Consider the following 72089-nt stretch of genomic DNA (forward strand, 5'->3'; position numbering starts at 1 on the left):
ATGAATGCATGAAGAAATGCTTATGGCTCAGATGCATTTTACAGATACGAGAGCCCGGGAGATCATCTCTTTCTTAAATATAGCACAGCGCCCGGTGCATGCATTTAAGAAGGTGATGCGGACCTTCCGACTTCTCATGACAAAATGAGGGGATCAAAATGCAACCCGTGCATGATGACATGATGCAGATGCGAAAAAAGGAGAACAAGGAGATGTACACAATATGGCAATATCCATAAATTATCATACAGCAAAAGGTGCATATGTCATTTAAGTTTATGTGCATGGTAGTGTTTAACAGGCACGTAGCGTGTTCGCTTCGTGCCCCTATTTTAGGGACCTAAATGGGAGGAACTAAAAAGATCTTAGTGCTAATTCCCAAGGTGGTCATATCTCTCTTGATGGTTTCTAGAGGTATCATCCCCTTTGAAAAAACATATTGCGGCAATAGGGACTACCAGCAACAACATGCTATCAAAGAGAACAACTCTAGATGAGGGTTCACTGTTATCAAGCAAGTCGGAGACCCAGCATGACCACAGATTCACCTCCACTCCTTATGTTCACATGGACTCGGGTATAGGGCCCCTTTTCAACTCACCGTGTGTGCAAATAGTGTTGGTGTTTGTGTGCATCAAATGAATAAATATTTATCTCATGCATAAAAACACTCTAAAAGCATCAAAGAGTTATATACAAGAACGTAAGAGAAATAAAAGGAAACCGAAAAAAGAGGAAGTCATGATTTTGCACGAGATTAGAAGGCCTAACTCTCTAAAAATAGTCCCCAGTGGAGTCGCCAACTATCGTAATCTACCCTTTGGCGGGAGGGCGACGCGGGACTCACGAATGCGTCTTCGAAGGGAGGAAAATGCGCGGAGTCTCCACCAATGTTTATTTGAGGAAAACGTCGGAAAAACCGGAAAGGTGTGGTCTATGAACTTTAATCGTGAAAGGTTCGGGAGTTGTTTTTACGCACGGGGAAGGTATTAGCACCCCACGCGTCCATCACAAGGGATGACAACCTTTAATCAAGTGTGTAAATATGACTTCAAGATGTTTTATTTTTCCTTTTTCATGTCTTTTTTTGTGTTTTTATGCTTTTTTATTTTGGTGTGGTCGACAAGGGTGTTTCCCTCACTCCTACGTATCCTCAATTGCGATGAGAAAATCAAACCTACGTAGTTCTTTCGAAACTAAACGTTGGTTAAGTTGTTTTTATCTTATTTTCCGCAAGATAGATTTTAATTGAACAAAGGTCTTTTTAAGGTGTTTGGACCATTAAAATGATCTTTTGATTTTGAAAGGAGAGAAACGTTAAGGCGTTGGACCATTAACGATTTCTTGAGGTGGTCGACAAAAGCGGTAAAGTTACACATTGATTTTATGCTTTTAAACGGTCCATGTCAACCGATAAAAGTAAAGAGGACCATTTAAGGCGTTGGACCTTAAAATGGATTTTAGTGATTTTTGCAGACAAAGCTGGATTTGTGAGTTGATTTTATCTTTAGTTTCACTTTGGTTATTAGTCAATTCATTCGAGGAAATTTCCAAAGAAAAACGTTCGATTGATTTTTGATTATTATATTTAAAAATATTTTGATTATTTTATTATTATTTTACCCTTTTTTTTATTTAACCGAGGTTATGGCGTGAACGATCAATTGGATTTTATTTTAACAGTGATTAAACAAGATTACAACACAAATGATCGATTGAAATTCATTTTATCATTTATTAGGCGAGATAACGGCTTAAATAAACGGTTAAAGCACGTTAAAAGGGGGTATGGAAAACAAACAAAATGAAAATAAAAGCACGCAAAACAAGTAGGGACCACTAAGGGTGCATAGAATGAATTGAAAGATTCGATTTCCGGAACTTACCGGTTGAAGACTGAAGAACGACGAAGAACGAATGAAGAATGATGAAGAACGGTGAAGAATCTCCACGAAATCACTCACAACAACGTCTCGGAAGCGTTACGGAAGCACCTCGGCTTGTATTTTTTTCACGGAAACAATTTTTCTCACTAATTCCGAGAGAATTCTCAATACCAGAAGGGCTGAACCTTTTTTGCTCTACCCTCTTTCCCCTATTTATAGGAGAAAAGAGGGAGGTAGTTGCCGCCCAGCTTGCCCAGGCGAGCAGGGTTGCTTCCACCAGAAGGCACCGATCTATTGGAACCCTCAGGAAGGCCCAAGTGGGCCTGGTTTCTATTTGCACCCCCCTTTTCACTAACTACACCCCCTTTTGTGTTTTTTTTTAATTGATTTTATTTCCGAAACATTACGGAACTTTACGGATTACGTAACGATACCTATTTTCTTTCTGGAATGTTGCGAAAGCTTACTGATTACGCAACGATGCTTGTTTTCCTTCCGAAATGTTGTGAAACTTTATGGATTATGCAATGATGGTTGTTTCGAGGGTTCTGAAGGGAGCAAACAAGGTTCAAGGGCCGACCGCAAGTACTCCCGGACGAAATTAGGGTATGACAGACAACAATGATGGTGTGGTGGTGGTGGTGGAATGATGATGGTGATGGTGATGAGAATGTATTTTCTTAAACTAAAAATCAAATTCACAAAATCTTTTTTCTTGATTTTAAAAATGAATGTAAAATTGTTTGAGTTGAAAATCATTTCTATTTCCTTTATGTCAAACAAGTTTTGTTTTAAAAATTATATTTGAAAACAAAAAATAAAAAACTTGCAACGACCCCGAACAGGACCGAAGCAAGCCCACTTGGTTTTGAAAAACCCCTTGTTTGAGAATCAAGATTATAATACAACTTGGAAGGAAAACTTTATCTGAACTCGAATTGATTACATATCTAATATAATAATTGTATGGTACTAAATCCTAATATAAGGACTAGGGACCCATACAAAGTTTTGAGGAACTAGGGACTTAGATAATGACATTCATTTGATGTAATAATTTGTCGCAAAGTGTTGGCCTAAGGCCTTCTTCCAACTTCTCCTTCGGTGACATTCTCCTACCCCTTTCTTTCTTTCCACTTTTTATAAACTCAAGAGAGTGTGTGTGTGCGTGTGTGAGAGAGAAAACAACTCATTAGAGAAAACCAAAAACACAAGCTTTGTTTCTTTATCTCTCTTTTCATTCTGCATTAGGTGCAAGAACCAAACTTGAATAATAATTAATAGCTTATAAATATGTCTGATCACTGGGACATTCTTGTTTCAGATCCATGGCTCCAAAACTAGTTCACTCAGGTGGAGCTTTGCAGCTTGAAATCCCAAGTAAGTTTATCATGGCTCATTTGGCTTGCAAGGATGAAACTTTTTGAATAGTCAATGTTGCTTTCCCCAAAAGATTGAAATTTGATGTTATTATTGAATTGGGGTGGTGGGTTGACATTGCTTTTATAGATGGTTGGTGCAGTTTGTATATGTAGAGTTTCAAGCCAAAAGATAAGGTGCATTTAATGCATAGTGGAAATTGAATTTTTACCACTAAAATTTAGGTGGTTTAAATGCAAAGTGGGTGGTTTAAATACAAAGTGGAAGATTGCATTTTACAATATGAAGCCTATTTGAATGGATGCATTGCAAGTTGTTTTTGTTTCAACTTCCAAGAGAACTTATTTATTATAGTTGGTGGCAATCTTCACTATAAATAAAGAAGAGAATTAGTGGAGAAGATACACATGAAGAGAGAGTGTGTGAGAAGAGAGATTGTGAAACAAAATCACTTTGTTGAGAGAATAATGTCTTTGTGTGAGAGTGTTATCTTTTCTTGTAACTATTAAGTGGGGGGATACTTGGGTTTGTAGAGTAATACACAATTTAGGGCGGGTTACAATCTTGTAATCATTTTCTGATAGTAAAATACTTTTGATACAGTTCTGTGGACATAGTCAATAGTGGCGTCAAACCACACTAAATTCTTGCATTCGTTATTATTTTTCCTACGGTGTAATCTTTGTTGTGTTATCACAATCCTTTGTAGGTGTGGGTAATTTTGTTTCTAGGAGCATTGATTACCTAACAGTGGTATCATAGCTATGGCCGGGAGCACACAAAGGTTCGAGATACCGTTGTTTGATGGAAAAATAAATTTTATGATTTAACAGAGTACTATTCAAGACCTTTTGATACAACAAGGTCTTGATCAGGCGTTAGAAGATGATAGGCTGACTTCTATAAATGAAACTGAGTGGACTAAGATCCAAAGGAGGGTTGTGAGCACGATTCCGTTAGTCATTGCTCCCGAGATAAAACACAATGTGTTGAAGGAGACAACACCGAAGACTTTGTGGGAGAAGCTCGAGAATATCTATGCATCAAAGTCGCTTACCAATTGCCTTTGTTTGAAGATGGAGTTGTATCAACTCAAAATAGAGATGGAAGGAGATCTCCATGGCCACATCAACAAGTTCAATCAACTAGTAAGCCAATTGTTTAATGTGGATGATAAACTCTTTGATGAGGAGCAAGCACTATTGTTGTTGGCCTCACTACCAAGGTCCTTCAAAGCTTTGGTTCAAAAGTTGCTCGTGAGAAGATCAACTTTGAAGTTGGATGAGGTGACCGTTGCTCTTATAGAAAATGAGAGAATGATGAGAACTGAAATGCTGATGATGAACTCCATGCACTAGCTGTGGTGGAGTCTTAGTGAGGGAGAAATCATTTAAGTAGACATGATGGGCCAAGAGGAAGATCAAAATCGCAATCGTGTCCGCAACAACATATGAGTAACATGTAATGTTACTACTGTGGTGAGAATGGTCATGTGCAAGCGAGGTGCAAACAAATGAAGGAAGACTTGAAGAAATTATGAGATATGAACAAAGATGGTACCAACTCTCAAGCTAATGTTGTAAAAAGTGTTTAAGATGAAGATGACGTATTTTTGGCAACAAATGATGAGGTTGCTAAAACAAAATGAGTGATGGATTCTGCTGCCTCAAAGCACATTTGTAGAGATCGAGAGATGTTTGACATTTTGAAAACCGATGGAGAATTTGACTGTTTCAAGTTAGGTAATGGTGGAAAAATGAAGGTTGAAGGCATAGGGAGTGTGAGAATGAAGCTCCATGATGGTGCTATTCGAATTTTCTCAAATGTGAGGTTTGTACCTTCTGTTGTTGTCAATATCATTTCTACGGGGGAGATGACATCACAAGGATACAAGCATGTTGGTTCAAAGAGGGGATGCAAGGTGTACAAGGGGACACACTTGGTATTGCGAGGACAGAAAAATAAAGGTAATCTTTGCTATTTGGATGGACAAGCCTTGAAGAGAAACCATGATAGTAAAGTGAAGAAGAAAGTGAGATTTTCTAATGTTTTAGAAGTGTTGGGAGATACTTCTGTTGGAGGGGATTTTGTTCACTTTCAAATTGATCGAATAACATTTCTCTTTTGGCTTGAAGGGGAGAATTGTAGAGTTCCAAACCAAAAGATAAGATGCATTTAATGCATAGTGGGAATTAAATTTTTACCACAAAGGTTTCTGTGGTTTAAATGCAAAGTGGAAGATTGCATTTTACTAGATGAAGCCTATTTGAATGAATGCATTGAAAGTTATTTTTGTTTCAACTTCCAAGAGAACTTATTTATTATAGTTGGTAACAATCTTCACTATAAATAGAGAAGAGAATTAGTGGAGAAGATACACATGAAGAGAGAGTGTGTGAGAAGAGAGATTGTGAAACAAAGTCACTTTGTTAAAGAGAAAAATGTCTTTGTGTGAGAGTGTTATCATTTATTGTAACTATTGAGTGAGATACTCGGGCTTATAGAGTGATACACAATTAAGGGTGGGTTACAATCTTGTAATCATTTTGTGATAGTGAAATACTTTTGAGACAGTTCCGTGGACATAGGCAAGAGGTACCGAACCATGCTTAATTTTTGCGTTCATTATTATTTTTCCTACGGTATAATCTTTGTTGTGTTCTCACAATCCTTTGTGGATGTGAGTAATTTTGTTTGTGTAAACGTTGATTACCTAATAGTATCTTCAGTATATTTGTGGCAGTTGATGCGATACAGCATCCTACAACTTCTAGAGAACTTGAGATTTCAATATCATGGGAAGGAAATAACTGATGCTGGTATTCTGCGATGGGCAAACAGCAAAGTGAGTAGTTCAGGAAGTCATAGCCGAATGGATAGTTTTAAGGTATTTTGAATATATATATATATATATATATATATATATATATATATATATATATATATATATATATATATATCTGCTGCAAAGGACTGAGAATCATGTTCTTTGGTTTACTTTGCCCTGATCTTGTTTAATTATTATTAGAAATTAAATACTAACATTTTGTTTGTAATACTAGTAAGATTTTTATTAGTTTTATGCCTACTGCTCGCTGAATAAAGAGCTACTGTACTTTTGTATGAAAAACAATTAATTTTGTAGCGTTTTCTTTTACACCATGTACAGTATACATTATACACCTGCTCTTGGTACTATGCTTTTAACCAAGAAAACACCCCAATTTATTTTATTTTACTAGGACTATATCACGTAAATCAGAAGTTAGATTGCATGTACAATTATGCATGCTATTGAGGGGGATTATTGTAATAGGGAACATTTAAAAGTTGGTGTAAGATGAAAATTCTTATCCTGTTATGTTTTTTTGGTACCAAAATCTACCCTAATTTTGTAGCTAAAAGCTCCTTTATAGCCATAAAACATATACTTTTTTTCTGGTGCTTGTGCAGAATGAGTTTTTGGAGGGACAGTACTCTCAGGGTTCTGACCATGAAATTTTGGTCAGGTATCCCATTCAAACTTAGGCCACAGTATCCTGTTCTTGTAAAAGAAATTTTGAAGTTTTTGGAATTTGTAGGACTGGCAAACTGTTATGTGATGCCAATATGACGACTAGCACAGTACACCGGTCTATTAAATGCGATGATTTAGTGGCATGGTGAGGGTGCATAAGTATACATGTTTTGTCTCACAGTAACTCTCGTGTTACTGAGGCCTCACAATAATCTAGCAATGTGTTTAGAATAATTTTCCTTAACTAATTTATTTCTTTCCTCTATAATCTTTTAGGTATATATAATTTGTGCTGCATTTTGCTCTTTGGACCAATAGAATATATAATTTATACAGAATTAGTTTGGTTCACTAATTAAAATTATTTCAAATTGCAGGATAAAAGTTTATCAGATGGAATTTTTTTCCTTGAACTTCTTAGTTCTGTGCAACCTAGAGCTGTAAATTGGGGTCTTGTAACAAAAGGAGTAACCGGTATGTTTTCTTTCTACTCTTTAAATGCTCGGCTTGTAGGCCATGTTTTCTGAGTCTCCTTATAATACGAGTCACATGATTTGCAGACTGAAATTATAATGTTCCATCTAGAATTTTGGATTCTTTATGGACATTAATCCCTTTGCTCGAAATCTGTAACATTACTTATATTGCATTGGATTTTTCTATTCTAATTAGATTATTAAATAAGCCATAGTTTTGCATTATTCCTGTCCTATTTTGGTTGCGGTTTGTAAGAAAACTGTTTTGTGTCATTTATAATCAATAACCTCTGACAACTGGCAGATTCAATAATCCATCTGCTGCTTTGATTGCAGTTGTATTTATTATGTCCTTATATATGTTATATGATTTTATTATAAATTATCATGAAATTCTCTAAAGCTGAAGTTATCTCATTATGCCACAAGAAGTGAGCAACAAAATTATGTTCTTCACTTGCATAATGGTGTAGTTTGATATGCACACAAAACATCCACTTTTGGCAGACCAGGAGAAGATTTGTGTTAAGAAACGCTTCATAGTTGGTTTTTGAATTATGCTGATCAGGAGAAAATGATGAATGCAACCTACATTATCAGTATTGCAAGAAAGCTTGGATGTTCAATATTCTTGCTTCCCGAAGACATCACTGAGGTGGTTGGAATCTATACTCTATCATTGCTCCCACCTATATTCTCTTTTTAACATTCATATTGAGCTTCTTTGTTATTGACTTTTAAAAACATTTAATGAGCATTCACCTTTTACTTACAATTATTGAAACATTAGTTTTAGTGCATGTTTGGAAATACCTAGTTTAAGGTAAATAACTAAGGTTTAAATTGTTCAGTCAAAAAAATAAAACAAAGGTTTAAATTGAAGTTACTGTCTGTGGCTACAATTGCAATATCGATGTGGTTAAAAGTCCTAAATACTTTTAAGTTGCGGCACAATAGTAGTTGTAATCAGCTTTTTAAAACTTTAATAGTCATTTTTATTTTCACATAACTGTCAAAAAAGTGTGGTTTTTTGGCCCAAACTAAACTTTATGTTTTTGCTTACTTCTAGGGAACTTCTATATAAATAAATTATCGACTAGCATTCATTAGTTCATGTCATTACCAACTAGGTTGTACTTTTTTCTTTTTCATATGTCCAATTGGTGGTTTTTGTGTGAACTTATCAATGCTATTTTCATATCGCAGGTGAATCAAAACATGATCCTTACACTAACAGCTAGTATAATGTATTGGTTCTTAAAGCACCCTCTCGAGGAAAGAACAGTAGGAAATTCAGACAGTGAGAGTGGGAGTCAATTGGAAACTACATCAAATTCAACACTGGATGACTCTGCTTCTGATTCATCGGCAGAGGAGAAGGGGAGCATGTAAATATGACTTGTGAACACGTTTTTGTTATGATCTATATATTATAAACGTATGACTCTAGGTAAATTAATGGTTCCAAAGCAAATTCTGGTCAAGCAAGTCTCATCAAACATCTAAGGAAACTAACATTTTAAAAAGCTTTGAAAAGCAAATCAACAACGCATGTGGGAATCAAACTCACGATTACATGGTTAAAAGTCATGCGCTCTACCAGCAGAAGACATCAGCAGAACACATCTATCTACTTAATATGTGAAGTATTATGCAAAACATATTTTTAAAAAGACATAGTATTCATGTAATACATGGGCTAAAATATTATTTTGGTCATTTATGTTTTTATGTTTTTCAATTTTGATCCTTTATGTTTTTGAAAAGTTTCATTTTCGTCCTTCCATCAATTTTACACTAACATTATTAGTATTTTAAATTTTGAAATGATTAATTTAAAATGGTAATGGCTAAAAATAGCCATTATGATTAATAATATTTTAAAAATTATAAATCAACACGAAGAACAATCCCATTGATGAAGAATAAGCTCATGACGGATCACAAAATGGAAAAATCAAAATCCAAATTACAATTCTAAATTCAAATCCAAATCCTAAACTGAATTTGAAGTTCAAATCAAAACCACAAATCAATTTCTACAATTGTGATCCAAATTACAATTCCAAATTCAAATCAAAATCCTAAACTAGATTTACGTCTCATGTGACGAATGATCTTAGAGGCTAACACAACATCATCGAGGACAGTCTTCTACAAAAGCTGATTGTTCAATAGAGAAACACTTAAGGAGAATAGGTTTCAAACGATTAGCAAGAACTTTTGAAATTATTTTGTAGAGGACATTACAAGGGGAGATAGGACAAAAGTCATGCATGCAAGTGAGATTGTTGTTTTTCGGAATAAGGATAATGATTATGTTGTTTACCTAAGGAGGGAAATGTTGGAATAACCGCTTAATTTCTTCCCCCGGGGGGTTGAATAGATTCCTTCAAAAACTTTACCTCTTAATTTCTTAATTCAGTTAAAAACAATATCATTATACAAATCAAGGTTTTCTCCAAAGACTTGTTGAACAAAGATCAACAACACATAAAACCAATATATTCAAAAATCTTAGAAAACAGAGTTTTATGGCCCTTTCACATCAATTCCATTACCAAGATTGATTAACAAAACAAAGGTTTAGAGAAAGAGAAAATCACACTCATAATTTATATTGGTTCAATCCTTAAGAAAATCACACTCATAACAAGGCACAACCTAAAGGATCCATAGCTGAGGGGTATTTAGCTGAATAGTCTCTTACCTTTTGTTCTCGGTACGTTGAAGATATCGAGACAAGGTTCAATAGACCTAAACGTGTTTGTGATAACCCAATTGATAATGAGACTTTTTTTGTGTCCTCTATCTTCCCACAAATTGGAAAACCAGTAGGAGCCTGTTCAATGTTCACTTTAACTCCAATGCAAAAATTGCAAGCTCATTGATATGTGCTCCTTATAAATAATAGTCATGTCTATTGATTATAATAATTAATTTATGTAGTGAATTTAGAGAATTCATAAAAAGGAGTTCAAGAGGAAGAAGACCTTCATCTACAGAGATAGAGAAAAAATTCAATAAATAGTTTGTTGATTGGTTTAGAAAGCGGGTGAGTAGTCATTTAGTGGATAGGGATTTTTTTAGCGTCTTTGTTTCAAACTCTAACTTCCAATTTTTTTAGATTATGAATCCAGATACAATGAATGAAATGTCTACTGATCTAAAGTTTTTAGCATGAGGACCCTTGGACAATGCAACAAGATTTACTGCATATAATATCAATGGGTTCAAATTTCGAACCTTGGCTCGAGAAGAAGGATTAAAAACACAAAACAGTGGTGTTTTCTTAACATCTAACACATCATGTGTTTCAAGTAGCGTTGATGGCAACTTAAGACAAGCAGATTTACCTTATTATGGGAAGTTGGAAGATATCATTGAGATTAACTACAGTGGTCGATTCTCTTTTATTCTTTTTAAATGTAAATGGGCCGATACTACACGAGATAGAGGGTATAAAAAGGATTGTTGGAATTTTAATTGTGTTAACTTTGATAGATTGATTCATATTGGTGATCGTGAAGAACATGAACCATACATTGAAGCATCTCAAGCACAAATGGTGTATTATGTAGATGATGTAGTCAATGAAGGATGGAGTGTTGTTGTACACATAAAGCCAAGAGATTTATATGACATGGGAGAAGAAGTAGAAGAAAATGCATATGAAAATGAGCCATACCAAGAGCAACAACTTGAACAATTTTCTAGGCTTGATGATCAATATGTACAATTGGCTACAAATCATCTAAATGATGATATAGTTGATTGAATTGTAACTCCTAAAATAGTAAGAAATTCACACTTGTCTAAATATGATATAGTTGATTGACTTATAAATGTTGTTATTATTTCATTTATTAATTATTTTAATCTTGTTTTAATTTTGATAGTATGTCATCTTAAATTTTATTATTCTTTATTTATTTTTCTCTTAATATTGTTGTCATGAATATGTAGTCATGCCAAAGGTGAAGCTTTTTAGAAATCCAAAAAAATCAGCACCTCAACCACAATGTCATGGACCTCTAACACAAGCTCCAACACATTTTGTTCCAGCAATTAATCCTAAAATTTCTTCCCCACCAAGTGATTCCACACAAGCTCCTGAAGTCCTAACTGGTAATGTCCCTCTTTCTCATGTATCAACATCTGAAGTTCCACAAGAAGATGAAACAACTAGACGTCATGTTGGGCGTGAGTCTACACAATGTTGGACTGTTGAGGCAATAGGTATACAAGTATTGTATTTTATTTTTATTTTTGTAATTATCATCATATGAAGTATATTACATTTTCTTATTGAGAAATTCTTTTATTGTTAAAGACTCTGAAGAAACGATCAAGAAGATTAAGGTGAAAGTTAGGGGAGTCAATAGCTTACCTAGGGAGTTACGCATCATTGTGAATTTTGATGACCAAGGCCAAGCAATTGGTGAAGCACAAGCCTTGCTTGCAGGATTTCTTGGAACACTAGCAGCTGATTGCAAATTATTTCCTATGGATTATGATAGATGGTCTGGACCTTCAGGCGTACCTAAAGCTTATTTTGATGATTGCTTTGAAACAATTTTAAAGGTATGTCAATTAGTTATATATAACTTTTTATATCTACACCACTTAGAAACCCTATCTTTACTATTTTTCATATATATATATATACATATAAATATATATATATATATATATATATATATATATTATTTTGCATATGATATTTGATAAATTTGTCTTTTATTTAGCCTCGATTTTATTTTAACATTAATGAAGCTGGTGCAAAACGGTATTGCAAATTGAGTATGGGAAGAAAATGGGCTGCAAATAGGCAAAGCTTATGGAATGAATTCAATGATCCAACCAAAACAAGAGATGAAATCATAAAAAATGTGCCAATAGGCATAGATAAAGATCAATGGGCTCGTTTTGTTCATTATCATCATAAACCATAAACATTGGTACAATTAGATTGTTTTAATTATTGAATTGTTTTTATAGCTAATTATATGATTACTATTACAAGTTGTAAACTTGAAATTGCTTTGCATTTAGGAATTTTGTAGGAGAAATAAAGAAATTCGAAGCAAGCAAGTTATTCCACACACTGGTGGATCCAAAGCTAATCCTAGAAGAAGAAATGAGTTGGTAATGACACTAAATGTTAACTTTTACTAATTAAAGAAGTTCAATGTTTACTTACTCTTTCTTTATCTTAGTTGTTAGAAACTGGGAAGCTACCAAGTCGTGGACAATTATATATTGAAACTCATAAAAGGAAAGATGGATCATTTGTAAATGAAGCAGCAAAGACTATAACGATATGTTTTTCTTTAGTAACATTGTTTTCAAGGATTGTGCTTAATCTTAAAACTTTTATATTTCATTTTATTACATGTTTGCAGGAACAAATTGAAGTAGGATTGACTCAAAGCATAGTTGATGAATATGAACTTTCTCCTCTTGATGTTGTTGGTAGAGTGTTAGGGTTAGAGCACTTTGGGAGAGTGCGATGCATGGGATTAGGAGTTGTTCCTTCTAATGCATTCAGGAACACAAGACTTCGAGCTTCTAATATAAGCTCTTCTTCATCTGGTGTTGCCTTTCCATCTTCAAACCAATGGCAAGAGAAATACAACAATTTAGAATAAGCTTTTAAGGCCTACATGATAATGAAGGAAGGAAGGATCCATGAAGAATTAGCTAGTTATTTCACTCTTGATCAAACACATGTAAGTAATTAATATGCGTACATCATTATGTATATGTGAGGTATCCTAATTAAAACTTGTTAGTATAATACACAATGTACTCTTAAAAATGTTTTACATATGTCTATAGTTTATTAATTTATTCACGCATATTAGTAAGGAAATATATTTTGTAATTGGTACGTGTGTTTATTAAGCTAATTAATTTACAGTTTTGTGGGTAGATTTTATAGTTAATCAACAATATTAAAGTAGAATTTTATTCATTTTAGCTAGCTCTTAATACTCTTTATCTCAAGTTAGGTCTTTAAGTAAACATACATGACCAAGGTAATAACCATGCATAAGTTTAGAATATTAAAACAATTGTTTAGAATTGATTATTTTTATTGATGGTCATTATGATTTAGTATATGTGATACACCCTTGTATATAGTATATGTGACTAAGTGTTTTTCCTTTTCTTATTTTAGCCAAATGATGCTTCAAGTGTTCCTAATACACCTTTGGATGCAAGAGGATCTTCTGGTGCTAGCAACCCTCCTTAGTTTGCTTATAATATATTTTGGATTTAAAGTTTAGTACAAGACTAATATTACTTTGTTATGGATTTTATGTCATACTTTGATTTACAATAGAAATTTGAATTATAAATCTTTGAACTATATGCTATTATTTTGGTTATTGAAATATAATTTCTACGTCCTCATTATGAGTTTTTTTATTACATTTTTTTATCGATATCATAAGAAAATGAAAAATTGTAATACATGTATATTATGAAACTAAAATGAGTATACAAAATCATTATATACAAGAAAATAAGGAGAATTAGAAAATCAATTGTAAAACATCTATTGTTAGCATGATTTAAAAAAAAAACCCTCCATAGTATAGTTTTAAAACCTCTTTTAATAAACCTCCGCATTTAGCATAGGTTTAAAACCTCCTACAAAAAATCTCCATATTTAGTGTAGGTATAAAAACCTCTTCCAATAAACCTCCACAGTTAGCGTAGGTTTAAAACCTCCTTTAAAAAACCTCCACAATTAGTGTAGGTTTAAAACCTCTACAAAAAAACCTCTGCAATATATTCTCGATACCAGAGGTTTTCGAAAACCACCGCTAATTGCTTGTGGTGAATATAACTGCGGAGGTTTTTGAAAACCTTTATAATTTATTTTGCGGAGGGTAAAAACCTCCACTAAACAAAAAAATAACCTCCATTATTTAACAAATTTGTTGTAGTGAGTTGTTCTAAGACCCCTTAGAACTTTCACTAATAGAGAGCTAAGTACAAATATTATGCACATGCAATTCCCTCAAAATTCTACTCTTCCTTTGAACCCTACAAGAGAAGGATCAAGAGTTGAAACCCTATCCTTGATAACCCTAATCAAGGTCAAAATCTAGAAAGAATTAGAGATTAGATTGAATACACTTTCATGTGCAGATCATAACATCTTCAAGATCTTCATTTGATTATCAAATCATGATGAAGAATGAATGAATCTTGATCATCATGAATCTCTTGTTGAAATGTAGAGTGGTTCCCTTAGACGACTCTCAGAAAGTGTTTTCCAAAATATAAGATTGAATCAAGAGTCTTTTATAAGAAAGAACAAGTGAGGGTATTTACAATTTTAATAGATAAAACTGATTTAATCAATTATCTAATGTGGTAATTGATTATTTCGTTCAAATCCCTCTTGTTCTGCATTTCTAGAGACGTGGTAATCAATTATTTCAACACACAGAGAGCTCCTAAAGTTTCCAGACACAATCCAATCGATTACTAAATGTGGTAATTGATTATCTCGAGCCACAAAGACTTCCTTCTATAGAAATTGGCTTATGTAATCGATTATTGAAAATGGTATCAATTAATTCGATGAAACTTACCAAATTTTAAGTAGAAGTGAGTTTTGTTGCTTGTTCTAACCCTTTGTAATTGATTACTAAACTTGATAATCAATTACACAGGTTTGAACTCATTGCTTCTAAGAAACTTTGAGATTAATACATTTATCTTATCATGTTTGATTTCTACTAAGCATGGATAAGAGAACTAAGTCTAAAACACTCAACATGCCTTGTCTAAAAACATCTAAAACAAATACCACATCTTTATAAACTTGTTTGGCATTGTAAAATTATTAAAACCAAAAGATTCTAAGACTAGTTTTCAAGTCTTCAATATCTTTGATTCAACAATCTCCCTTTTTTTTTGGTTTTGATCAATGCCAAACCAAATTATGTGTACTGATAATTTTTTCTTTGTCTTTGTACTTGTTCTACATCATGTTTAACAAACATATTTGTAGCATCTATTCAAAGCATAGCATCTTGGTACATACACAAATTAATCATATCTTTCTCCCCCTTTTGGTATCACAAAGCCAAAAAGTGTGTATTAGAATAAAGTCACAAATGTAAGCATAACACACAAGGTAGAGAGAATAACATGTCATTCAATTTAACACAAGTCATTACATACTTTATTAATCAAAAGACAAAGGAAATGCAACATAGCAATTATAACAAAATAAGATCTAGATTATGTCCTAGAGAGCTTTGAGGCTAACTATCCTAGGCTCTAAGGAGGTCCTAGGGGGGATAGCTAAGGGAAGGATCAAAGATCATCCACATGTGGTGTGTAACATCCTGGAAATTTCTACCCGGAATTTTTGGAAACGATGTATTTTGAATGATTATATATATATATAAGTATTATTCAGTGTATATGCATATATGTCCTTGGTAGAAGTAGGAATAGTGGGGGCAAGATACGTGGGTTAGGCTAATTAAGGAAGAGAAGCCCATAACTGGGAGGTTATGGGTTGATTCTTAATTAATTAGTTTAAAAATCATCGTTTTGCGTGCGACTTAAAATTTAACGAAACCAACCTCTGAACCACGCTCGGGGTTTTATTATGAGCGTTTTGATATATATATTGCCTACTTTCAAAAACTGGCCCCGACGGACGCAGAGAAACACGAGGAACTGGAACCAGAGAAACGGCACGCAAACCGAGGCAGGATTTTAGCATTTCAAAGGTCAGATTTTTCTCATTTTTTGTGGCTGAGTATGGGTCACAATCAAAAGAGAAAGTGGGCCCTTTTTGCTCCACTCAAATGGAGACATGTGGCATAGCTTAAATAAAATAATAGGAAAAGAGAAAACCCTTTTTCTTTAAAACCAAAAAGCTGTATTCTCTCTCCTCACTCAGCCCAAATTTCAGACAGCTCTTTTCTCCCTCTCCCTCACGTTGCTTTTCTTTTCTCCCTCATTCTCCATTGAAGCTCCAAACAAAGCTTCAACCTTTGGTGCCCATTTATGCTCCAAATCGCGAAAGGAGGGCATTTCCAGAGTCGTGAAGCGCGTCTCTACGTGTGGGACTTCGAAATTTCAGGTTTGGGTGGACTTCTTTCTCCTTTGATTTTTGTGGGTATGGGGTTTTGGGAGATATGATGGGTAGTCTTGCTAGGTTTCTGCTTTATGATGATTATTTGTGAAGAAACTTGTTGAAAACATGTTGAACTTGCCATGTTTGGATGAGTTAAACATACCCATTCAGTTTTAGGGTTTTTATGATGATGCTTGTGATGTTTATGTGCTGAAATTACTTATGGAAACTGTTAGAGATGAAGGGTAGAGTTAACCTAGGGTTAGAAAGTGAGAATGTGGTGTTATGAGTGGAAAAAGAGTAAGGCTTTGAGAGTTGGAAGGTTAAATCTGGATTCTGTGGTAAATGGAGGTTAAAATGAGTTACCCTAGCTTGAAATGCCATTTAGAACATGTGAGAAAGGTTAGGCTGAGCTAGAGAGAAAAACAAATGACCAAAGTGAACAAAGAGCCATTTCTAGGGTAAATTTGGGTGTTGGAGAGTCAAATTTTGATTCGGTGAGATTTTAGGTGTAAATCCAGTTTGAGCAAGTTTAGATTGATGTTATAGACTTGTGTGAGGTGAGAGTTTGCTCCAAATTTACCTCATTCTCAATTTCACTTCTCAAACCTAGAAAACCCATTGAATTGAGGGGTGTTGGACACCTAGATTCTGTGTTGCTGTGCTTTAAAGCTTGATTTTGGTTTAGACATGATTGATACATGATTTGAGACTTGTAGGATTTGATTTGGGCAAGATTGGATGAGGGGAAGTGTGGTTTTCTAAATCTGCACTTTGTGCAGATTTTTGCTGTGAAATTGTGCAGCAGGATTTTGCACAAGTGCAGAAAAATGCTATGTATTTGCTGGTTGTGGAAAGAGTGATGTAGAATGAGTTCTGGGTGTTTGCTAGTAGATCCCAACGGTCAAAATGTAGGATTATGTACTAGAGACTTCCAGTGAAATTTTCGAGTCGATCCAACGGTTAACGAACTAGAACGAAGGAATTGTTACTGGGGTCTTTAAGTGAGAAAAGCTGTGATTTTGGTTGGTATTTTGGGCAGAGTTTTCTGCCTTTGCCCTATTTTGCTTGGCTATGATAGCTTGGGCTGTTTGAATGTTGTATTAATTGGATGTTGGGGAAGCTTGGGAGGATTGATGGGGACCCGATGTTGAGAGAAACGAGGATATGGGCTACGTGGGAGTACGTGAGCTCAGTTGGAGGTGGGCAACAGGGGATGGTGGGTTTATGCGCGCTTTGTGGATGTGGAAAACTTGTTGTGCACCATCGCCCGACCGCCACCTAGTACCACATGTGATGGGTACCCCATAATCCTACAAGCTTGAGATGAGGAAGTGTAGAAGGGTGAAACTTCCTGCTTTTATTCGTTGACCACAGAGTGGTACCTGGAGATATGTCGCGGGGGTCAAGAGACCTTTGGGACGTCAGGTGGGGTGCTATTGCCCAAAACCAAGCTTGACCAATCCTGACCCAACCCGAACATAGTCGGTCAGTGAGAACCTGTGATGTACCTAAACAGGCGAGCTGCTGGCAGTCAACAGATAAAAGGAACAAAGACCACAAAGCAAGGAGGCTTGTGGTGGCTGGCCAGCTGTGAAACTTGATTGATATGTGAGATTTGGCCTCTGGTAATCGATTACCAGTCTGTGTAATCGATTACACAGAGGAATGGGTCACTGGTAATCGATTATCAGTTAGGTGTAATCGATTACACAGTGCATTTTTGTAGGTTTCATGTCCTGAGGCTATGTAATTCGAGTTTAGCCTCTGGTAATCGATTACCAAGGCTGTGTAATCGATTACCAGAGATCAAAAGCCTAAGGATATCCCTTTTACTTGTATGTAGTGGTTGAGACGCATTGTGCGGCAGCATAGTTAGATTCTTGTGAAAGAGTCTACCCCTTTCTTTTCTTCCTTGTAGATCGTGATGGCGGCGCAGCTAATCCATGATCGAGTAGAGATGGAGTGCCTAGAGGGAGCTTGGGAGACCCTCGAAGGCAACACGAGGTGCCGATTTCGGGGCACTATTCGATTTACGGCCACTTCATTGGTGCATCTAGATGAACCCGTGCGCACGCTTCAGCGTACTATGGAGTGGATACTACCCACGCCTACACCATACCGTCTAGTGGAGCCAGTCCAAGTGATCGAGGCGACGTCATCCGAGGAAGACCCTGAGGAGGATCCCGAGGAGCTACCTCCTGAGCCTGCTGTGGATGCTCTTGACTTTCTAGAGGGTGATGAGGACCCACTTCCTGAGGTGGATTCTCCCGAGGAAGTCATGTCGGCATCTGAGGCAGACTCTACGGAGGATAGTGGCCCGGGGGAGATGGCGATCAGCAGAGGCTCTTCATCCTAGTGGACAGCTCTTTGGATTAGTTTTGTATACTTTTGAGGGTGGGTGTATCTAGGACTGACTGTTAGGTTTACTCTTTTGTTTTTGTATGGGTAGGCCTGATGTATAGGAATTTGATGATTGTATACATGTGGCTGAAGCCACCACTATGGACACCTTTGCTCTGGATGACACTGTATTTTGTAAAACTCCCATATTTTGAACAGCTTTAAATGATGAATGCATTTATGATCGATCTTGTTATTTGAAAAGAAAGCGTTAGCAACTCTATTTGTAAAAGAGTTTATCGACCGTATTTTATTCTTTTATTTTCACGTGACGACCTAAAGTAATGGCTGGTACATTCTTCCTTTTGAAACAACAAATTAGTTTAGAGATTATGAGCGGTAAGAAAGAAATGACTTCGAATAGAGTTGTGAACTGGCCATTCAGGACTCTATAGTGAGGATTTTCCTTCTAAACCTTGTTTTGGTGAAAAGAGAAAGAAATGAAAAAGAAAAAGAAGAAAAAAAAATTTACCATGGTTTTTGTTAATTAAATCATTACTATTAAACCAGTCATTATTTTGGGGACACCACATGGTGCTTCTATAGCTTCCATCCTCTATAATATAGTTTCAAAACACTCCTTTAGCTTTCCATAGTCTTCCCTATGCATCCTCGTGAGCTTGTCCATCTTGGCCATCACATTAGCTCAAAAGGAATTTTTTACTTTTCTTCAGTTGCCTCTGTTGCACTTTCATCTTTGAACACAAACAAGCAATGTCTTTTCAAACCTCAAGGATCATCACAATCCGCTTCTCCTTTACTTCAGAATACAAATATCCAGTTTCACCATCAATATGGGCAGCAATGTAGAAAACTCTTACTAACTCCGAGTAAAATGTGCCTTTCATCTCCACTAGCTTCTTCAATCCATGGTACTCAAGAAGTTAAGGAAAAACAAACCTTTAAGCCTTCAACCATTCCAAGTTCAGAAACTAGGATTGAATCAACTCCTTTCCACTGTACTTGTAGGATGCCTTATAGTGCTACTCTGAAAACCAAGGAATGGCCTTTGGAGAGGGTGGTGGTGAGGGAGAACGTGTTGTCCTTTTGCCCTTGTTTGAAGAGCCACCCTTTGCAGACTCCTTCTCCTTCTTAGATTTCATTTTGGGGGCAGTTGGTGCCCGATGCTCTTTATCCTCTTGTTCTTGGTTTTAGCCATTGATGGAGGTAAGGATAAAGGAAAAAAAAGAAGTTGTGAGGGTTAGCAAAGAAGAGAGGATGTGGGTATTGTCTCTTAGGGTTCGAAAAAAGGGCTGAATGAGAAAGAAGTGAGGATTTAGGTCTGGATAGGGGTATTGTCTCTTAGTTAATGTCTTTTTGTTTTTTTTTAAAAAAAAATGTTTTAGACAATGTGTAATTGATTACCCGTTGTTGTAATCGATTACAACCTTACCCATAAAAAGTTTTAGGCTTTTGCACAAGTGGTAATTGATTACTGGCTGACCTAGAGACACTAAGATAATAGCCTTAGCTCAATTTTTTTTTAACAGAAATAACATGCTAAAAAGGTTTTCATGTTTTGTAAATGCACAACTTTGTTTTATATAATATATTGATTAAGTGATATTGATTACCTTATATTAATTATCATTTAGAAATCATATTAATCACAATATTGATATTAATTATCTTAATTAATATAATAATAAAATTTTATCAATTAAGAAAATAAAATAATTTAATTATACATTGTTTTTTATAATATATAATTATATAATTTATTATCATTGTAATTATAATTATAAATTAATATAATAAAGTTAATTTGTGCAATCAATTTGTTTTGTGTTTTTTATTCAATCTATTTGTTTTGATTTTATTTTTTTGGTGTTTGATTGATTATTTTTTTCATTTTATTTTTTTATTTTAATAGGAAACAATATTTAATTACATGAGACCTAACTAAATCAGTACTTGTCACTAGACACACTGAACAACTATGTTTTATATAATATATTGATATTGGTATAATAGATTTTTCACCTAATCTGCAATTAATTTACTAATATATAATTATTGTGGAGTATATAAGAAAAAAATAAAATAAAAAATTTCACAATTATTTTATTAGAATAAAAAAATTTATTGTATATCTTGATTTTTATATAGAAAAATACAGAAACATTAAAGGCATATAAAAATAATGGATGGAGTAATTAATTTTAATAAAAAAAAATAAGTAGTAATAAATACTAATAGAGTCGTACTATGTAAAAAAATACCAATGTGTTGTTAACGTGTATGTATTTTAAATAAATCCTAAAAAATTATTAAAATATGCGCAACTTTAAATATTTCCACAAATTCAAGAAATTGTTTAATGAACATTCAAGAATTTATTTAACACTTAGAGAAAGAGAAAAAAAGTTAAAAAATATAAATATAATAAAATTTATAATATAATAAAATAAAAAATAAAAAATATTAGTAGAATGTTTAAAATAAATGATAATTCATGTATTATTACTCCAAATTCTAAGACAAACACAACAAAAGTCGTGCATTCCCTTTCAAAATTCCAACTTGTGAAAACAATTGTGCAGCCGCAAGCACCCCTTCCTATGCCCTTCCTTTTCTCACCCTTTTCTTCTCTCCATATACTACCATTATTAATAGTATTTATTTATTTATTATTTTCTCTATATATTCTTCATAAACAATGTATTCTACTCTCATTTCTTAATTAACCTTCAGTTCCTTCTCTTTTGTCTTTCTCCACTCTCATCATCTTTTGGCTCTTCTCTCTTTTTTTTCTTCTCTTCTACTCTCTCCAACATGATTGGTGTTGTTGATGAATCCCGTGTTACCCCTGACACACTGAAGCAGTTAATGGCTTAGTTCACAAAGGAGATAGTTGGGACCGCTTTAACAATGTTTGGTAAGGCTCTTGAGAAGCTTAGAGCATTCACAATGGATGACTTAGGAAGCAATGTGTTAGAGGAAGCAACATGCTTGTAATGCATTCCAAATTCTCCAAATTTACCCAACCCATAAAATAATCCTAATATGACAAATTTTTAATATCCAATACCCTATTTCATCGATATCAATTTCATATGACTCAATCATGCATGAGCACACATACAATTCACAATGAATATAACCCAATATTACATGGGATACTATCTAGCAAATGGTCTTTATCTCAAATGAGCGATACTTATGAAGGCTATCCCAAGGCCCCAAGGCATAAAAGAAAATTATTTGTTCAACATCAAGAAGTAGCAAGAAAGGATGCAGAGTGCGCATTTGGAGTGTTTCAATCTTAGTTTATGATTGTACATGGCTCTGTGTGTGCTTGGAAGATGAACACAATGAAGCATATATTATATGCATGCATCATATTACATAACATGATTGTGAAAGATGAACGTCACATATATAATGGTAATTTTTACCACTCTTATGAACATCTCATAAATGATGTCTCGACAACTGGAATACATATTGGTTCTCATCCGCCACTTGAATCATACTTGGAAAGCGGAAGTTCATGATCGAGGGGGCATCACCACCAACTTCAAGCGGACCATGTGGAGCATATTTTGGAACCTGTTAGATGCAATGATCAACAAATTAGTTATTGTTATAATTATGTAACTTTTATTATTTTAATCAATATCTCCTATGTCATGTTGTTTGTGTGAGGTTAACTATTTTCATCATTTTAAATAAATATAATTTAATTATGTCTTTATTTCATATTTTTTATTGCACCAATTTTTTTACATAATAATAGCCTAAAAAATTTATTAATTTTTAAACTTGAATTAATTTATAAATAAGGTAATTATAAATTAATAAATAAGTTATTATAAAATATAATGGTGTAATTTTTTGGTGGGACACATTGGAAGCACCAAAATAAAGTTACTCCATTGTAGAGAAATACACTACATCAACAGGATAGGATAGGCAATAGGATAAGCAAATCATATCTTGTTTGTGCACCGAACAATAGATTACAGTAGGATATGATAGTTATTCTATCCTATCCTATTCTATTTTGGCCACCAAACATGCCTTAATTATATCCAATGTTTGGTGCACACCATGATATGAACAAGATAATGATAGGGGTGGTGGTAGCAATGACAGTGACCGTGGTGGTAGTTGCAGTGACGACAATGGTTGTGACAATGACAATGGTGGTAGTGGTTGTGATGACGGTAATAGCAGTGATGATGGCGGCATTGATGATAATAGTGGTAGTTGCGGTGGTGACAATGACAGTGATGGTGGTGGTTGTGGTGGCGATAATGGTAGTGGCGGTGGTGGTTGTTGTGGCGACAATGGTAGTGAGTGGTGGTAGCGATGGTGGTGGTCGTTGTTTGACCCTTGACTTTTGAAAAAACATATGTTCACTTTCAAGGGAGTTAGAGGGTAATGAAACTAAGTGGATCTCAGGTATTTGGACATGTATGTTTCTCAAATGTCAACAACTAGATGTTCTCACACAACTGAAGTTCAGTAAGCAACCTTCATATATCTATTTTAAGGATACATACTCGCAGGTTATAAATCACCTGCCAACTATCAACAACTCTCCAACACTCACAGTAGCTTTTTTTAGCGAGGGAGGGGGGACAGGGGGGTTAATTTTATTGTTAACAAAGAAACTATATTCATTGTATATTCCATTAATATCATAGTAAATACTTATGAAAAAAGATTCAAATCATCCTTCATTAGTTGTAGATAGAAAAGCCCCTACTATAATTTACTAACTGTAGCACTGAAGTCATCCACTGCTCAATAGCAATAACTAATATATTTCAACCCTCCTTAGCGCCACATAACTAACCATTCTTGTAAGTTATTAAGAGCAATAAGAGAACCCATAATGGTTTTAACATAGTTGTTTGTCATCTCAGAGAAAACAAATCCTACAACTTTAGAAATTTGATTTTCCTTTCCCCTCTTTCCAATACATAAGTATCAAGACAATGAGGTAGAAATTCTAGCCCAGTGTAGATAGGAATGTTCAAAATAAATCATGTTCAAAGACAAGTCATGCATGAGGAACTCCTAATGAAGAGTAAAATATTGAATAAGCTAATTATTAGACTAACTACCAGATTATTATGTCATATATATTTTGGAATGCAACAAACAAATAGTCATATTAAGATAGTAAAAAAGGTCAGAGTCTTCTAAAAGTATTTTACTTGTCGGTTCCAATTGACATGGTACAAATAAAAAGATGACACAACTCTTTTCATCAATTACTAATTGTTAAAAAGGATTCATCCCCATTTCCAATGGACAAGAGAGTTACTGCTCAACATATTATAGGTTGTATGCTACAACAATATCTAGATCAAACTTTACACTTCAGTCATAGATGTGTTATATTTACCTGAAATGAGGTGTACAGTGTATAAATTAATTTGCAAAACAGAGGTGCATGGTTAAGTATTTTTCTTTTGAGTTTTTGTTGACAACCAATAATATATCAGCTTTTGTGCACTCAACATATCCTCTAATCCTCTATATTATAAACAACTTAACAAGAGAGAGATTAAAGGAAACCTAAGTGATTAAAATGAACTACTAAAATGAATTCATATCCTAAAGGAAAATCATTAAGAATAGATTGATCCACATGGTAAGCTTCAATCTAGGAAAGACTTGAGTTGAACTTGAAACTGTTGACCAATCAGCAGATCTGATAGAGAAGAGTGTAAGATGGATTGGATTAGATTGATTCCATTCTAATTTGTGAGCAGTGAGTTTGACACACTAACTAATCTCAAATCACATGGCCAATCCTCATATGGCTGAATTTTTGGACACCTCCTCAAGCATGACATTGGCATGTTCAGATCCATTTTTTGTGGCAGCAATCAATACTCAACAATTTAAGCTTTGGGATAGTGGAAAGAATGTGAATTTTGGGAAACATATCCAATGGCAAAACCTTGAGTGAGTCACAACCATTATTGTTTGGGGGTGTAAACTATCCATTATATATTTTCTCATGCTGAGAATTATCAATATCAACATTTTCATCCCAATCCAAAATTAACTTCTCATGAAATTCCTTTTTCCTCCAACTTTGGCATTTTCAGAATCCCTTGGCTGACATGGCTTATGTGATGAACGAATGAGGATCCATGTAAATCAGATATTTCTCCCAGTTATCCAATTGAAGATCAACATTCCTTTTTTTTGAGAAAAAAGTTGTGAAAATTATGTAGTAAAAGTTTTATAGATGAAATGCTACCAACTTCAGACAGCAATCAATGAAGGCAATAATACGCAGAGAAAATAATAAGCTTTATTCATAATAGAAAGCTAAAAGCATAGAACGAAATAACGGAAAACTAAAACTTTGTATTTCTAATACATCAAAGCAGAACTAAGGAACAACATGTTGGAAAAAAAAGCTAAAAATCAAGGTTCGTAATATGCATTATAAATCAGAAATTGCTTTTCTTATTATACCCTCCCTTCAAAGAGACCAAAATATTTATAAAGTGATTACAAGGGCTATGGGACAAGCACCACGTGCTCAAAAGCGAAAAGGAAACAATAACGAAAAAAGATAAAAGTGCTATTGTGAAAAGCAGCAGCTACCCCCTAGTTGTCCTAACAATAAGGTTCTAACAAAATTGCCCTTTTTGCACTAACCTCCTAACAACACTACATGCATGCATTCACATCCTAACAAAATGTGCTAGCAAATGTAATCCTCTAAGTGTCGTGGTGTTGTGGTCCTCAATAGATGCTCAAAAGAGTTTTTAGAAGTCTAGGGAATGCTCAGAATGAGAAAAAAAGCAACCACGTACCTCAATCACTGATGTCGGACTCCAACAAATGTTGAGTAGTTACAGGTTTAACGACGGTGACACGTAAGGACTGATGGTGAGGAAGAGATGGCAGTGAAAGGTTGCAAACTGTAGTGGTGAGTGGCGACGAGGAAGGTCTTGCTGGTGAGGGAGAAAGGGTTTGCGAGATTGAGTGCGCGGGGGAAAAAGGGTTTGGGGTTTTAATTTATGGATAACACAACATCGGTTTTTTTTAAAAAAAAAATCGATGTTAACATTAATTAGTTAACATTGATTTTATAAAAAACTGATGTTAACATCGGTTTAACATCAATTTTAGAAAATCGATGTTAACTAGTTGACATTAACATCGATTTTTGAATAGCCAATGTTAACATTCTAAACTTAACATCGGTTTTTTTGAAACTGATGTTAACTGTCATACCCTAATTTCGTTCAGAGACTATCATTCGTTGATCTTTTGATCCTTGCTAGTTGACTTACGGTGTTGAACGCCAGTTACAGTGTGAAACAGATGATCATTCAGTGTTTTGATCAAGAATGCGAAAGATACCAAAAAAGGGGGGGGGGAATGGTCTTTTCCTTTAGTTTCTTGGACCTAGCTCTCCTAGGCTAGCCTCTGGCTCGCCTGGGCCACCAAATGACTTTAGGGTGAAGGAACCAGCTCGCCTGGGCGAGCCAGTTACTTCAAGACTAAGAAAGGAGAACTTGAGAGAAAAGAGAAAGAAGAGGAAACGAAGCCAATACGCCACCGAATCGTGACCACGATCATTCCCTATGTCGTTTTCTTGTTTTGTGTTCTTCGTGCGACCGTCGGTTAGTCTTATTTTTAAGGATTGAATGTGATCTATGTACCCTTAGGGGTCCCCCCCCTTGTTATTATGTGCACATTCATCTTCTCCATCTATCATCGGCGATCTCGTCTTTCTTTGTAAACTTCAATCTTAACCAATCACTAGTGTTGTAAAATTGTCTTTAAAAGAGGTTGAAAGTTAATAAATAAAACCAAGATAAAACCAACTCATAACTTCTTTTTATCAAATATCACTTGAGATAGTTTCAAGGTCCAACGCTTTAACGATTCTCTCCGCTTTTCAAAATTTAAAACATCGTTTCAAGGTCCAACTCCTTAAACGACTTTTTGTTCGCAATTAAAATCAATCTTTCAAAAACATAAAATCAATTTAACACACAAACTTTCAGACTTAAAGAACTACATAGGTCTAAATTCCTCATCGCACCTGAGGATATGTAGGAGCTAGGGCAACACCCTTGTCGATCCCAAAAAAATAAAAAATATAAAAAAGGAAAAATAAATAATTTTGAAGTCACGTTACGCACACTTGATTAAAGGTTGTCGTCCCTTGTGACGGGCGCGTGGGGGTGTTAATACCTTTCCCATGCGTAAACAACTCCCAAACCCTTATTTTCAAAATTCGCAGACCTCTTTTTGATTTTTTTAACGTTTTCCCTTAAATAAACGTTGGTGGCGACTCCACGTGTTTTCTTCATGAGAAGACGTCTTTTACCTTTCGCCTCGCCCTCCCGTCGAAGGGTAGGTTGCAACATTAACTAATTAATGTTAACATCGGGTTTTGGCAAAATTGATGTTAAGTTTAGAATGTTAACAACGGTTTTTTCAAAACCGATGTTAATAAACTCAAGTTATTTATGGAAATGCCATTGTGCTCTTGTTAACATCGATTTTCTTGTTAACATTAGTTTTGTGAAAAACTGAAGTTAACCATGCGATGTTAAATCTATAAACTCTAGTAGTGAAGCGTGTTAAAAATGATACTTCAAGTAATGTCTCCAAAAACACTAAAAGTTACTAAAAAAGCTTGTTTACCAAACAGTCAAACAAGCTCTTCAGCTAGTGAAAATAAGTAGAAACTAACTAAAATGTCTTGTCAAACACATTCTTACCTGTTGAAGTAGCTAGAAAATGTAAAATTACATAAATTATGTAATGTTTTTATACAAATTTTAATTTGATTTTTTTGATAAAAATATATTTTGTACTATTTATAATTTTAGTATTAAATTAATGGATACATAACCTTTTTTGTCCTTGAATTTGTTAGGCGTTGACAATTAGGTACCTAAAAAATGAAAAATTAAATTTGTCTCTGATGTGCAAAAAGTGTCACAATTTCATCTTACCGTTAAGTCAAATGGTCGTGTCTACATAATACCTTTGATGATGACATGACAACTAAGGGCAGCCAGAGTCATCGACATAGTTGTAATGTGTCATCTACGTGGATGTTACATGTCAAAAGTCGACTCTTTAATTTGTTCTATGAACGTAACAACTTGCTGTCATTTTAGTCCTTGTAACCACTTATTAACATTTTGGTCCCTAAACTAAACACATTTTTTCATTTTGGTCCTTGAAAGCACTTTCAAATTTTCAAGTAAGTCTCATGTTGCATGCATTATTAACATAGGCATTATCATATCCTCCTATTTTTATTATTTTTGTAATTATGTCATTTAAATTATGCTATAAGTTTGAAAATAATTTATGAATGATTATATTGCAATAGTAAACGATAAATCTAGGAATTACTAACAAGTTTTTATAAGGTTCCAAAATCAGATATTCTACCCAAATCAAGTTATATCTAATATGTTATTAATACGCTTAGAATAGTATATTAACGAATTAATTAATCTATTTGATAGAATAATGTCTAATAATGAATATACAATTTTTTTTTATAAAAAAAAACTTGACAATCACAAAAGGAAGAAAAATGAAGTGTCAAAATTATTTTCTTACATACCGAAGGGGTAGGTGTAGTACATCTTACTCCTATTTTTTTTAGTCTTTGCAATTTTCACATTGTTGTTCAAGGGTTGAGTATTAGAATACACGACCCATTATAAGTTGAAAATATAGTTAACCCATTATATGTCAATGGAGAACGTAGTTGAGTATAAAATATAAATCACCCATTAAATTAGTCATATTGGAGCATACAAAATAAAAGAAAATATAATAAAAGGTGAAAAATCAAAATATCTAATTTTGTCTTAAATTTTGATCAAATAAAATAATCTATTTTATACCTCTTTGCTTTTAATTTCCCCTTAATTAAATTAATATATTGTCCTTTAAAATAAATTACTTTTTTAGTATCTATTTATTTACATAATATACATTTTTATTTTGATTCTTATGAAAAAAAATTAATTTCGTATATTTATTTATCTGTAGTTCAGTTATACGACTGTTTGTCACTGTTATAATATTACTTGTTAGAATTTTAACTTAATAAAATATAATAAATAAATTTATAGTGATTTCAAATATAAAATATAATATTTTTTATTTCTCTATTTGACAATTATTTTTTTTTCATTTAATTTTTATCATTATAAATAATTATTATTATAAACAAATGTCATTTATTATCACTATGTTAATAATTTAGCATCACATGTCTGAGTGGGCCCGTCCAATGAAATACATACTTTATCTTGATGGTTTTTTCCTAGCTCCATATGATTTTTGTACAACTTTTTGAAATCTTTTCGCAATTTTTTGTAAGCTTTTGAAAGAATAGATGAGTTTGATAGTAGTTCATGATAAGACTTTTGAGAGATTCAGGATCATGAAGGTTTACCTCATCCTTATGATCTAATTGAGATTCTTTAGAAGTTATGTTTGCCATTAGACATAGATTGGCTTCTTCTTCATCTTTATCAGACGAGGTGTCATCTAGATCTTTGTTAGACTATTGACAAGCGTACCAATATCATCGTAGGTTCCAAATTTTTAAATAGATCGTCTCCACAGAGACTTGAATTACTCAATTCTCCCTGATAAAAGTAAATAGTTCAATAGTTATATACAACAAATTCAATCAAAATATCTTGGGTTTATGAAAATAATGAAAGTAACGGAATAGCAGCAATAACAAAAACAACGAAATTAGTGCGTCAGAAATACATAAAATTACGGAAACAATTAAAAACAAATTTAATTAATTCAAGAAAAATATAGGATTGGATTTCATCGTTCATACCTTAGTATCCAAATAATATTAATATATATAAATCATTTTCTAACATCAATGATGCACACATTAAATCACCCCGAATCGATCCCTTGCATTCGAGAATCCTAAGAATATTTACCGAATATTGATTCCTCGCATATTAAATGAATATACTAGCATTACAATCATAATCTCGTGTTATTTGCAATCAAAACTTTATGGTCTGTTCCTAGCACCGTAATGTAAAGAGTAAATTCATTCAGTTCAAATTCTAAAAATACTTTCTAGTCAAACTTAAAATCCTATTTCATGATACTAGTGATAAAATAGAATTAAACATTACGAACAAAATGACCCTCTTGCCCTTCATCTTTGGCTTGATTTCTGGATCTAACAAACAACCATCGAAACATAAGGAATGCATGAATGCATCTTCCATATTTAAACAAAAACATTAATAAATGTACAATATATAAAACAACTAGAATTAAGGGAAATTTATAAGAAAACTATTGCAATCAAAAGAAAAGTGCTAACATTTAAATCCCAAAAATAACTAAAATATCACACTTATCAACTCCCCCCAACCTAGAATCTTGCTTGTCCTCAAGCAAAGTATAGAATGAAAACTATAAATAACAATAGTATAAGTATAATATAAAATTGTTTCAATATTTCTACAAAAAACTATGAACATGCTTTATAAAGAATCAACCTCTAAAATGATTGGAACAACATTTTTCAAAATGCAACAATGAGAAATGAAAGCACAAAGATGAAATTCACATAACCAAATGAGATTAAGATCAATTCGCATTTTGTTTCTAAAGAACATGAGAGAAAATACCTGATTCACTCAAATAGAGAAAAACCTCTCAAAGGTGTACGATTCTCACACATGTAAGTGTTTCATCTCAATTCCAATAATTAGATGTCATAAATCAACTTCGCAATTCATTAGCCATCAAATAAACAATAAAGTGCATAACCTTCATGGATCATTATGACTTTTAGGGTTAGGCTTGGCTTGAAAGATATCTTGGTCTTTCTGGATATTCAAACATACCTTGAGAATAGGAAAGCAAATATAAGAACAAGCTAGCATCTCAAATGAATCATCACTTCCTATCCCTCCCCTTTTCAACCAAGTTATCACTATAGTAGAAACTCTTTAAATTAATACTTGGTAAATTAATAAACTCTCTAAAATAATAAATTTGTTCAGTCTCGACTTGGGCCAATGTAAAAAATTGAAAAACTCGATAAAATAATAAGATAATAATTTTTCGTGAGATCCCTTTATAATTTTCGATCCCAAGAAAATCATAAATTAATAATTCATAGAAACTGAAAAATATATATTACACTCTATTGAAATATGATTCAATAGTTGTCTGTTTTTCTTTAAAGTTCAAGTCTATTTGGAGCTCATCTCTAACTTTTCTTATTGCATCCAATAGCTCAGGTGTTGTATTTTTGTATTGTATCATAAAGTTGTGAAGAGTGTTCGACGCCATAAGCGCTTCCTTTCGCGTAACAGGCTCCAAAGACACCGTATCTGCATTGTTCTCAATGATAGTACCCACAATATCTTCAAAACTCTAAGCCTCCGAACATGCTTCATTTTCACCTGGGTAGTTCATTAGATTGTCGATATCCATTTATTACGATAGCCACATTGGTTGATCATAGTCTCGAGGTCTTGAGTTTCTTCATCAAAAGTGGATTCATCCAAATTTCTTGCAACGTCACTAGCTGAATGAATTTTACAGTGTCGAAAGCAATTCGCTATTGTTTCTTTTCGAACATCTATCGTCCAAGCTGGGATTGCCAAATTGATAGCATCAAGGGCATTTATCTTCCCTAGATCAGATTGTCCCACCTCATAACCTTCCAATATTTTGCGATAAAACCTTCTACGATAATGCATCTTGAAAGCTCTTATTATCCCAGCATCGCAAGGTTGAATTTTTGATGTCATGTTGGGTGGCAAGAAGAACAACTCAACGTTTCTTAGCCCTTCAATATTTCTTGGATGTGCTGGACAATTATCCACCACAAGTAGAACTCTTCTACCATACATCAATTGGTCAAATGAACAAACATTGTAACATCCCAATTTTTGTAATCTAGATTAAAAATTATTGTTATTTATAAATAAATAGAGTTTTAGAAAAATGATGAGATTTTATAAATAAATAAATTAGGAGATATAATTATTAATTAAAATAATGATTTGAGAGAAAATAAAAAGGGTATTTCATTTATTTGTTTGATAGAAAATAAAATAGAGTTTGTTTTTATAAAATAAATAAATAAAAAAATATAGAGCAAATAATAGGCTGAATACCCTATGTATAAATAGTTATGTTAAGTCAGGTGCCTTTTTTGGCCTCATTTTCGTTTTTCCCCTTCTCCTCTCAAAACCCTTTCTTTTTCCCGTAGCCCACCAAACCTGTCTCAGAAAAATGACGATCTCGGACTGGTTCACCGTTGGATCGTCGTGAAATTTGAGTACCACGTTTGCAACCGAATTTCGAACATTCTCACCGTTGGGAATTTCAAAATAATATATGAGCTTAGAGGTAAACCCTTTGCATTATAACATTTTAATTTCCCACAGAAACCCAAAACTGTCTCGGTAAAACTACGATCTCGGTTTTGTTAACCGTTGGATTTTCATGAAATTTGGATATATTGTTCCAAATTCAATTGCGTACACTTCCATCGTTGGGATTTTCGAGATAATATTAGTGGAGGGAGAAAAAGGAATCGCATGAAGACAGTACAAGTGGAGGTTTCAATCTCTTCTTCGTCTCTCTGACGTTTGGGAATTCTATCGGAGCAGTCGGAGGAATAACTAAAGGAATCTCAGGGAACTGCTAGAGATGTTACTATCGCTGGCTGAAGACACGTGAGTCCGCTCAGAGGTAAGGGATGAGTTATTCACAATTGGGGGTTAGTGAGAACATGTGTAGGGATCCTTAGAGAACTAAATTTGGGTTTATTTTAGGATATTTATTGAATTATAATTTTTCTTTATGATTATGAATGCAATATTATTGTGTTCTATGTACCAATTGATGTCCTGATGAGAATTGATTGATAAACTTGAGTGCTCTTGATGTCTTTGTGTTTAACCCATGATTTTGATTAATGGATTTTGATACAATTGTGAGAAATTATTTTAGAGGCTTTACATCCCATGTTGTGATAAAATCTTTTGTATAAATTGTTATGTTGAGGTTATGAAATGATGATTCAAACTGTGAGTATGTGATAAATTGAACATGTGACGGATGATGAAATACATGTGTATTGAGATGAGATGTGTGAATTGAGTTGTGAACTATAAACTGTGCAATCACACAATTGTAAGACCCTTTAAGGACGACGAGTATTGTGATGGGATCCACTGTGGGAACCCGACGAGTTAAAATGATTTTGAAAACAATTGAGTAAATGTGTGTATTGCATAGTTCATAGATAAAGTGTATATGATTCATGAGGTGTGATAACATGTTAAATTGAGATTATACCATTGTGATTGGGATTAAGTGTATGTGATAAATTGAGTATGTATATGATTGAGATATATATGTGCATTGAAGTGTTGTGTGCATTGAGTTGTGAACTATGAATTGTACAATCACACGATCATAAGTCCCTTCAAGGGCGACGAGTTAATGCTGAGTCCCTTTTAGGGCGACGAGTTGATGCTAAGTCCCTTTTAGGGAGACGAGTTGATGTTAAGTCCCTTTAAGGGCGACGAGTTAATGATAAGACTCTTAAAGGACGACGAGTTAAAATTATTTTGAGAACAATTGAGGAGTCGTGTGTTTTGTACAGTTCATAGATAGAGTCTGTGTGCTAAAATGTTTTCTGGGTTGGACCTGAATCAGGAGGGAGTGGCCCTGACGGACTCTTTGGAGTGTATGCCTTGGGGGTCACACGGTTTGAGTGCTCCTTTAAGCCTATGTTGATCCCATACGGTTGGAGCATTCTCGCAAAGCACTGTGACCCTGACTGGTCTCCCTATGATATTACCTAGTGAGAGTGACTTGACTTATTATTGTGTGGTTTGCCTTGTCATGTACTCCTAAGCGCCCGACAAGGTTTTTCACTGACATGGTACCACATTGCATATAGGCTTGAGTCTTAGCATAACTGTCACATACACTTGCTAATTGTTTATTATGAAATTGATGTGTTATTATGTCTTGATCGGGGTGTGTGATTCCTGTGTATAGTGATTGATGATTGAAAGGTGTGATTGATGGATGAAAAGTGTGATTGATGAATGACAAAGTGATTAAATAATGTGAGATATGCTAAGTAAATTGTATTTGGCTACTATATGTTGTGTTGTTTCTCTCTAGTAGTTAGAAATGTGATAACTCACTCCCGGTTTGCTGTTTATGTTTGGATCCTGTGATGATCTTGAACTTTGTGTTCGGGGGAGCAGATGAATAGGTGGATGACTATGAAGAACCTCATGCTAGAGGACATGGGAACACCACACTCTGATAGGATGTGACATTAGGATATAGGTTCTATATTAATTGTATGAGACTTAGATGACCTTCTTGTTAGACAAGTGGCCTCAGATATCTTAAGAAGGGGGGGTTGAATTAAGATATTACAAACTATTTCCCCAATTAAAATTCTATCAAGTTATAAATTCCCTTAATAATAAACTTCTTAAATATTGATTCAAATAGAACAATTTGAATATGAATATAAAACAATAATAAATAAAGGAGTTTAAGGGAAGAGAAAGTGCAAACTCAGATTTATACTGGTTCGGCCACACCCTTGTGCCTACGTCCAGTCCCCAAGCAACCCGCTTGAGAGTTCCACTATCTTGTAAATTCCTTTTACAAGTTCTAAACACACAAGGACAATCATTCCTTTGTGTTTAGAATTCTTTTACAACAAGAGACTCTCGGTCTCTTAATCCCTTTTCAGAATAAAGAAGAAGAGAAGAAGAAATCTCTCTTGAAAGAGATAGATTGAACAATTTGAGCACTCAAATAATTCCTTATTGAATCACAAGTGTTTTGGCCAAGGAATTTGTAAGAGGATAAAACGATTTTGCTTTTTAAGAGGATAAGACCTTTTTGTTCAGAAAACTCTTAGCAAATTCGTGTCTCAAGTCACATATATATAGGCCTTTGATGGCCATTCAAAAACCAAATGAAAAGATGTGACTGTTGAGAATATTTTCTGAAAATCTCCTCTGGTAATCGATTACAGTATGTGTGTAATCGATTACAAGCTTTAAAATTTGAATTAAAACGTTCAATAACTGCTGGTAATCGATTACCATATATGTGTAATCGATTACACAGTGCAAATTTTGAATTCAAATTTTAATAGCTGTTGTAAATCATTTTTGGCCACTGGTAATCGATTACATCCTCTGGTAATCGATTACCAGAGAGTAAATCTCTTGAAAAAGACTTTTTAACTTAAATTTCTTGGCCAAACCTTTTGCTACTTCAATTAGAAATTCCCTTCCTATTTAATATACCCTTCCTAAGACTCTAGAGACTATCTTGATCATCCATCTTGAATATCTTTAATTTCTTTGTCTTGAATAAAGCTTTGAGAAACATGTGATCCTTTGGCATCATCAAAACATTCAGCTTGATCCTTTGTCTACACTTCTTTGAGTCGAGATGACTTTATTATTTATTTGGACAAGTTTGAATATGATGTAAAAGAAAGTGAATGTGAGCCTTTTACCCATTTGAAAAGCTTGTATTTAAAAATGTTTTAAAAATACTTTTAATTAATATTTGAATTTTTATTCTTTTATTAATATATATGTGAGGGGTAGAGGGTGTCACAAACTTATTCATCAAAAAGCACACTAGTCATCCATGCTTTTTTTGTTAGCTCGATACTGACAATCCAAGTTATTCATGTTGACATTCTTGAAGCAACAAGACTTTGCATATTTCCCAATAATCCATAGAGGGATATTTTCAAAGCCATCATCATTGCAACAAATAACTACCGTCAGCCTTTCTTTATCTTGCTTTCTTCCTTCAAGTTGTTTTGTTGCCAGTGAATGATCAGCTTGTAGCCTATAAAACAACCCAGTTTCATCCATATTGAAAACATCTTTCATAGGGAATTGATTAATTTTCTCCCGAATCGATACCAATTTTTGCTCCATGTCTTGTACATGAACAGACCCATTCTCGCCAAAACGACGAAATGACTTTATGCCATGTCGGTGCTTGAATTTCCCAAGCCATCCTATAGAGAAGTTAAAATCTGAATCATCATGAGGGTACACGAGTTTCATTATATCTCTTGCCTTCTGCAAAATTAATTCTCCTGTGATATTCACACGTTCTTGATGCTGGAGAAACCACTCATAAACAACCTTCTCCATGTCAGGATATTTTGCTTGTTTGTGTCTTTTGATCTCTGCTCTTCCCTTTTTTATTTCAGCAGAGAGATAGTCATCTGACCACTTAAGTGTGTTTGATATTGTTCCTTGACTAACTTTCAACTCAAATTTCCCTCAAGTCATCTCTGCAAGTCTTTTTGTGTGCTTGCAGGATTATCTCTCTTGTACTCACACAACTCCTTACGTATTTGATCTGACATAGTTGATTTTGCAACACCTTTTAGATGAGAAACCATCTTGTGAGATATGGTTTGAATACTCTAACACATTCATGTAATTTATATATGCCAAACTTGCTTAAGAATACATTGAACACATTTGTTCCTCTTGTTTACATTTACTGTACTTCAAAAGTCATTATTGATTTCCAATGCATATGAACACAATAGTTACTAATTTACGTTGAGTCCCAAGGTTCGCCGCAACATAATTCTAAGAGGCATAGACTAATTTGCCTTTTTGTTTGGTATGTACAGTATAATTACTTAAAAACTCTTTAAATTAATAGTTATTAATTTATCGATAAATTAATAACTCTCTAAATTAATAAATTTCTCCGATTTTGACATTATTAATTTATAGAGTTTTAACTGTACTTCTTATACCAAGATCCCAACTTATAAAATCTACAACAACTCTGTACAATTTATAACATAATGTACATAACTCAGACATTCATTTATTCACAAAGAACTTGTTTCCTTTTTCTTTTTCTTTTCCATACAATAATTAAATATTTAATTTACCTTAATACCTTCATTTAAAAATAGAGTATTTTCATCACATTAACCACCAAATGACAGGAATCCCCAACAAAACACCTTTGCTCCCTTAACCTAAGGTAAGGTAGGAAAATTTTATCCTAGGTTAGTGTTCCAACAAAATATGAAGTGTTTGGCTCAAAAGGGCTTGCAAATGATAAAATAATATACATTGGGATAGCTTTTTGGCAAGTGGCTTAAAATGTATAGAAAGAAAGAATGCCTAAATCATATCCATGAATCATATGTTATGACAATTAAAAATTCATGCAAAATTAACTATAGAACATATCAATGAGGACACTCAATGTAAAATCTGTGATTGCACACATTCACTAATGCTTAAGGCCTGTTTCCATGTTCAAATCAAATTAGTGTTTTGAAAGTTGTTCGTTATCAAGTCCATGCAAAAACATCTAAATTCATTTGGTTATTTGGGAAAGCCATTAATTGTTTTTCATTCTCAATGTTTCCAAACAATCACTTTGTTGTGTTCTAATCCAATCAAAAGTAAGTTTCAAAAACACCGGTTGTTGATTCTTTCCAAAGCATGTTATGTCCAAGAAAAAATTTATGTAGTCCCAAAAAGAGTTATATATAATCTACAACTACACTAAGTGAACAAAATATATCAATGCACATGTAAATCAGTCAAAAACACAAACTTGCGTAAGTTTCCAAGCAAAAATCCAAAACAGTAAATAAAGTAATAAAGTTCTAAATTTTAATACAAAGTGATAAATGAACATAAGTCAGTTACGAATTTTGAAGATCATGGTTGAGGAGCTTAGTCTCCTCCAATGAAATAATCAATAGGATCAGCCATGTCTTCATCCTTCTCTGCTCTTTCTTTTCCTAACAAATAGGTCTATCCCCAGGCCTTGCAATGATAGCTTTAACAAATAGATTATACATTCAAAATAATTCTCCAATAAAGACTTAAAAGTAAAGTTCATAAATATAATTCAAAAAATAAGACATAAGATTAAAGTAACACAAATTAAGACAAAGTTTAGAAACACTGGGTTGCCTCCTAGGAGCGCTTCTTTAAGATCTTTTAAGTTGGACGCCCTTCTTATGGTTAGGCTTTCTACAATTGGACAACAATGGTGAGCCAATGACTTCTACTGTTTCATCATCCATTATTCTTCTCTTCTTTGTAAGCAAATCCTTCATGAATTTAGCATATGTTGGCATATGCTCTAACGCCTTAGAAAAAGGAATGTTAATTTGCAGTCGTTTGAAAATGTCTAAAAAATGTTTGTACTGCCTTTCCTTATCTTTCTTTGATAGAGCATGTGGATAAAGAAGATGCTCAACTGAAGGAATTTTAATTTGTAATCGTTTGAAAATGTCTAAGAAACATTTGTATTGCCTTTCCTGATCTTTCTTTGATAGAGCATGTGGATAAAGAAGATGCTCAACTGGTGGATAGTTTACTACTGCTTTGCCTTTGTCAGTGGCTTGCTTCTTTGATTTCTGACTCTCCTCTTCACTTACCACTTTCTCTTCCACTTTTTTATTAGTCGCTACTTCATCATTTTTCTCCTTTTCTTTTTAAACTCCTTCTTTTTTATCACTTTTTTCTACAACTCCTTTATTCCTTTTCTCACCATTATCCTTCAAACCAACCACAGTCCCCCACCTTGTTGGAATTGCATTGCATTGTTCCTCTAAGTTAACCTGTGTGTTTGCTGAAAAAGATCCTGATGCAATCCTCCTAAGGAGGGGACCCATCACCAGAGCCATGGCTAGGAGACTCCAGGAAGATTGGGCCAGGGATGCAAGAGAAGACCCAAGAATTCTCATGAGTCTTAGGGTAGATTTTAGGCCCATTGGGTAAGTATAAGCCCACTTATTTTTGTACATATTAGATTAGGATTTCATTATTTTTTGGGCCTTGTATTTAGGGTTCCATAGTGTAGGGAGGGTAACCCACAAGTTTAGGGTACCCTAGTAATGTAGGATTTTTTAGCCCTTGTATTTCAGGGCACTTACACTAGTTTTTGAATTAGGGGTAGTTTTGTAATTTCATATGCATTAAGTGCACTATTTGATGTGTGTGTTGGGAGAGACATTTAATTGAATTGGGAGAATCCCAATCCAATTAAATTTCAGACCAACCTAAGGGGGAGGTGAACATTTGCTTGTTACACCCCATTGCCACATCATATAGTCATACTTTATGCATGTCCTTCATGCTTTACATGCCTCATGACACCTAAGCACACTTAGTGAAGAATTTTGGATTAGTGGGCTGAACCATAGCTGAAAATTCACTAATCATAATTAGTGAAATTTTGGCTCCAAATTTGACTCCACAAATTCAAATTCAAATTCAAGTGAAATTTGAATAGAAATTCAAGTGAAATTTGAATAGAAATTCAAATTTCCCTCCAATTTTGTGTGACACTTAGGCTATAAATAGAGGCCTTGTGTTTGCATTTTGCAACTTTGATAATTTGAGAAATTAGACTTCAAAGTTCATACCTCATTCTCCCTCTTCTCTCTCTCAAAATTCTGTTCCCTTCTCTCCTTCTCCGTCCACTAATCTTCTCCTACCTTCAAGCTCTTATCCATGGCTTTCTATGGTGGTGAGTTTGTTCTTGGCTCCTCTTCTCCTTGAAGTGGCATCTCCAATCACCTTTCCTCCTTCTCCATTCCGCTGCCACTAATCTTGAAGAAGCAAAGGAATCCATTGATGAAGAAGATCCAAGGCCTACAAGCTCTACATGGAGCTACATTAGATCCACTTCCATGCTCAGACAATAGTTTTGCCAGTTGTCCAACCTGAACTTCAAGATTTTTAATGGAAGCATCAGTGCTCTGTTAGAGATAGCGGGAGCAACATGAAGACGCTTTGGAGCTTGAAGAAGTTTTGTCTTTTTACATGCCCAACTCTTTGAGTGACATTTGTATTGATTATTGCATCTTAGTCTCTATATTTTCATATGTACATCATACATGATCATATAAAGGAAAAAAGATTATTTCTAAAGTTAGAAACTTCTTCAATGCATAAAACTCTCTGTTTCAATTGATTACAATGCTAATCGTAATCAATTATACAAGTGTTTCTAGCTTCCAAAACGATTCTCGTTTCGATTTAATCGATTACCAGTTAACCATAATCGATTACACGGTTTAATTGAGTCTCTGCTTTAACCGATTACCAGGTGTTAGTCATCTTATACGACTAACTTTTGTATAGAAAACATTTTCCAAAACTTGTATAGTTCCCCGAATTTATGGTTATTTCGTAGTAGTTTGTAAATAAATATTGTTTTATTGTTAAAGTCGTCTCTAGAATATTTCCATTGGATTTAATGATGAAATCTGTGCAATTTCAAGTGAAAAAGAGGCTAAGTCATGAAGTGTTAAAAGTGACAGTTGAGCTTAGCTCATCAGTGGCCTAAGCGCGCATCCACTGCTAAACGCAGTTGTAGCGCGTTTAGCATGATAGAAGAATCTGACAGAGCATCAATATCAAGGCCGCGCACTAAGTGCGAGATCAGTGCGCTAAGCGCAGCAGTTGTCTTCAGCCAAGCTCAGCGCACAACTGGTGCTAAGCTCAAATCCACTTACTCGCGCTAAGCGCGATGGTGGCGCTAAGCACAACGTCACAGATTCAGAGCCTATTTAAAGCCTATTTTGTGCAAAATTAAGGTACGGAGATGATTTGCACAGAATTCCAGAGCACACCACAGTGCCTATTTCGGGAAAAGAGCTCTGGAGGTAGCAAAAGGAGTAGTTTTTGCAGAGATACCTAGGTTTTGTAATCTCATTACTGTTAGGGTTTTTCTGTAATGGCTGGCTAAACACCCTTGTTGGGGATTTCTAAATAACAACTGATGTAATTACTTTAATACCTAATTGATTGTGTTTCTTGTGTTCAATGCTTCTTTTAGTGCTTAAATTTTTATGCTCTTGGTCTGATCACCCATTTGTGTGCATGGTTAGGTGACTTTAGCATTGGAAAATGTATTGTTGCCTTAGAACTTGAATGAAGCAGGATTGAAACTTAGTCTTAAATGAGGGATCTGCGGATTAAGTTTTGGTTTTAATTATGTTGTTACAGTAATGTTGTTTGGTCTAAGTCTAGTCCAACAAGAGGGATATGAAGACAAAGCTTAGGCTAAATTAGTCTAAACTTTCGTAAGCTATTTAAGCTAAGTCTAGTCCAACAAGAGGGATCAGAGGACGAAGCTTAGTTTAAGTTAGTCTAAACCTAGGAGGGCTGTCTAAATTAAGCCTAGTCCAACATGAGGGATCTGAGGACGAAGCTTGGATTGATTCAGTCTAACTAGGGATCAAGATTTAGTAATTTAGGCTAAAACATAGAACACAAAAGCATGATTGATTAGAGAAACATCTTTATATACATTAGCTGGTTTGTTAGAAAGACCCACCACCTTTACCTACTGTTGTCAATCTTACTTACTTGCATTTTTACTGATTTTAGCTTAGACTTAGTTTAATTTTGTTCTAAATCATCAATTATCAATGTTTCTTTCAACAATGCCTTATTTCTGAATTTAACCTTGTCTAAGACTAGTTCCCTGAGTTTGATACTCGGATTCATCTGTTATAATTTTAAATACTTGACGATCCGATGCGCTTTCCGGCAAACCAGATTTCCCTTGAACATATTTGTATAAAGAAAAAGTGGACCAAAAAGTAATTGCAGGGGAAATCCAACACCAGGTGATCATAATCGATTACTTCACTTTTAAAAGTATTTCGTAAAATGATCAAGAACACTTTAATCGATTACATCAAGAATCTAATTGATTACATTGTTCTTGAAAGTTTTCCAAATATTGGAAAGAACACTTTAATCGATTGAAATGATAATATAATCGATTGCTTCTTTGAAATAATCGATTACATTGGATATTTAATCGATTACAAGCGGTTATAATTGTTCTCTCTATAAATAACTACTTTGTGTTTTCACTTTAACAACAACGAATAGAAAAAGAAAGAGAGAAGAAAAAGTGCATAGAATAAGTGTGCGACTCACAACTTGTATACTTAGTTTTTCTAAAGCTCTCATTGTAAAAAGTGAGTTGTGAATTTCTCTTGAGTTCAAGAAGACACTTATTCACTCAAGTAAATGTTCTTGCATGTGATTGATTAGGTTAGGTCTCTCCTTGACTCAATTTTTTGTGTGTTTTACATGTTAGTATATGCATGAATTTCTGAAGTCATGCTAGAATAGTTTTTTCTAGTTTAGGCTAATGGTAGGTTTCTCTTAGGTTCTTATTCACAAAGGACCGTAGGGTTGGGTACCTTAGTCTCTTTTTCTGGGCTATGAACTGAGATTGATTGTGATTGCTTGTAAGAATTCTATATACATAGTAAAAATCTAATTTGGATTAGATTGGCTATTAGCTTCACTAGAGATAGAGAGTGAACCAGTATAAAAATTGGTGTACATCTTCTCTTGATCTTATCTTTCTTTCTCATTACAGTATTGATCAATTTATTGAAGGTTAAAGAAAATATCTTTTTTGTAAAAGAACTTTAACAAAAGATTATTGTATTAAGGGTGATTGGTTAAATATTGGTTTATCAAAAGTTTGTGATACGATCCATGGAAAAGAAGTTTTTTGTTACTCTGGTTTTTTTAAGTTTGTTTGAGTTAGAAACCAATTCACCCCCCCCCCCTTCTTAGTTTGTGAGTTCCATCATCTTTATCAATTGGTATTAGAGCTACATCCTGAAAGTTGCTCAAGATCACAGTTCTTCTAAAATGGGCTCTAAACGAATCACTTTCAAAGAGGATGCATCTCTCAATCGATCTCCATTGTTTGAGGAGAACATTTTTTTGTTTTGGAAAAAAAGAATGGAAATCTTTATTCGGATGTAAGAAGAGCAAGAAAACACACTCTTGTATCCGAATATGAAGCTTTTCTGAATGAAGAATGGAGAAACCATTTCAAAACTTCAAACAAGATTCACCCACATTGTGAATCACCTTCTTGGTCTTGGAAAAACATTTAAAGATGATGACCTAAACATCAAAATCCTCAACTGTCTTGCAAGAACTTGGGAACCATAGATCACAGTGATCAAGGAATCCAAGGACTTATCATCAATGTAAATGGAAGCTCTTTTCGAAAAATTGCTTGTATATGAACATGAGTTAATTCAACAATCTCATGCAGAAGAAACAAAAAAGAAAAGACAAAAGGTTAATTATTTCTACTCCGCTGACAAATGCGTCCTTGAAAGATGAAAATACAAACTTTAGTCCCCAAAAGTGTAAAAAGTGCGACAAATATATCCGGACGTTAATAGTAGATTGTAAGTAATTATTATAATTTGGAAAAATTTATAATGATTACGAAATTTTTTTGGAAGAACTATATCACATTGGTAAGTTTCTGTTTTCGTTATATAATTTTTAAGCTATCAACACAAGAAAAAAAGAATTTTTTTTACTGTAAAACGATAAGAAAACCATTGTTTCAGTTTAATTAAACACTATTTATTTAATTTTTGTAATTTTCATAGTAAAATATAAATGTCTATTAGTATATGCAATGACATCAAATTACAAATTATTTTTAAATTATTTTTTTTAAATCATGTATAATTATTTTTTATTGACTGATCATTTAAAAAATCAATTTGGTTGTTAACTAGAATTCAGATAATTGTGTATGAATTTTAAATGATTTGGTTGTTAATAGAAATGATTTTTTTAAATGATCAGTCAATAAAAAATAATGGTATATGATTTTAAAAAATAATTTAAAAATCAACAAAATTTTATTATAATTTATAATTTGATGTCATTACATATACTAATAGACATTCATATTTTATTATAAAAAAAGAAATTAAATAAATAGTGTTTGATTAAACAGAAATAATGATTTTTTTATTGTTTCACATTAAAATATATTTTTTCCCTATGTTGATAGCTTAAAAATTATATAACAAAAATAGACACTTACCAGTGTAATATAGTTCTCCCAACATTTTGTCGCAATCATTATAGATTTTTTCAAATTATAATAATTAGTTACAATCTACTATTAACGTTTGAATATATTTGTTGCATTTTTTTACTCTTTCGGGGAATACATTTTTTATTTTTATCTTTCAGGATGCATTTATGAGCGGAGCGAGAAGATGAAAAGTCAAAAAAATATTATATGACAAATATGCTCATATGCTGGCAATTAGAGATGGTCACGTTGACAATCATTTCGGTGACAAATTCGTCCCTCTGTGTCATATATGCTATTTTATTAATGGTGACATAATGAAGTTAATGGCCGGATATATTTATTGTACTTTTGACACTTTGGAGAACTAAATTTGTATTTATCATTTAAGGACAAAAATAATTATTTATCCTTTTTTTTAACTTCATCTAAATTTAAAATTAATTGTAACCGCATCGAATTCTTGGTAATTTTACAAGTCATTCCATTGAGCAATCATTTTGTCAACATATAGGGTATATGCAAAAGAATTAGCTGATAGGGACTGATAAAAAATTTCTCTACCCTTTTTCTTTTTCATTCTTTACACACCTTTTCAAACACAGTTAGTCATAACAACAACTCAGCCCATAGTACAAAGACTAAAAGAAAAAAGCGAAACAAAAAACCACCCTCTAAATTGGCAAGAAGACCATTCCAATGTCATGACTATCATAATAGTCTTCTTGTACTCAAAATATGTTGCTTTTACATGAGCATCATCCAATTGAAGTATCTATTCCTCTATTTCTCACGTATATGTACATTATCATCGACCACATTCTCTGAATTTCAAGCAACGCAAGTTGGTAACAAGCAACTAGAAAAGAAGCACAACCCTCTCTTCTGCACTCAATAAAATGAGAAAGAAACAAAAATTAGAAAGTGATCAAAACTTTATCGAAAGATGCAAAGAGTTGAAAAATTGTAAAATCAAAGTAAACAAATTAGACCAACAAAAAATCCTAGTTGCAAGTTAAAAAAGTAAAAGGGTGTGTGGGGGGTTTGACCTTTTTAGCTTTGGCATAAAGAAGCCCCGGTGAGATCTTGTACAAGTCCTCATCAACGGGTTTTGAAGTCGGCCTTGGCAGTGGAGTTGGGCTGGGTGGTTCACTATCCACATCATCACTGATCCAATTCTTCAATTTTGTTTCTTTTTCATGCTGGTCAACCACCTTTGCCTGAAATGTCAAAAACACATCAATTTAAGAACCAAAGTCATTCTTGCTTTGCTTTACATAAAGTTATCTTTGACGCTACGTGTCTCTCTACCCATGAAATCTTATCTAACAAAGTTACTTCATTTAATAAAAATTTCAATACTTTGGTTAGTTTATTGTTGCATCAATCTTTAGTGCACAAGAAATAAAAAACTTGTTACTACCACCGCTCGTGTTAATAATTTCTCATGCTCTTTGACGCGTGGATCATGGAGGTCATTTAATAATTAGGACTTAGGACTTAAGAGGTCCCATTATAAAGTGGGACCAACCATCCATGGAGGAATCAGAGATAAAGGCAAAATTGCTTTCAACACTCACCGTCTAACCCCACATGTATGATTAGGATGTTGAATTTCGTTTTCGTGACCACGTACTTTGATAATTTCATGTTCTTTTCAGGCCCTTCACTTCTTCTTTTTTTTAAAAAAAAAAATATGAAATTAAAATAAGGCGGATAGATGGCTATAATGTTTCTTGAAATAATCATTAGAGTAAATAATCTATGGATGCAAATAGTAACTTTTACAGTCCTTCTAAACATAAATTATTATTATTATATATTATATAGCTAGCTAGTAAACTTTTAGATTTTTACAATAACTAAATCAAAAATCATATACTGAATAGAAATTGAAATCTAATTAATATGGGATACCCTCGATCCTGATTGAATCCCAAGCACAAGTACGGAAATTCAAATAATAATAATAATAGAAAGAAAATCCTTAATTGTTCTTGAATATTGAGACTACAAATATTGATAATTTAGTTCTTAATTTTGTAAACTGACTTTTTCCTTGGTTTTTCAAGGAAAACAAAATACACAATAAACAAAATTAGGTAATTAGAAATGGATCGAGTTCTTGTTGCAGCTTAACATTTTGTTTTCTTTATCCAGACATAATATGTCAAATAAGAAGAGGTTTTGTGACACATGCATACCCTTCTGCGAGGAACAACGATCATGGCGGGTGTGACAACATTATTCTCGTACAAATCCCCTGTAACATAAAGGTCACGTTCCTCAGACTCAGAGTAACTACATCGTAGCAAACCAGCTTGCCTCGCTGACTCGAAGCACTGTGTGAAATGTAGGTTATCGTTCCAATCCCAACTCCCAAAAGCTGGCACCTGGCTCTTCTTGTAGTGGCATTCCTATTACACATACACACAAAAGTAAAAGTAAATAAATAAATAAAAAATTAGAAACCATAAAGGAATCAATATAATTCAAATAACCTAGGATAAATGTAAACAAACCCATTGATGTTGAATCAAAGATGGAAGACAGAAGATTAATTTTAGGTTTTTGTTTTAATCATTTTATATTATCAAACAAATTTTTAAAGATGAGACATTTGTATTGAATATTTTTAAATTAGACATGATAAGTGATTTAGTCTTAATTTTTTTTATATTGCTTAGTAGAAATCAAACATAATATATTAACGAATTGATTGAAAGTTTCTTAGTAGAAACAATGAATTCAACACTGTAATGATTATAAAGTTTAATAATCAAGAATAAACAACAAAACTTATTTGAACTTGAAATTTGATAATAGCTTCATCAAATTAATTGATTATTAGTTTCACAATTACATAAGTCAGTTCTAGCATTAGGAAGACTATGTGACTTAAGATTATGGACAATTAAATTGATTTGAAAATTTTAGAAGCTCTCTATGGGCGAAGAGAGAAGAAGTCGTGATTCAAAGCCCCAACCCTGTTAACATTGTAACATAATACTAACAACCAAGACTGATAAAAAAAAAAGGATATATCAATTAAGAAGATGAGTTAATGAATGTTGAAGACATGAGAAAAAGACTTACTTCCATTGTAGCTGAACTAAGGGAGTAGTGAGGACAGAGTCTCAAAGAATGGTTTGGAAATGGGATGATATCTTTGTTGTGTGTGTGACTGTGTTTGGCTGTGGTTTAAAAAGAGAAGAATGCATGTGGGTTGTGACAGTGTGTGAGGTAGAGAGAGAGAGGGTAAAAGTTTCGGGTGATGGGGTATGAGGTATGGGATCTAAAGCAAGATAAAGTAATTTTAATTGGAAAAAAAACCTGAAAACGAAGTTTCACAGTTTCAGACAGAGGGACAGAGAGGTAAGACGCAAGGTGAGGAGGAGTGGTCGAGAAAGTGAAAAGGAGAGGGCAAGGTAGGTTGCTTTTGTTACGATTCATTTTAAATTTGATCTTCAGCTTTTTAGTTTTTTGACAAGTTCTTCAACTTTTCTTTTCTCGAGGTCAAGTTCTTCAACATTTATATTTAGGTGGTTGGCATATACTTTTCACCGTGATAGTTGTTATAATTAGCATTTCAAATATTTAATTCATGAGCATTTTGGTATTTTAGAAGTTGTATAACTAAATTAATTTCTTATAGAATAAAATTGTCACTAAATTCATTTTTATAAAAGCCTAAAGTTAAGTTTACATATGACACGCATATTTGGATGTTAATTGGTAGAGCTGAATAGTAGTACTTTTTCTTCCTCAAGCAACATATTCTTTTTTTTTTCTTCTTGAGAGTAAATTGCCAAATTAGGCTATGTTTGTTTTCTGTTTGTGTATTCCAAACTCATTTTAAAGAATACATTTAGTTTCATGACATCTTTGATTGCTTTCAAAAGTACGTCCATACATTAAAAATTTCCTAGCTAGAAACTCAATTTTGTAGTAAACTTGAGTTATTTGCAAACATTAATCCAAACATGTACTTAGTCCTTAAATTTGTATCTTGTTCTAATTTTAATATGAAATTAAAGAAAACTCAAACAAGTTTTTTTTAAAAAAATTTGGTTTCATTTAAGTCAGTAAATTAATCCTTTTTTATTTTGATCCCTAAATTATTATTATTATTATTAGTGCTTACGTCTATACATTAAAAATTTCCTAGCTAGAAACTCAATTTTGTAGTAAACTTGAGTTATTTGCAAACATTAATCCAAACATGTACTTAGTCCTTAAATTTGTATCTTGTTCTAATTTTAATATGAAATTAAAGAAAACTCAAACAAGTTTTTTTAAAAAAATTTGGTTTCATTTAAGTCAGTAAATTAATCCTTTTTTATTTTGATCCCTAAAAAATTATTATTATTATTATTATTATTATTAGTGCTTAAGTCCCCGAACTGGGAAGCAAAATAAGAAAAAAAGGATTGATTTCAGAATCTTATTTGTGTTTTTTTTTTTTTAAGTTTCAGGGACTAAAATAAAAATTACAAGATACAAATTCAAAGAATTAATTAAGCATTTATTCTTTTCATTATTTTATGCTTTAGAATTTGGAAATATGTATTAAAATTTTTAAAGCAGTACATTTCAAACTTTTATCCAAACATAGTTGTAAAAGTCAGAAAGTGTTTTTGGAAATTTAATACAAATTCCTCAAGTTTCACGATTAAAATATGAAGAAGAAAGATTATGTGTTTAGAGTAAAATTTGTAAACATAAGTTTGAATAAGAAATATACTTTAAACTTAAATTCAAAGAGTAAATTATACGTATCCCACGAGGTTTGCCCTTATTATATATATTTGATATTTCCTTTTTTAAATTCGATAGAAAATTTTCTAAACTTTAAATTTTTTTACACAAATCCCTTCTCTTAATTAAGTGCAAATAATGATATACCGATCCTCTTAGGGGTTCAAAATAATGTATAAAATTGGAGAAATATCGGATGTAATAAGAAGAAATGTAAGAATATCTGCATAGTTTACTGATAAAAATAAATTTACTATAACATGATTTATATTTGAATATTTTATGATTTAACATACGATGATGAAATAAATTGATTGCTTTCATGTTGTTAATGCAAAAATACAAATTAAAAGTGCTAACAAAAAACTATTTAAAAAACTACTTGATGTTACTTTGAGTTGAAACTCACTTTAATAACAAACTTAAGTAAATAAATAATTTGAGGGACAACCAAATAATATACTAAATTAAATAGGATAAAGAAAATGAGAGGTGATCTAATGGATATTCAAACAAGTTCGGTGTTAAGAATAAAAATACTTTTCAATTTCCTAACTGGCATTCAAACAATATAAAGACAACTTAAACCTTTCTGATTAAATATTCGAACGAGATATCAGGAAAAAATGTTCGAACTATTAAATTAATACTAACATTTTAAAGATTCTGTTACATGCAATTTTGCAAGAATAAACTATGATTTTATTTTTATCTTTTTGTCTGTATATACATGTGTGAGGGGGAATATGATCAGAGGACGTAACCTGTCTGTCAGTTTCTGCCTCATATTAAAATGCTATCTTAAAAATGACTTTTAAATTGTATAATATTTACTTTTCTACACTACCATTATAAAACTCATATCCTTTGCAGTTCATTCTTTAAATGCGCCTCCTAATCTCCTATAGTTAAAGATTACTGACTGACGTCTGGCAATCATAACTATATACTCAATTTACATTTTACTATATTTTTTCTTTCTCAGCATGGTATTAATATCAACTACCAAATAGTTTCAACTACTCGATTTACATTTAATGACTAATTCTTTTTAGGAATAATAAGTGTATACTAGATAAATATTTTTATTTTATAAAATTTATTTTATATAATTGAAATTTAAATCTTAAATCACTTAGTTTAAAAAATAAACTATTATTACTTAGGTAAATATTGATGATAAATTTTAACATACTTATAACTAATTAAGAGTTGATAATGATATTTTGTACAATTCCAAGATAAACAAACACAATTTAAATGCAACTTTTTGAACATAGGAAAGTATCAATTTCTCCAAAGCTTTGTGAAATTAGTCTGAACAAAGCACGAGGAAAGAACCGGGGGTGTAAATTGCGTCTTTTTGTGGCACTCCAATGGCTCCCCTTGCCAGATATGGTTTAGCGTTATTTCCCCACACGCGTACCCGCAGTGAACTTAGTGTTTTGTGCAAATGTATGCTCATTTAGTGCATGTGTGAATGCTCGTGACTCCTTGCTAGTACTATGCTAGACACATTGGTCCAACCCTAAGCCTATGTTTGGTTTAAAGGAAAGGGGAAGGAAAGAAAGTCAGAGGAAGGAAAGATGGTGGAAAGTGAATCTTTCCACTGTTTGGAACAACCTTAAAAAGTGAAGGAAAGAAAATTTTATGTGGACCCCACCCAAAAATCCTTTCCGCGCTACTTTGGACGGAAAGCGGGAAGAGCGACCAAAATTTTGGGCAAAAGGACAATAATGCCCTTCTCTTTCATCAAATTCTATTTGTCTTTTTGAATACCCTTCAAATCAAAATCCTTCAAAAAAATTGCTTGCTCTGGTTCTTGTTTACCTTCCAAAATCAAACTGGTCCATTTCATTTGTTCTACTTCCACAACCTTTCAGTTGCTTTGTAAGGTACCATCCCTATTCTTCCTTCTCATATGGGTTTCTTTGATGCCATTGAATAAAAATGTGTTGTTGTTGATCTTGTGCTTTGTACGTGTTCTTTGTCTACTTGGCACACATTATGTTGCTTTTGCTTCCTTGTAAATCATTTGAAAAGCTTTCTATTTTATTTTATTTTTTGAAAAATTTATGAAATCTAATGAAGTTTGTGTTGTTTGTGGGTTGTTGCTACTGATTTTTAACTTTGTTGTGATAAAGGATGATTGAATATTTTACATTTATTCTCTATCAAAATTGGTTCAACTGTCTGGAGATTTATCTTTGAAGACTGGTTGTGTTAAGGGTAGTACTAGTAGGAGCTAACTTTTCTACATCTATGCTACTGTGTTAAGTGATGCCATTGAGGGGAATGTTTTAATAGGTTTGCTTTGTTTGCTACGGATCTTAAATTGGTGTTTATGCTGGGTGATTACTTGCTGTCTTGGCTTGGGTAGTTTTCTAGCAGGGTATGGTATAGGAGTAGTCTTGTTTCATTTGGAGAAGAAAAGCCTTGTGAGTGGGATGGCACTAGACAAGTGGTGTACTGTGTATTTGTTTCAAGCATGCCTTATGCCCTCTTTAATATACTTTTCTTGGCCTTTTCCAAAAAAAAAAAAAAATTGGTCCAATTGATAGTTAGTCTTAAAATGGTCATTTTTTTATTTTGATTCTTCTATTATATATACTTTACTTATTTGAATGTGTATTGAAAAATATATCAAAACTCATTGATTTATTAAATGTATATTCATTGAAGGTTAACATTTATACTCTGATATGGAGTTTTTAATTAATAATGAAGACAAGTTTGGTGATGCATTGGATGGTATAAAGGAAGAGCAGTCCAAAATAAAACATTTAACTAATCTTGGCATGCAAAATTTAAGTCATTTTCGTCGAGGATTCGACAAACAACAGCGTCTTTGTTCTGTAGTCTTATTGTGCTATATTGTTCATGCGTTACATATGCTTCAAACAATGTCACATTTCATTCGTAGTCCAATTAGTCATGGAAGTCATGAAAGGGAGCGTAAACGTCTCGATTTAATGAGACAATTAGTACATACTGAAAAATGCCGAGACATAATACGAATGGGACCTGAGGCATTTATGTTATTGTGTCATAAATTGAGGGGAGAAGCTTTTTGGCGTACCACCTCATATGAGAGGAGAAGCTCTCATTCAAATGATGACTGATGCAGGTATATTTTGTTAAGAGCATTGGTAGTGCTCCTTTTTTGGTCCTATATATTTAGGACATCATGTGATGCCTTTACTAATGACAGCCTATAACGGATTGCTTTTTTGGAGTGGTTGTGGATATGCTCTTTTGTTGGGATTGTATATATTTAAGGCATCATATGAGACCTTATTAATTTATGACTTAGTCTATATTAATTATCATTTTGGGATATATATGACTTAAGATGGAAATTATTAGTTTTTATGACTGGAGATGCATGGTAACCTGTGACTTTTGTTGTTATGCTACTTTTGAATATGCTTTGGAGTCTGCTATCCCTTTTGGTACTATATTGATGATTTTGATGATGGAGCCTTATACCATCCTTCAGAGGTGTGCATTCAATAGAAACTGAAAGGTTTGAGTCATCTCCCTTTGTTTACAAGTTTTTGTATTATACTATATTTATATACACAATGTTATATTTTATTATTACACTAAATAAATTTATAGATTTTTTCACACTTTGACACAATATGTTCTGCAGTCACAGTTTTTATATATGCATTTTGCAAAGGATAATAACAATGAGCTAGTGGTACAGGCCTTGAATATATTTTAGAGTTCATTAATAATCTATACCTCATATTTATGTCTTATAGTAATTTCATATTAGACTTTTTATGCCTTGAAGCTACTGTGGAGATTTTATATTGGCAAGGGGTCTAAGTGAAAGTGGCGTAGTCTTTTTTTACTGCATAATTTTCTGCATAAACTCAATTTGATGCAGTTAGATATTTGAAAGAAATTTGGTTGAGGCTTTGAAAGAATAAATTGAGAGTCTTGTTGATTTAAAAACACTGAACTTTTATGCTCATGATGTTTAATCATCTCAATGTGTTATAATAGTAGTAACTAATATATGGTTTGAATGTAGGTGCTTTCACCTCTAGTGCAATACAAGTAGAAGTGCAGCAAGCAACTGGAGCTATAGTGCAAAGATGTGTATACTAATATTGTGTAACTAGACTGTCATTTATGTTTAATTTGCACTATAACATGTAGTGTAATTGGCCAATATATGCATCATAATACTCAAACTCAATATTTATATATAAATAGAATGATGTTGCTTTAGCACTAACTCATCCAAGATTTCAATTTTATCTATGAGGAATTGAACAACTGGTTCAATTGAGGGGTACATTGCTTGAGCATTATCTTTTTTTTTGAGAAGGCAAAAGAAATAATGTATTAAAATTATGGTACCAGAGAGGTACCAACAATTGAGTTACAAGAGACATTACAACATGGTTTATCCCACCCAACTACTAGCACCACCTTGATACAAATACAAGGAAGCCAAGTACAAATTTATTAAAGAATGAAATGAGACACCTTTCCTAAAAAAACCAGAGCTGACAGGAATGAAAGAAAATTGAAAACACAGCTTGAACCACACCTTATCAGAGCTAAAAAAAATAAGAGAGCATCTTTGAATGTTATTCTCAAACAAAATAATTCTTATTATTCACACTCTAGTGCACACCTGCTATAAGAAATTTGCAAATTGCAGCATATCTATGTTGATATCTAGCTGAACAAATGAAATTTTTGAGCATTATTAATTTAACTTAATAAAAATTAATGCTATAAAAACTGCTAATTTTATTTTATTGAAGATAAGTTGACATATTTTATCTTAAAGGAATAAAAAAAATATAATTTCAATATTAAGCTTGTGTCTGACTTTTATTTTTTTTCTTTATTATTTAAAATATATTTTATTCTCTTCACCCTCTTTAATATTTATATAAGGTTAGTTTTGTCATTTCACAAATGTACCTCTTCCTTTCCTTATCACTTTCCATCCAAACAAACAGGAGAAAAGAAAGTTTTAACTTTCTTTCCTTCCACTTTCCCTTGTACCAAACAACTAAGACAATCCTTCCACTTTCTACTATCTTTCTTTCCTTTAACTTTCTTTCCTTCCACTTTCTTTCCTACCACTTTCTTTTCCAAACCAAACATAGTGTAAGTGAAAAATTACGGAATTTTTCCTGTAAATGTACCTTCTCTGTCATCTATTTTTTTAATATATACCACTTTTGAAATTAAATTCTAAAATGCATCTCTTTGTGCGGATGAGAAGTGCGGATTGGGAAAACCGACTTCATTAAGGGTTTTTTTTAAATTAAAAAAATTATTGACTTATTTTTTTAATATTATTTTTGCATTAATAAAATAATTAAAAATTTTAATATTATTATTTTATTAAATATAATTTTTTTGTTTATGTCATTTAATTTTTTTTAAAAATGATAATATTTTTTGTTTAACAATTTATTTATAAAAAAACACATTACATCATAAATAAAATACGTAAATAATAATACTTGTCTAAGGAAAAGTTAGAAATAAAGGTATGTTAGGATAACTTTTTCTGTCATGGTCTTATTGTTGACAAATTTTACATTTTTTTTCTAGTTTCCGTTCATTTCCTTATTTGTCCATCTTAGTGGGAATGCGAGTTGAAACTAGAAAACCGTTTGCATTCCTCCTTCTCCTTGGATGAGGACCCCACTCTCCATCATATTCTTGCCACATTAATTTGTGTGGCACTAAACCAAAGGAGTTGTTATCGCAACTCCAAAGAGACTATTCTACGTTGATTAAAAATGTTATTCTACGTCGGTTATTAACCGTCATCGCAGAAAGTTTTCACTTTTTGTGACGGTTCTATAAAAAATTGTCAATAAAGGTAAAATTTTTAAGACAGTTTTTCAGAGAATCATCTTAAAATGTTTTTTTTAAAACAAAAAAAATCATCTTAGAAAGTATATATTCTAAGACGGTTTTTTAGAGAACCGTCTTAGAATGTATTTTTTTAAAAATTAAAGATTCTAAGACGGTTTTGGTCTAAAAACTGTCTTAGAATGTCATTTTTCTAAAAAAAATAAAAAATTATTTTCTTTATTTTTAAAAATAAGATGATATTTGTGATTATAAAAAAAATAAAAAATACTAATTATCAACAGAATATGCATAATATATTGCTTCAGTATTACCTTCAACTAGGTAAAAAATTAAATAAATGATTTTGATTACATGAATATACATAATCATTGTCAAAAACAACTAACTTTACATATACCTACAACTATATGCTGAAAAGATAACTAAAAAAAAAATCTAACAAGCATTTGGAACCCTAGTTACTTCAATTGTTCAAGTTCCTGTTGGCAATCTTCACTGTTTTTAATACATTTTTATCTTTTAATTATTATTATAATGTAAACCACTTATTATTTTATTTCAAAATCTAATTATACATTGATAAAAAAAATATCACACTAACTACATATAAAAAAAGTTAATTTCCAAAAAATAAAAAGCACAAACAGGAACGATAGTGTCTACTTTTATGCTAGTTTCTAAAAAAAAAAAACTTAAAACTTCATCTCATGATTATAATTTTAATTAAAGAACATTATCAAAACCATTTAGGAAAGGAAAGTATGTTTAGCTATTATCCGTATCTTTCCCTTAAAAAAAAAAGGTATTATACTATTATTCATATGTCAATTATAGCTAGTTTCCACAAATAATGAGATTCGTGAACTTGTTCCCTAGCTGTGCTTAGAATTAATGTACATCAAATCGTTGCAATTAAACAATATTATTGGATTGCAAAGAATAAATACTTCAATAAAGAAAATAGAAAGAATAAAGAAAATGAAATTCGGGATGATTTGGTTGTTCCAATAGCAACAACATTAACCTGATCACTATAACACAACTTTGACTTAAAATTATTTTATTACGGACATGGAACTAAGTAGATAAGCCTACACTAGAGTCATGGAAATTTACCTGAATAAATATTTCTTTTCCATCACGCAAAATATCATCTCAGTTAAAGTACAACAGTTAAGCTTGATGATAGTCCATGACACTAAATATGTTTTAATTTTACACAATAGTAGAGCAAAAATACTATGAATGGTTTTTAAAAAAGTACAACCTACGGAAAACAAGTCCTCTAATTAGAACAAGGTATCCAATATTCAAGCATTGAAATATATAAACTTAATAACTAGAATCAAGAGCAGTTAGTTGATGCCATGATTTAGACAAAAATTACATCTAATAAAGCACATTTTTTCACACATAGAATGAGGACAAAACAGATAAAAATTACATCTAATCAATGTGCTTAATGGCACAAACAAAATTATCAGGGAGGACATCGTTGGGCACTAATTCCTGGTTCATATTAGTAGATGCTATAATGGCAAGTGTTGGTGCCCAAGAAGTTAGAATTTGTAGCCAGTTTTAGAATTTTAGCAACACTTTTGGCCACTTCCTGGGGTGTGGACACTGGCCAGCATTAAGGATATATAAAAAAAAAATAAATAATAAAAGGAAGTTCAGAAAACTTCTGAGACATGAGATATGAACACAAACAAAAGCTACAACATTAGAGCATTAAGATGTGTTCAATTTTATGAGATACAGTCAGAGAGTTTGAACTTTGAAGTTGAATATCTAAATGAAAAGCAATTAAAATTTAAAACCATAAGATTACCTCAAACCAGTTATTCAAAACCTTAGAAGCTGGGGACAATAGAGGGTCCATAAAGTCCCTACCAAATAAATAAACAGTTTCACAATTTCAAATCAGTTGCTATCATGCACTCCTTACTGCTTTGCTATTCAAAGCAACGCCAATTCATTTCTCATAAAAACAACATCCTATTGGAAGAAAAATGCTAAAGTTGATATCGTATTCAGTGAGTATTTACGAAAGCAGTACACATGATCTTTATACCTGACTAATATTTACTAGAACCTATGATATTTAGCTTCACATTAAAATGATACTCCCTCCACTCCTCCCTCTCAAAACTCTGTCTCCTATTAACATTTCTTAAAAAATAATTTTGAATGTACAGGATCATAATGTCACTTATAGTTTGAAAAGGAGTTCCTTTCAAAACATATATAGATAAATTTTGAATGCTTTTTGACTTTTCAGCCATTTACTGGTATAATTTTATTAAAATTATTACATCAGTAGTAAATGAAAATGATATGTACCGATGTACAGTAACTAAATCCAGAGCTGTAAATGCTTTCAAGTAAGACAAAACAAACAAGGAATTTTAAATGGAATGGTAAATACAGGCACAATATTGATGTTGGAAATGGAAAATTATGTCTTTTTTGCTTTAGCCCCTTGCTTCGAGATGAGTTGTCATCATCATTATTTTTATAGCAGGATTATCTATACATTATTCCCTCAAGAATGTAGTAATTATATCCAAACATGTTCATTATCTTTTCAGATCTTCCATTTAAGGCAATGGAATAGAGAATCCTAGGATAATAAAAATGTGAAATTACGCTATCATGCTAATAGGTTTTAGAGGCACCTCTAACAGATTGTTAGTGAGTTTGGATACGAAACAAGAATCATTCAAACATAAAAGGGGAATATGCTATGCAAGGCTCAAATAAAATGAGAAGCTACACATTTGTGCCATGTCAAGTCCCTTCCCCACAAGAAGAAACGTCGAAAGAACAATGCGCAGCGAAGAACCTTTCGCCACAAGGCTCTGCCATATGAAACCCTGGAGTTTGAATTTGCGTTCCCCCACCACGATATCTGTCGTCACTCCCACCTTGCTTATCCTCTCTGCATACTTCGACCTCGTTCACTCATCGGAAACTATGCACACGTGTCTTCTGCACGTGTGAGACCTCACCACCGCTAACCCCACGGTGGTGGCAATAAGTCCTCCCTGTGACCACGTCTCCACTATAGCTGGGAGTTCCACCCCACCGCCATGGTTGAAATAAACTCCACCAATCTTGATTTGTGGAAAACCTGACATTGCACAACACGAAAAACAATTAAGAGTTAGGACTAGAACACAACATTACGAGGTAACAAAACTAAAATAAAATGGTTGCTCGGAATTGGCTGCCCAGGCTCCGATGTTGCTCTAGGGTTTCAACATTTCGAGATCTTGGAAAGGAAGAGAAAATGAAGTTAGGCTTTTTGTTTGTTGGCAGGAGAGGAAGCAAACGAAGGCGGTGGCGAGGCATATGGGGCAGGCATGGGTGTGGATGTTGTCGCAACCTACCTTAGGACGGGACAACGAAAGAAAATAAAAAAAATAAAAGCACATTTATCTCCTAAGGAGAAAACGAGTTGGAGTCGTCACCTTATTCAAGGAAAACGTCAGAAAAACCAAAAGAGGTCTGCGAACTTTGAAAAGAAGGGGTTCAAGAGTTGTTTACGCATAGGGAAGGTATTAGCACCCCTCGCGCCCGTCACAAGGGATGGTAGCCTTTAATTGAGTGTGCAAAACGTGACTTCAATATTATTTATTTTCCTCCTTTATTTTTTTTAAAAATTTTTTTTAATCGACAAGGGTGTTGCCCTTGCTCCTACGTATCCCCAAGTGCAATGAGGAAATCAGACCTATGTAGTTCTTTAATAAGAATATTCATGTTTCTTTTTGCAAGATTCATTTTTAATGCGAACAAAAAGTCGTTAAGGTGTTGGACCTTGAAACAATGTTTTAATTCATTTGAAAAAAAGCAAAGAGAACCATTTAGGCGTTGAACCTTGAAACAATCTTAAGTGATATTTGACGAAAAGAAGCTTGATTGTGAATTGATTTTTTTCATTTTGGTTTTGTTTATTTCTTTCTAGTCATACTAAAAAAAACCAATTTCATGGCACTAGTGACCGATTAGAACCAAGCCTTACAAATAAAATGAAATTACCAATGATAAGTGAAGAAGATAAATGCACACATAATCTCACAAAGGACCTAATAAGGGTACATAGATTACATCAAAATCTTTAGAAAATTTAATCGACTGTTGCACAGGGTACAAGGCTAGCAAGAGAAATGATGTAGGAAATGATCCACGGTCACGATTCGACAGTGCCTCGGCTTCGCTTTATTCTTCTTTTCTTCCTCTTCCTGTGTTTTTCCTTCTGTTCCTTAGAGAATCAACCTATGAGACCCTTCCCCTGCATGGCTATTTATAGGAAAAGGCCATTTGGTGCAAGGGAAGTTCACCCAGGTGAGCTGGTTTCTTACAGCTGAAGGTATTAGCTCACCCAGGCTAGCAGGAGCTTGCCCAGGCGGGCTGGTTGCTTAAGGATGAAGGCATTCCATGGCCCAGGTGAGCCAGATGCTGGCTAGGCGAGCTCAGGCCTAGAAACATCCAAAAAATGGCCATTTTGCCCCCTTTCTTGTTGTTTTTGTTCCTGGACCTGACAATCAAACATCAACTTAAGCGATCCCTCGACCTTGCATTGCAACCAGTGCCAAACACCATAATTTAGTTAGTAATGATCAAAACATCACAGGTGAATGATAAAAACATCATATCCTGATGAAATTAGGGTCTGACAGTTGCCCCTCTTTACTTATCTCTTATTTACTTATCTTTTATTAAAAATAAGAGATAAGTAAAAATAATGACACTAATTTCACTCAAGTGATCCAGCTTTTCAACTAGATGCCAGAGAAAACAAAAGAAGCAAAATCAAAAAAAGCAAAAGGACGTTGAAGTCTTGTAACATCAAACAGAGGATCTTGAAGTCCTACAAAACATAAAATGGAGGACATTGGAGTCCTATAGCATAAGAGCATAAGACACTTGAAGTCTTTGAAAGCATAAAAATAGAGGATGTTGAGTGATACAATCCTACCCCACAAGGGCATTGGATAGAAGACTCAAAGTAGATTGGGCCAGAGATGCAAGAGAAGGCTCTAGGATTCTCATGAGCCTTAGGGTAGATTTCGGGCCTATGGGCTAAGCATGAGCCCATTTATCTTTGTACATATTAGATTAAGGTTTCATTATTTTTGGGCCTTGTATTTGGGGCTCCATAATGTAGGTAGGGTACCCTTGAAATGTAGGATTTTTCAGCCCTTGTATTTTAGGGCACCTAGACTAGTTTTTGTATTAGGGGTAGTTTTGTAATTTAACATGCATTGAGTGAATATTTGATGTGTGTGTTGGTAAATAAATTTAAATAAATTGGGGGAAACCCAATCCAATTAAATTTTAGAGGGGGAGGTGAGCATTTGCTTGCTACACCCCATTGCCACATCATATAGTCACACTTTGTGCATGTCCTTCATGCTTTACATGCCTCATGACATCCTAAGCACACTTAGTAGAGAATCTTGGACTTGATCTTGGGTTAGTGGGATGAACCATAGCTAAAATTCACTAATCATAATTAGTGAAATTTTGGCTCCACAAATTCAATTTCAAATTCAAGTAAAATTTGAATAGAAATTTAAATTTCCCTCCAATTTTATGTGACACTTAGGCTATAAATAGAGGCCATGTGTGTGCATTTTTTCAACTTTGATCATTTGAAAATTAAACTTCAGATTACAGAGCTCTTTTAGAGCAAAAACTTTCGTGCTCTTCTCTTCCTCTCCCTTCATTCATCTCCTTCTTCCTCCAAGCTCTTATCTTTGGCCTCCTATGGTGGTGAGCTTCTTCTAGACTCATCTTCTCCTTGAAGTGGCATCTCCTCTCTCTCTTCCTTCTCCATTCTACTGCCATTCATCTTCCAAGAAGCAAACGAATCCATTGATGAAGAAGATCCTAGGCCTACAAGCTCCAATGGAGCTTACATCATTGAGTCCTAAGAAACACAAAGACAAGGACATTGAGTCCTATGAAAGATAAAGATAGAGGACATTGAGTCCTATGAAAATAAAAAGCAGAAGACGTTGAAGTCTTTGAAAATTGTAAAACAAAAGACATTTAAAGTCATTGAAAGTGTAAAAGACAGAAGACATTGAAATCTTTGAAAGTGTAAAAGATAGAAAACATTGAAGTCTTTGAAAGTGTAAAAGACAAAAGACATTGAAGTCTCTGAAAGTATAAAAGACAGAAGACATTGAAGTCTTTGAAAGTGAAAAAGATAGAAGACATTGAAGTCTTATAAATCATAAAGCATATGACATTGAAGTATTTGAAAGCATAAAAGACATAAGACATTGAAGTATTTGAAAGTGTAAAAGACAGAAGACATTGAAGTCTTATAAATTATAAAGCAGAAGACATTGAAATCTTTGAAAGCGTAAAAGAAAGAAGACATTGAAGTCTTTGAAAGCGTAAAAGAAAGAAGACATTGAAGTCTTTGAAAGCATAAAAACGGAAGACATTGAAGTCTTGTAAGCATAAAAATGGAAGACATTGAAGTCTTGTAAGGCATAAAAATAGAAGACATTAAAGTCTTGTTTCAACACTTGGAAGAAAAACTAAAAATGACAATAGTATGAGTATAAAACAAGTATGCTTCAACACATATGAACATGATTGGTAAAGAACCAAACCCCCTAACCAATCAGAACAACATTTTTTTTAAAAATGCAACAATGAGTAATGAAAGCATAAAGATAGAATTCTCAGAACCAAGAATGAGATTAAGACATTTTTGCATTTTGTTTCTAAAGAGCATAAGAAGAAACATTGGATTCAATCAAATAGAGGAAAATCGTTCAAAGGTGTATAAAACTTCACACAGGCAAGTGTTTCATCTCTTTTCCAAATCACAGATATGTCATAGATTGATTTTGCAAGTCATTTCCCATCAAATCATGGATAATGCGCATAATCATCATGGATCAATAGGTCTTTTTAAGGTTGGACCTGTAGGAAATTTTGGCTTCGGTTGCTTTGGTTTTGTTTTTGGTTGTTTTTTTGGGTGAATTGTTGGATCGAGTGGCCTCAGAATAATTAAGAAGGGGGGGTTGAATTAATTATTCCTAAACCTTTTCTAATTAAAAATTTACTCTTCTAAGGCTTTTACTTACGTTGTTAAGAGAATAAGGAGTAGAAGAGAAACTTAACCAAAAGTAAAAGCGGAAATTAAAATGCATAGCGGAAAGTAAAAGACTAGGGAAGAAGGAGACAAACACACAAGAGTTTTTATACTGGTTCGGCAAAAATTCGTGCCTACATCCAGTCCCCAAGCGACCTGCGGTCCTTGAGATTTCTTTCAATCTTGTAAAAATCCTTTTACAAGTAAAGATCCACAAGGGTTCTCTTTGAACCTAGTGGATGTACCCTCCACTAGAACTGATCCACAAGAGATGTTCCCTCTCTTGTTCTCAGTCAAACCCAAGTAGATGTACCCTCTACTTGTACCACAAAGGATGTACCCTCCAATGTGTTAAGACGAAGATCTCAGGCGGTTAAACCTTTGATACTTTGTGAATGGGGATACAAAAGAATTCTCAGGCGGTTAGTCCTTTGAACACTTTCGTATAAGGAAATGGGAAGAATCAAAAGAATTCTCAGACTGTGTCATTTTGAATTCTTTGACAAGGGAGAAGGGAGACACAAAAAAATTCAGGCGGTTAGTCCTTCGTTCTTTTGGAAAAGGGAGAAGAGAGACACAAAAAGAATTCAGGCGGTTAGTCCTTGGCGAATTCTTTTTGGCAAAGGGAGAAGAGATGAAAAAGAATGAATAACACAAGTTTTCAAGGTTTAGAAAACCAGAAAACTTTGGAAAGCTTTTGGCACAAAAAAGAAGAAGAAGTTCAAAGAGATTCAAGGCTTGTAAAGGATTGTGTAAGATTGATTGGAAAAGTATATTGAAAAGTAAACCAAAGCCTTGCTTTTATAGACTCTTCATGTCTGGCCAAGAGGACCATTTAGAAGAGTTATAACTTTTAGAAAAACTTAAAACCAATTTGAAAAAGTCAAAAAACCATTTGAAGAGTTACATCTTTTGTTTTATTCAGAAACAATAACTGATAATCGATTACCAAATCAGTGTAATCAATTACACAAAGCTTTTATGTGAAAGGATGTGACTCTTCACATTTGAATTTGAATTTCAACGTTCAAAGGCACTGGTAATCGATTACCAAAACATTGTAATCGATTACAGCTTTTTGAAATCAATTGAAACGTTGTAAATTCATTTGAAAACTTTTTCAAATCCATTTTGCTATTGGTAATCGATTACAAAAATCTGGTAATCGATTACCAGAGAGTAAAAACTCTTTGGTAAACATTTTTTGAGAAAAATCCATGTGCTACTCAATTTTTGAAAAAAAAAACCTTTTCATACTTATCTTGATTAAGCCTTCTCTTGATTCTTGAATCTTGAGTCTTGAATCTTGATCTCTTGAATCATGATTCTTGAAATCTTGATCTCTTGAATCTTGATTCTTGAAATCAACTTTCCTCTTGAATCTTGAAGTGTTCTTGATTCTATCTTGAATATCTTGAACTCATTCTTTGATTGACCTTTGAGCTTTTTGTCATCATCTTTTGTTATCATCTTTGTTATCATCAAAACATCTTTGAATCACTCTTGATTCATCATGAAGCTTTGCTTCTACATGAATAGGAAAGTAGGCATAAAAATTTGGCTAGTAACTTAAATGAGCGATCACTTCCTATCCTTTCATGTCTTGACCAAGTTATTATTATTTTTCTTCCTTTTTACTCTTTACAACAACTTTGTACATGGTTTAGATATTTGTTTATTCCAAAGAACTTGTTTTTCCTTCTCTTTTCTTTTTTCTTTTTGCTATTTTCCATTTTTGATTTTTTTCTTTCCTGATAAATATCTAACTTCCTTCAAAACCCACAACTAGCCACAAAATGATAGAAATCTCCCCTGAAAAACACCCCTACTCTCCTATCCTAAGGTAAGGTAGGAAACTTTCATCCTAGGTTAGTGTTCTGATAAAAATCAAGTGTCTGGCTCAAAGGGCTTGCAAATGACAAAAAATAATGTACATTGGGGATAGCTATTTGGCCAATGGCTAAAAAATGTAAAGAAAGAAAGAATGCCTATATCACCTCCATGAATCATATGTTATGAGAATTAGAAATTCAAGCAAAACTATTAGTCGTCTTATACGACTAACTTTTGTAAAGAAAACTTTTTCCAAAAACTTGTATAGTTTCCCCAATTTATAGTTATTTTGTAGGGATTTGTAAATAAATCTTATTTTATTGTTATAACTGTCTCTAGAATATTTTCCATTTGATTTAATGATGAAATATGTTCAATTTCAGGTTAAAAGAGGCCAAGTCTTGAAGTGCTAAAAGTGGCAGTTGTGCTCAGTGTAACACCTTGATATATATATATATATATATATATATATATATATATATATATATATATATATATATATATATATTATTAGTAATTATATTTGATGTTTGATTATTTTGTTGTGTTATTTGACTACATGATATACTTGAATGAGTGGAAGTATGCCTTGAACTAGTCATGTGTGAATCTCTTGATATAGATGTTGAGTTATGTGGAGTTTTGTTGAGCTAAGTTGAAAGTATGAGATTTTAGATTTTACCAAAACCTAGTTCAATGAAATCGTGATACCAGATTCGTTAACCGTTGGATCGTCTTCAAATTTTGTCTGGATATCCCTAAGATACGTTTCTATAGTCTGACCATTGGGATCTTGAAAATAATAAATTTTGGTCTCCCGCTAAGCGAGAAAGGCGCGCTAAGCGCAATTCCAACCGAGGGGAATTGCGCTGAGCGGCCCAAAGCTGCGCTAAGCCCAACTCTAGCTGAGAGGAAGTGCGCTGAGTGCCCAGAAGGCCCGCTAAGCGAAAGTTGCAGGTTATAAATACGTTCTTAGCATGAAAAACATTATTTTCACTCTCTTCTTCCCCTAAAAACGTCCCCCAAACCCTAAAACCTTATTTTCCACCACCCAAGACCACCGGTGGCCGCCGTGAGCCGCCGTTGCTTGCCGTTGAACCCCCACACCAAGAGGAACACTTTAATCGGAGCAGAATCCTCAGAATCCTCCTCGAAGATTCAATGGAGAAAATCCCTCAATCCTCTATTTCAAAGTTTCTCTGAGGTAACCTTGACTTCTAAGCCTTCTCCTAACTAGTTTGAGTTCCTCTTAGTGTCTCTTATGTGTTGGGTACCATAATGGGGTGTTTTTAAACTTCCTTTGAAAAACCCTAGAGAATGAGACATTGTAAAAGTTATCTTTTTATAACATTGAGGTTGTTTTTGCGGCATTCACTGAACCCCGGTCGCATTGGCGTGATCGGAATTTCAAAAAAGATGTTTCTTTTTTATAGAACCCAAAATACCCCTCAATCCCTTATGTTTTGACAGTGGTATTTGACCCCGAATGTTGCCTTTGATCTTGTTTTTGAAGCCTATGCTAAATTCCTTTCGTTTTGGCGTAATAGAGACTTACGTTGGACCGACAAGCACGAACAAGAGAGAGACCTCTAAGTGACGCAAAGAAGAACTGACGGAGAGCTAACGATAGGTGAGGGGAGTTATTATAAAATTTACCATTTTGACACCATAGTTAGGGTCAAGGAACCTAGCTATGAGAATATCCGCCTGTCCCTATTGCATGCTGATTTTCTTTCAAGAAAAACTATGTTTTAATGAATGGGATGCAGTATATCTATTGTTGATGAGTAACATTGTTGTTTATTAAACTGGTGTTGTTTGAAGACTTGGGGAGTGTGAACCTCAGGCATGGAAAATATATTTACATGCGGAATGAGACTCATTGTTGATGTCGCTATTGGTGACTTTAATTGATATGTGGTGATGTTGATGTTTATGATGATATTGATTTGCGATGACGTTAATAAACACCATGCCAACATGAATTGATGGTATTGTTGATGATTATGTGAACATGAAATGAGGTCGCTGTTATGTTGATAACGTCATTGAGATGAGATGATGTCTATGTTAAGAATGATGTGAAAATGGAATGTTGATTGATGTTGGAAATGCTTTGGCATGTGCATGTTGTGTATGTTCATGGGGGGCAGAGTGCACTGACCTTCTAGGGTCTTTGGCACTTGCTTTTGGCCATGTTCATACGTTGGATGTTGTGTATGTTCGTGGGGGGCAAAGTGCACTAACCTTCCATGGTCTTTGGCACTTGCTTTTGGCCACGTTTATACGTTGGATGTTGTGTATGTTCATGGGGGGTGGAGTGCACTGACCTTCCAGGGTCTTTGGCACTTGCTTTTGGCCATGTTCATACGTTGGATGTTGTGTATGTTCGTGGGGGGCGAAGTGCACTAACCTTCCAGGGTCTTTGGCACTTGCTTTGGGCCATGTTCATACATCGTATGTAGTGTATGTTCATGGGGGGTGGAGTGCACTGACCTTGTCGGATGGCCCAGACGTGGGTGACAAGCGTGGTTAAAGAATCTATGCATTTATGAGGGGATGCATAGGCGCTTTAATTGGTCCATGGTCTTTGGCACTTGCTTTTGGCTATGTTCATAGCTCATACGACACAGGAAATAGAATAACTATGGCAGAGTGTACTTTGTACTAAGGAGGCTTGTCACCTGGTAGGGAACTCCTTTTGGCCCCAGGCTGATCACCTATGGGGGGGGGGGGCAGTTACATGCACAACCGGGTGGTCTCGACGAAATCTGCATGGTTTCCTAAGTGAGAGTGTCGTGTGGACACGCTTAAGCTATTTCCTGGGATTTGGTTGTTGGTACATACCACATTGCATCTGAGAGTTGAGTCAGGTGCATGCATCATTCTGTGCAGTCTTGATTGGATCCATGGATGGATGATGAGTAATTGTTGAATATGGATGATGAGTAATTGTTGAATATGGATGATGTGTAATTGTTGAATGTGGACAATGAATAATCATTGGATGTGAGTGTTGGATAATGAAGGTTGTGTAAGCTCATGATGTTTGCTTATGTTTTCTTGCTAATTGTGATTATTTGCATTTAACATTGGTTCTTTTTATAATGAACTCACCCTTGCAATTTTGTATCGTGTGGTTGATACTTGTGATGATTGCGAACCTTGTTCGTGGGAGCAAAATGACAGTAGTAGGGTGCAGGGATGAGATTCTGTTGAGGAACCGCCAAGCCGACGAGATGACGTTGGGATTATTTTGGGGAGAGAGTTGTGTTTTATTAATCAACTCCTCCATAGTGGTTCATTATTTCTTTTGTTGGATTAAGGATGTAAATCACAGATTTTAATTATATCTACGAACTGGTTTAATCTTCATTATGTGTATGATGTGTACTGAACTACTATATTAATATTCATGTATTCGGTTAAACATTGGTGCGTGTTTGGGGACATATATATATATATATATATATATATATATATATATATATATATGTGTATATATATTGGTGAAATTCAAATTTACTATGATTTTCATAAGAAAAAATAATGAAGTTTTCATAAAAGAAAGAAGAAGAATTTAATTTCATGAGTTATTAGAGTGGTGATATTGTAGCGACGAGGCGGGTCGTTACACTCAGCTCACCATTTGGGCTCAATGCGCATCCAACGCTAAGCGCAACTTCAGCGCGCTTAGCGCGACAGAAGAATCTGGTAGAGCATAAATATCAAGGCCGCGTGCTAAGCCCAAGATCCGCTCGTTAAGTGTGATGGTTGTCTTTAGCCAGGCTCAGCGCATGACTGACGTTAAGCTCAAATCCACTAACTCGCGCTAAGCGCGAGGGTGGCACTAAGCGCAACGTCGTAGATTCAAAGCCTATTTAAAGCATGTCTTGTGAAAAATTAGGGTACACAATTTTAGCAAGCAGTACAGAATTCCAGAGCAAGTACACCATAGTGCTAATTTCGAGATACAAGCTTTGGAGGCAGCAAGAGGAGCAGCTTTGCAGAGAAGCCTAGGGTTCTTCAATTAGAGAGAGAATAGTGAGTTGTAGAGTGATTGTGAGGTGCTAAGAAGAGGAGGAGGGATCCCCCTTCTTGTGTAAGGAACAATTATTATGTACTCTCAATCTCATTTGTGTTAGGGTTTTTCTGTAATGGCTGGCTAAACTGATGGAAGCTTGCTTGTGGAGCTTCTATAGAGGCTGGATCTTTGAGCTTCAATGAAGTCCTTCAATGGTGATTTTCCACCATGGAGATGCAGCGAAAGGCAAAGGAGAAGAGGAGAGGGGAGACACCATCCACTAGGGAATAAGCCATGGAAGAACGAACTTCACCACCAAGAATGTGCCTTGGATAAGAAGCTTGAAGAGGATGCTTTAATGGAGGAAAAGAAAGAGAGAAGGGGGAGCATGAAATTGAAGGAATAAAAGAGGGAGAAAAGTGGAACTTTGAAGTGTGTCTCATAAGACTTTCATTCATCAAAGGTACAAAAAGTGTTACACATGCTTCTATTTATAGCCTAGGTAGCTTCCTTGAGAAACTTCCTTGAGAAGCTTTCTTGAGAAACTTCCTTGAGAAGCTTCTTTGAGAAGCTTCCTTGAGAAGCTAGAGCTTAACTACACACACCTCTCTAATAACTAAGCTCACCTCTTTGAGAAGCTTCCTTGAGAAGATTCCTAGAGAAGCTAGAGCTTAGCTACACACACCTCTCTAATAGCTAAGCTCACCTCCTTGAGATGAGAAGCTAGAGCTTAGCTACGCACCCCCTATAATAGCTAAGCTCACCCCCATGACAAAATACATGAAAATACAAAAAAAAGTTCCTACTACAAAGACTACTCAAAATGCCCTGAAATACAAGGTTAAAACCCTATACTACTAGAATGGCCAAAATACAAGGCCCAAAAGAAGAAAAAAACCTATTCTAATATTTACAAAGAAGAGTGGACCCAATCTTAGCCCATGGGCTAAAAAATCTACCCTGAGGTTCATGAGAACCCTAGGGCCTTCATTAGTAGCTATAGCCCAATCCTCTTGGATTCTTCTATCCAATACCCTTGGGGGGGGGGGGGGTAGGGTTGCATCATCCCCTCCACCTTGGAAAGGATTTGACCTCAAATCCTGAGGTTCCTTATACTCTGGGCTCCTTCCCTTGACACCTGTAAAAAGAATAAAAACATATATATTAGTGGTGTTGGGTATGTTAGAGTAGGGTAAGGTTTGATAACCCTTTTTATGGGCATCTTCCCATGAGGGAACATGGTTCCTCACCAACCCAATGAGTGGTGCTACAAGTATAGAAAAATATGGGACAAACCTTTTGTAAAAGTTTGTTAAGTCATGGCAGCCTCAGATTTCCTTTATACTTGGTGGAGTAGGCCAATCGGGAATGACCTTTATTCTCTTAGGGTCCATGGGAACCCCTTGATCACTATTTAAAAAATTAAGGAAAGTAATGCAATAAAAAGTACATTTTTCTGTATTTTCATGTCGATTATTCCTACAAAAAAGTACGACAAACCTAAGGTGTCCCATATGAGCACCTAGGTTTGTATTAAAACCAAAAATAAGAACAATCCTACCTAATGAGTCCCTATGTACATGAATCATGAAGATGTTAGGTGCATGACTGATTTTACAAAAGAGGGTTGCAACATTCAACACATTCATCATATCACTTATTTTAGGGATTTGGTGTCTAATAATACCTATTTCGTGAACCAACAAAGCACAAGGATTTAAGCTCTTACAAACCAAACCCTCATCCAACAACTTCTTTACTTGAGGAATAACCTCAAGCCTAAGAGGTGTGGAGTGCTAACAAGTGTCTTTTTACAAAGGAGAAGATGTGGAGGTTGTCTAAGAGGGGAAGTTTCTTTAATATTTGTCTTTATTTCAAAATGAGTTTCCTTCATAGCTAACCTCTTGGAGGAGACACTTACCTCCTTACACTCCTCCTTAACCATTAAAGGTTGTCCTTCTCCTTGGTGGTAGATTTCTTTACTAGATTCTTCCCCTTTTGCTTCTTCACTTTCACTAAAGGAAGATGAAGTAGTAGCCTCATCTTGGCTACTATAAATGTCTTGGCCCCTCATAATCATGGTTTCTTGGTGTGGCATTGAGAAGTAATGTGTCCTCTTCCATGACATTTAAAACACTTTATGGAGCTAGTCTTCTCTTGCATACTAGCCTTAAGGGGTGGCTTTTCTATTGTCTTTCCCTTATCATCTTTGGGCTTCGAAGGTGTCACCCCTAAGATGCCTTGCCCTTAGTTTTTCTTTGGATAAGAGTGAGAGCCATTATATTTTTAAGTAGACTTCCTTTTAAGTTGTTGCTCTACCCATATTTCCCAATCTAGGTTAGCCTCTACATTGTCCTTCCCATGGAGGTATGGGAGGTTAATGTTAGCCTCTTGAGGCTTTCTTTCCTTTTCTCTCCAATGGGAGTGAGGTCTAAGATGTGCCCTATGCCTTCCTTCATAATAGTCATGAAGTTCTTCACTTAGGCTCTTGCAAGAGTTATGACTACTATAAGAGGCATGTTTTTTTTCTTAACTCTTAGTAGTTTCTTTCTTTCTTCTTCCCTTATTTTCTCTTTTTCATCTTGACTTATTTCTTTCACTCTTTTTTTTTCCTTTTTCTTTTCTCTCTTGTTTTTCTTTCCACAACTTAAGGGATTTCAACTCATCTAATATCTTATACAAGGGGTCCTTAGGAGTAGAACCCTCACCATTAATACTAGATGAAGAATGAAGACTCATGTTGGTTTCTAAGTTGTGGTTTTTTCTTGTTGGGGGTTTGAAAACAAAAGGTAAAAGAAACTATGGTTGAAACTAGCCAAAATAAACACAAAAAGAGGTGTGAAAAATAAGGTAAAAACTAATTGGTAAAAGGCAAGCTATCTAGGTGGTTTGACAATGGAAGGTAAAGGAAATAAGCTATGAAAGTAATTAAGAAATGTAAACTAGGCGAATCCTAAGAGTGTTTGGATGACCACATTTAAGGTTTCCAACAAAACACTCACTATCCTAAGGAAAAATTGTCTAAAATTATTACACACAAATGGAAGTAGGGTGACCTATTGGAGGCTCCCAACTTACTTCCAATGAAAGGCCTTCTTGTTACAAAATTTGAAAGCAATGAAGGTAAGTAAATTGTCAATTACAAATTTACAAAAAGGTCCTAAATTTTAGTGTTTGTTCTCTCTTTGGTGATTCACTCAATTTGGAGTGCTTCTTAGTCCAATAGCTCTTAAGGTGGTTGGCCCCTTTCTTCTTGACTCAAATTCTTCAAGGGATGGCACAAATCCTCCTTTCCAATTCCCAATATGGCAACTCACAAACAAGGAAACAAAGAGACAAGCAATAACCAATGACAAAAAAAAAATGAAATGAAAGCCAAACCAATGGATTTTTAGCAAGACAATTTTTCAAGGATTATTCAACAATTAAAGCGATGAAAAGGACATAGAAGCAAGCTAGGACTCAAAGAGAAACTTAGAATGACTCTAGAGTAGAGTAAAAAAAAAACTAAAAAAAAGACTCATAAAACCTCTAGCTTTGGTACTTGTTTTCACACTAATTTTTAATTGAAATTTCAGAACTAGGATTGGTATAAAATAGGCACCAATTATAGAATAAATTTTGAGCCAAAACAACAAGCACACTTCCCTTTCACCTTTTTTTTTTTTTTTTTTTCTGGATACTGATTTTTCTGCCAACTTGTGTGATTTTTAGTATTTTTTCATTTCATCCAAATCACTTGGTTCGTTTTTTATAACTTTTTTTCCAGATGTCTAGAAAATTCAGTAAAAATGTCAGCTCAAAATTCGCAGTGGCCAATTCTCAGTAATTTTTACAAGTTTGTATGTCCAAGCTGCCAGCATCATCGATTTCAAACTTCAATTTTTTTTTTAGCATGGAATATTGATTGCCTTGGGCTTACTTTCAACCTTCCTATGTATGTTGAACTCACTAGGCTTGTTTACCACAGTTTTAGGAGTTCAATATTCACTTAGGATCAAAATTTCAGCCAACAATTCATTCACCAAAACTCAAATTCACAATAGACACAATCATAAGGAAACCTAAAAGTTCAAGAAAAGGTTCACAATCAAAGACCCTCTAAGAATTTTGAATGAACATGTTAAGGACTAATTAACATGCAAGATTTGACTCAAATGAAATAATAGGCTAAAATAATTTCATACACTCATGAACAAATGAGTAAGACAAAGAAACAAGAAAAATAAAATTCAGCACAACATAAGAAATCTTATGTGACAAGTTTCATGACTAGACATGACTTCTATGACAAAACTACAATAGGTGAACAAGTCACTCTAGATTTTTGAGGTTTTCTTCTACTTTAATGTTTTCGTAAGAATTTTATGGTTTGGGTTTCAGCCACAAAAAATAACAAGACAAAACTCAAAGGAACCTAAACTCAAAACATTTCATGGTTCAATAACAGGAACAAGAAATTTGAACCATAGAAAATCAAATCTAGCTTCTATAGCAAGTTTAATCGGTGGAAACTCTAAAGAATCATGTTAAAAACATTTAGCACAAGACATGTGAAGAGATACATGGAGAAAAATGAAGAAACAACAATGGAGGAGAAGGTAAAGCTGAAAATTAATGGAGGTTTAAGGAGCACCTACTTGAAGCTCTTGTGCTCTGATTACCACTTGATGGAAGCTTGCTTGTGGAGCTTCTATGGAGGCTGGATCTTTGAACTTCAATGAGGTCCTTCAATGGTGATTTTACACCATGGAGATGCAGTGGAAG

The 72089-nt window shown here is 33.8% G+C and overlaps 1 protein-coding gene and 1 pseudogene across 1 annotated transcript; both read right to left on the minus strand.

Moving 5' to 3' along the window:
- Positions 1 to 30939: 30939 nt before the first annotated feature.
- Positions 30940 to 36238, minus strand: LOC100811775 (CENP-B homolog protein 2-like; annotated as a pseudogene).
- Positions 36239 to 44185: 7947 nt separating this feature from the next.
- LOC100808210 (uncharacterized) lies at positions 44186 to 47199 on the minus strand. Its single transcript, XM_003552024.5, has 4 exons — positions 46819 to 47199; positions 45927 to 46139; positions 44772 to 44942; positions 44186 to 44607 (listed from the first exon to the last, which is right to left on the minus strand). The coding sequence occupies exons 1-4, from the start codon at positions 46822 to 46824 to the stop codon at positions 44554 to 44556; spliced, it is 444 nt and encodes a 147-aa protein (XP_003552072.1). The 5' UTR covers positions 46825 to 47199; the 3' UTR covers positions 44186 to 44553.
- Between the last annotated feature and the right edge of the window lie 24890 nt (positions 47200 to 72089).

This window comes from Glycine max, chromosome 18 (assembly GCF_000004515.6).
Source record: "Glycine max cultivar Williams 82 chromosome 18, Glycine_max_v4.0, whole genome shotgun sequence".
NCBI lineage: Eukaryota > Viridiplantae > Streptophyta > Magnoliopsida > Fabales > Fabaceae > Glycine > Glycine max.

Coding starts and splice junctions, on each gene's coding strand:
- LOC100808210 (XM_003552024.5), bottom strand. Junction 44,943..45,926: donor TCGTTGTTCCTCGCAGAAGG/GTATGCATGTGT, acceptor TTGACATTTCAG/GCAAAGGTGGTTGACCAGCA. Junction 44,608..44,771: donor TTTATGCCAAAGCTAAAAAG/GTCAAACCCCCC, acceptor TATTGAGTGCAG/AAGAGAGGGTTGTGCTTCTT.